Below are 72,089 nucleotides of genomic sequence, written 5' to 3'. Positions count from 1 at the left end.
TAAGGGTATTTTCACTTTTACCACCTTCAAATAACCACTTAATTGAATTTACCACCTCCAAAAAAAAAGATTTACTTTACCACCAACAAAATTTCCAAAAAATCGATTTTACCACCAACTAACGGATTCCGTCCACGAATCCGTTAGTAGGGCCCACCTTTTTGACGTTTCTTCTTCATCTTCCCCGATCTTCCGTGTAAACCAACCAGCAACGAAATCAACTACCTCGGTTGGTCGGAATTTCGTGTGTGACTAAGGAGGGGCCGGAATTTGGTGTGTGGGTTAGGGAGGTGGTCGGAATTAGGTGGTGGTTAGGGTTTTAGGAGTGCAAAATTTGGTGGTGGCTAGGGTTTTTAGAGTGGTCGGAATTAGAAGGGGATTTATGGGTGGTCGGGATTTGGTGGCTGCCAAAAACTAAGAAGCCAAATCACTAACAACAAGGATACAAATCGATTATCATCAACATTTCTACAAACCAAAGCAATTAATCCATTACAATACCCACAAATCGAAACCTCAAAACCAGAAAAAGAATTGGGTAAATCAAACCTTGTCAATCGTTTTTAGCATCAAGCTCAGAACCCCACTTCAATGGAGTCGATTCCAGGTGACTTCCATGGTTGAGGATAAGAAGACGACGGTCAGAGGAGAGAGAATGAGCGAGATGAAGTCTGATTAAATGGGTGTTGTTGATTGATTAAGGAATGCCAAGCCTTGGAAACGCATTTGAAGCGAAGTAGTGATTTAGTGGGTAATCGAAAAGAATGGAGGTGATTAACTCCATTGGAAGAGACGCCATTGTTGTGGCTTTCGAGAAAACAGAGCAAAAAAATAAATAAAAATTGGAGGAAAGGTGGTTGTGGCTGCGCGGTGCGGTGGTGGGGCTGGTCGTAGCGGTTAGGTGGTGGGGGCTGGTCGTAGCGGTTAGGTGGTGGGGGCTGGTCGTGGCTGGTCGGCGGTGGGGGTCCTGACGGTGGCAGCAACACCGGTTGATTAATGGGGATTTTTTTAATTTTTTTTTAAAACTTACCCAATAATATGGCGACACGTGTGCAAGGTAGGCCCCACTAACGGATTTATGGACGGAATCCGTTAGTTGGAGGTGATTGGTGGTAAAACTGATGTTTTATTTTTTTATGAGGTGGTAAAGTAAATCTTTTTTTTTTTTGAGGTGGTAAATTCGACAAAGTCATTATTTGAAGGTGGTAAAAATGAAAATACCCTTAAAATAATTATATTCCTGATACGCATTTCTTCTTGTTCGTGGGTGATGACTTATTCTAAGACACCTTGTAACCTACAATAACATATAATAGATGTTAGTTTATGCAACAATATTTCAACAAACATAAGTTATTCACATTTTAGGCATACAGACCTGTTCACTGTGGTGGTTGGGCACCATAATGAGGATAACCAGGGGGTGGCCAAGTCCCATTTTGCTTCATCCTGTACTCAATGATACAGTCAGCCAAAAAACCAGGGTCATCTGAAACGTAATGAGTGATTTATAAAACTCAAGAATAAGTTTTCCTTTGTTGCTTGTACAGTTACAATTTATAAAACGTAATATATAAAGAAATTGAAGTTAAGATGCAAAGTTGAATTATAAAGGAAATGATTTATAAAAGGAAAAAAGTTACTGTTTTTTAGCCGTTTATTGGGACCCAAATGGCAGAATTACAGTGGAAGATTAATTTGACTGATAATCTGAAAAATATGTTGATTTTAAAAATATTGATTCTAAGTTTAAATAAAAAGTCTAAAAATATTTAATTACTGACCTAAAGATATTTATACCTGATTTAAATTTTCTATTATCTGACTAAAATATGCTAATTTCTAACTCTAATATTGTTATGCCTGAGAAAAATATACAAATGTCTTACATAATTTATGTAATTCCTGACTAAATGTTTTTAATTTCTGATTATAATAGTCATATTGCTGACTACAGTAATTTAATTTTTGTTGCAGGTTTATCCAAACCCAAGACATAGGCTATGTCTATGGCATTTGCAAAAGAATTTTGTGTCACACTTCGGAACTCTAAAAACCAATCCTGAATTCAAAAATATGTTTCACAAATGCTTAAGTGGATGTGATTCTAAATCTGACTTTGAAGATTGTTGGCACAAGATGGTTCAAAAACATGTGCTAGAGAAAAAAGAATGGTTTGATAGGTTATACGGTCTACGAGATAAATGGTGCACATCATTGAGCAAGGATATTTTCTCAGCTGGAATTCTTTCATCATAAAGGGTAGAAGTAACAAACAGAGCAATTTCATTTAAGGCCAACAAAACCACAAAGCTTTTGGAGTTCTTTCACATTTTTGAGGCTACTATGAAAAGATGGAGAAGCACTGAAAAGAGTGACAACTTCAGATGTACTACTGAGAGACCAAGAACAACAACAAAGATATTAAAACATGCAACTGAAGTTTATACTCTAAACTTATACAAGGATTTTAGGCTGGAATTTGAAACAAGTCTCAGAGCATATGCAAGAGAAAAAGCCACTTCAATGCAATATGTCAAATTCTTTGATGTTTCTCTTGATGAAGATTATATGAACACCTATCAAGTCATATATTACACTCAAAACAATGAGTTTAAGTGTTCTTGTATGTGCTTCATAGAGACTGGATTGTTGTGCTTTCACATTATCAAGATAATGCAAATGTACAGCATACATGCTATTCCAGAGAGATACATTCTGAAACGTTGGAACAAGCTTGCTAAATCAAACATTTGGGATGGCAGTGAATCAGGTATGTACATACTTTGTTATTTTAAAATTTATTACTTGTTTATTTAGTATAAAAAAATATCTTTATTCCTGAGATAAACATTTTAATTACTGTCATAAATAATTTGCTGACATAGATGAAAACTTAATGTCTGATGTGAAAAATATAATACATGAAAAAGATAATATTATTCCTGATTGAAACAAGTTTATTCCTGAAGCATACAATTTAATTCCTGAATAAAATTTAAAATACCTGACATACATATTTTAATTCCTGAGTAAAGAAATCTTAAAGCTGACAAACTTTATCTTATTCCTGATCCTTTCTAATTTATAATAACTAATTTCTGATTGAAACATTTTTATTCCTGAAACAATCTAAATCCTATGTAATCAAAAAAATTTAATACCTGACACACATAATTTAATTCCTGACAAAACAAATCTAATAAATGAAAAAAATAATCTAATTCCTGAACATAATGAACACTGAACAACATATTATAATGTTATACCAATAATCTTATTCATGAACAAAATATTATAATATCTGATATATATTTTATTATTTCTGATATAAAATCAGATTTATTACAAACATAAAATTATATAAATATTTAAAAACTTATACATTGGTACCACTTCCTGCTTCATTAGGAAGCCTTTCAGTACCATCAGCATTAAAAATTCTAATATAAATGTTATAATGATCATGGTAAACATCAAGTCTGTCTCCAACAACTATGTTGTTCGCAGCTACAAAGTTTTCCCATTCACGATCAATCAACATACCACCACAACCTGTATTTTCTAGTATGCTTATGACTCTTACTTCCCAAAATCTATCTTCTCTGCCATTCTTCTCAGCAAAGACTCTAACAAAGTTCTTGAATTTCAGAAGAAAAAGCTTCCAATCTTCAGGAATTATAGAACACAATAGAGGTTGTTATAATATAACTCTTTTAATAGAAAAAACTTAATTTAGAACAGCCTTTAAATAGAAAAGAGTTATGTAGGAACATTAATAATTAATCTGTAAATATGATAGTTAAATACAATAACTATTTAAATAAATTATTGAGTTAAAATACAAATATTACACCTTAGATGTGCTGTCATCTTCCTTGTTTTTATCATTTTCTTTTTCAGAAGTTTCTTGAACTTCTTTTTCAGTAACTTGTGCATTTTCTTCTTGGGATACTGGTGTATCTTGAGAAGTAGGAGGAGTAGGAGTAATTAAATGAAATCTAGGCAAAGAAGTATCTCCCTTGAGGAAACTCCTCCCTTCTTGCACAAGCCTAGCCTGATTCTCATTCATAGCAGATGAATAAATTTCATTAAGTCCCTTGGGTTTCTTTGGTGTTCTTGGAGGTGATGTGGAACTAAGTAGACCTTAATTACTAACTGAATGCACCTCTTTTTCTGATGGTGTTGTGCCTTCAACTAATTTTGGTTCTGCGGTTGTGTCTTTAACATCACTTCCTTGAACATTATTCAAACCAAGATCATCTGCCTCATTCTCTGGTTCCGTGCTTCCTTGGTTTGCATCCTCTAAATTTTGCTCTGCATCTTCAATTAGATCTTTTTGCAAACCAAGATCAGAAATAACATCATTCACCTATACAAAATAAAGAATAATATCAGATATATATCTAATATGATTTTAATAAGTATAAAAAAATGATAATAAATGTAATCAAACTTACAATTGCATCAGACTTAAGTTTTGTTTTATCAAACTGATCCAAATCAATAGCTAAAGTTTTAGTCTGCATTGCAGCTTCAACTATTGCATCAATTTTTGCTAAAAATTCAGGATTAGAATAGAAATCATCCTCTCCTTGAGATTGAGATTCTTGTGAATATGATTTTTCTTGATCCTTCAAATCAATAGCAAAGTCTATTTGGTTCTCTGATACAATCTTCAAGTCTCGACCAAATTTCATCATTTTCTTCTTCACAGGCTAATCAACAAATAAAATAAAAAATGAATAAGTAAAATGTAAGAAAGCAACATAATTGTTATTCCTGACTAATAGTTTCTTATTAGTAAAATGTAAGAAAATAACATAATTCTTATTGCTGATAATAGTAATCTAATTTCTGAGAGTGTTTATCTTATTCCTGACTAATAGTTTTTTATTCCTGACAAACAACTTAATTTCTGATGAAAGGAATTTAAATCCTGACAAACAGATACTAATCAAAATAAAATAATAGATTTAAGGATAATATTAGATAATGCTAATTTCTGATAGAAAAAGTATAATTCCTGATAATATGGTAGAAAATCCTGACAATAATGATGTATTCCCAAATTACAGCAATGTAAAAAAATCAACAATAACCTTAATATATTAATTTCATTTCCTGACCAAATTTACCATATTCCTGACTAATAGTTTCATATTACTGACTAATAGTTTCTTATTGCTGACAAGTACAACTTAATTTCTAATGAAAAGAATTTAAATCCTGACAAACTTATACTATAATCCAAATAAAATATTAGAAAATGCTAATTACTGATAGAAAGTACATAATTCCTGATAATATAATGTTAAATCCTGACAATAATAATATATTATCAAATCAACAACTTTAATATATTAATTTAATTTCCTGATAAAAGTATTCTAATTTCTAATTAAAGCAAATTATACAAAATCTAAAAATATAATAAAAAGATGGCAGTTTAAACTTACATCGATATCCATATTATCAATTTCAGCATCAGTAGGAAACTCTTTAGGAATCTTGTACATTACATATCTAGCTTTGTCATCTATATCCTTCAATTCAAAGCTAGTAGATTGTACAACCTGATCTTCCTTCTTTCTTTCTTTTTTTTTATCCAAATATTCATCTTCATCACTGTCTTCAATCTTAAACTCAATATTTTCCAGCCTTAAACTTTTAAGAAGAGCTTGTTCAGTTTTTCCAGCATATTGTTTTGGTGAGGCAGCAGGGTACAGTTTCACAGTACCATAATCCATATTTTCAGCAACAGACTTAATCCTCTGGTTCAAACTCTCACAGGTCCAGTTCAAAATAAACGGCTTGCGATGTAAAGTTGTCCCAAACTCAAACTTTTGTAAAAATGCAATTACAAAAGCAACTAAACAGCCATTTACTTGTTTAGATTTTGTTTTCAACTCCTTCCCTTCCTTTTTTTTCAAAACAAAGGCTTGAAAATCTGCTATTGACGCACATAAGAAGTCCATAACATAACCAGCCCAGTTGAAAGCCTTAATGAAACGCACATCTTCTAAAGATTTGATGATATTAAAATTAGGAGACTTATCACCAATTGGAGCCAAAAATGTAGACACAGCAAACATAACAAACATCTTTTTAAAATCAGCACCACCATCTCTATATTTCTCAAACATCATCTTATAAGTAATAATATTCACATATGTCTTCTTCTTCTTCCTACCCTGAACAACTTTTTCTTCTGTTTTCCTCTTCTTTTGCTTCTGTGCTTCAGCTTCATTTCCATGTTCAGAGTCATCCTCTATATCCAAACCCAAGAACCTCCTCCACTCTATCTTCAAATATTCATCAGGATTGATTGATTTCTTTATTTTAGAAATCTCTTTCACATGTATATCAGTAAAAGGAATACCAAACACATCAGCAATATCAGAACTATCAATATGAATTGCATGTTCCTTTTTACCAACAATAAGATTTCTAGCATGAGGATTAAAATGAGTTACTATATAGTTGTAAAACTGATGACTGATATTGTCCTGCAAATTCATTTGAAGCAATCCACCAAAACCAATGTCTATAACATCCTTCTTTTGCTCATCACTAAAATCTTCCATAATTGTACAAAGATAACTAGGACCAGATTTAGTACCAATTTCAAGGTCTGAAATATCATCTTCATTAAGAGCACTGAAAAATAAAAAACATGAATAAGACACACTTATTCCTGAAAAAAATTATGTTATCCCTGATAACAGTAAACTTATTTCTTAGCATAATTATCTTTTAAAACATTTAATTCCTGACTATTATAAATTTTAAAACATATAATTACTGTATGTAATAGTGATATTACAATTCCTGAGTATAATTATCTATTTCCTGACTAATATTATCTTAAACCTGACTGAGTTATAATATATGTGAATATTAATATCCTAAAACTGACTATCCATATCTATTTTCTGACAATAACTATCTATTTCCTAACTAATATATGTTAATTCCTGAGTGTTATAAATTTTAAAACATTTAATTACTCTATCTAAATATTGATATTAAAATTCCTGAGTATAATTATCTATTTTCTGACTAATATTATCTTAAACCTGACTGAGTTATAATATATGTGAATATTATTATCCTAAAACTGACTATCCATATCTATTTTCTGACAATAACTATCTATTTCCTGACTAATATATGTTAATTCCCGAGTGTTATAAATTTTAAAACATTTAATTACTCTATCTAAATATTGATATTAAAATTCCTGAGTGTAATTATCTATTTTCTGACTAATATTATCTTAAACCTAACTGAGTTATAATATATGTGAATATTATTATCCTAAAACTGACTATCCATATCTATTTTCTGACAATAACTATCTAATTCCTGACTAATATATGCTAATTCCTGAATGTTATAAATTATAAAACATTTAATTACTGTATCCAAATATTGATATTACAATTCCTGAGTATTATTATCTATTTTCTGACTAATACTGACTGAGTTATAACGTATCTAAATATTATTATCCTTAAAATGACTATCCATATCAATTTTCTGACAAAAACTATCTAATTCCTGACTAATATAATCTAATTCATGGGTATTATAAATCTAAAACATTTAATTACTGCACATTATATTGGTATTACAATTCCTGACTATTATTATCTGTTTCCTGACTAATATAATCTTAAACCTGACTGAGTTAATTTTATTCCTGAATAATATATCATAATACCTGATAAAAAAAATCTAATTCTTGTTTAAGACATGCTAATTCCTGAGTATGATAAATTTGAATACAGACAACAACAACTTAATTTCTGATGAAAAACATCTAAATCCTGAAAAACATATACTATTATCAAAATAAAACAATACAATTAAAGATAATATAATAAAATGCTTATTTCTGATATAAATAATATAATTCCTGACTATATAATAGTCAATCCTCAAAATAATCAAAATTACAACTAATGTAATTACATAAAAAAATAACATAATCCTACACAAGAATATTCAAAGTAAAAACAACAATTTACATTTCATCGAACACCTGGCGTGCATCTGAATATACAAAACAATATTTTTCCGAATTTACAAGAATATATTTCGAATATCACACCTCATAGATCGACTTCTTTTAGAACCTTGTTTAGGACCACGCTTCTTAGCATGTTGTGAATCATCCCTACAAAACAAGAACAAGAATAAAAAAAAAATTTCTGAATTTTTTTTTTAAAAAAAAAACGAATAAGCAAAAAATAACTAAAAAATTTATTAACCTTTATGGCATTTCAACTATCTTCGGAGGCTGTTTTGATGATCGTTTCATATAAACTTTTAAAGGAGAATCATCAACAGGAGGAAGGCCAGCCATTAATGTAGGTGAGGAAGACGGAATTTAGGGTTTATGTAAAAAAAATAAAAATTAAGTACATGCAAGTAAAATATAAGCTTGAAAATGAAGGAGTGATGCGAAATTTTAGGGAAAATGTAGTTAAGTTGAGAGTAATGGAGTGTAATGGAGTGTAATGGGAAGAAGAAGGAGGAGAAAGGCGGAACGTTGGAAGACGTTTTTTTTTAAAAAAAAAATCAAAAAATGATTGATAATTAATAGTCGGGCCGCGCGCGGGCCGAACTATTAAAAAACGGGCCGCGCGCGGGCCTGTAAGTAGAACGGACTCACATGAGTCCGTTCTACACAATATTTTCCGATTATAATATTAATTCCGAGCTATAACGAAAAAGATATGAATACGATATGAAACTCTATCCAAAACTGACACCGTCCTACTATTTCGGCCATATCTTTTTAACTATATAACATTTTAATCTGATTCTACTTTGATTGGAAAGTAGACTTCAAGATATTTCCAACGACATATTATATGACTTATTTGGACATCTGGATCAAAAGATATGATAAAAACAAAATCTAGGAAAACTGCTATCCATCGAGTTCTATTTCGATTCGAATTCGGATTCTTTTCTTATTCTTCGACCCTCTTTTTTCTCTATAAATAGAGGCCATATCTCCCCTTTTTCAATCACCAACTCTCATAAAAAAGTTCTTGATTCTCTCTCCCTCTTTCTAGCCTAGCCTTTTACAAACAATATTCCTCATACATTAGCACTAGAAACACCTAGCCAAGTTCGAAGTTGCCTTCGCCCTAGACGTGAAAGGTTTTAATTTCTGAGGGTCTGGTCCCAAATATATATTTAATTTAATTGTTTATTTTATATTTTCCTTGAAGTTACTAACGCGTGTATTTTGTTATTAGAAAGAGATATAAGGCATCCAAGTAAGTGCTTTAATTGTTTTATTAATATTATGATATAGAAATCATGTTTAGGTTGTTATTATGATTCCTAGTGTCATGTTAGGGTGTTTTGATCTTCCTAGTAACATGTTTAGGGTAACAACTAAAAATTCCTAATATCAAGTATGATTAAAAGTATGCTTCCTATTTTCTTTCCTAATATTCATGTTAGGGTTAAATCTTTGATTTTTAATGTTTAGTGACATGTTAGGGTTTTCTATTAATCTTGTTTGTATCATGCCTAGGATCTTGCTATTATTATGCTTTAACATGATTATGATAAATATAATTATTTTAATTCTTATTATAATAATTATTATTATAATAATTATTATAATAATTATTATTATAATTGTTATAATTTATTATGATTATGATATTATGTTGCTTGATATTATATTTATTGTTATTGTTGATCACACCTTTTATGCATGCTTAAAGGGAATTGGTACTTGTAGTCACGCTTAATAAGATAATTAATAATCTTGTTTAGAGTAAAATTGATTATAATCCAAGTGATCGCCAATAATAGATTTATTTGTGCATTAATATTCAATCAACATAGATTAAACAGGTTTAGGGTACACCTAATGATTGCATGTTAGTCAGAAAGCGCACATGAATACGATCAGAATAAAGTAGAGGCCTATTATTAGGGCAGGTTCAATCTCTTTTAGGTTGGATTTGTACCTTCATCCTTGAACTACCATTCATGGTTCCAGACCAATTGGAGTTGACGATCTCCTGGATCATTAAGGGGTGTAACCTTCACCTCGTGAACGGTTTACAAGTTCCTAAAACTTGTTAGCGACTCTTTTGCTCTATCTTCTTTCCCTTTGGACGCCATCGTACTTTAGTATATGATCACAGTGGGGTTCAAACTAGGGGTAATGCTTAAAATATTCCCTACAATTTTTGGCGACTCCACTGGGGAGGATTTCTATTTTAATTCCTGAAATTTATTTCGGCAATGATTTAGAATGAGTGGATGAGACTCGAAAAGTTCTATGTATTTCATGTGCGTAATTTTGTTTAACATTATTGTCATTTGTATAAAAAAGATCTCATTGGAAAGACCATCTGTAATGAGTTAAACATAGGATTTTTACACGTAGGAAAGTTGAGGAATATCTTTCACAACTAGGACCGAAATAATGCTGCGCGAAACTGAAAAATTTTATCGAGCATAGAAAGCTGCTGAGGCATGTAGGAACTAGCGTCAGGAAACAAAGTCTAACGCCACTTATTTGACTTTACCGCCAGGCGACAACTTCTGTCGCAAGGCGCTAAAGCCAAATTGTGGCGCCTGCCTCTGTTTGCTGGCGCCAAGTTCTTCCAATACCGAGCCAGAAATATGCGTTCTAATTTTGACCAGTTTTTAGCATTGTATGCTCGATCCTACTTCTTGATTGAGTTTTTCTCACTTTTTTGAAACCCATATGTGTTCTACATATGGACATAACCCCCTGGGAATTCATGCTCCATCTACCTAATTGAACGCTCTGAGCAACAAAGGGTACATCCGAGAATGTTGAATTCACCCAACCATGGAAGCGAGTTTTTCTAAACTCGCAGTGTCCTATCCACTCGCGCCAACCCTTCACGGTTAGGCTTCCGCGCGGTGCATCCGGACAATTAAACATGGACCCTCTTTGACTAACCCATTTCCCAAACCTTAGAGAACTAGAGCAATGGTTAGGTTGCAAACTCATTGCATCATGTTGTGACTACTTGACTACTTGTGCATCTCTTACTTGTGCATACTTATTATGTGACTAAACTAACCGTTTGGTTTAATTTGATTTGTGCTTGTAAATAAGTCTTAATAAACTAATTAATGACTAAAGGACTTTGATTAATTAATTAATGAATTAATTAATTTGAGCTGATAAATATGTCTAAAATCGAGTCATAGTTCCTTTAAGTCAACCCGGATTTTTATTCCCGTATACTGCACAAGAGTCAACTTGTTTTGGTCATAGCCGGATTTCTAGGAAGAACTACGAGTTGTAAAACCTATGGATCTATAGCCTCGAGTGTTATCTTTAATTTGGCGTTGGTTTAATCCCAATCAAAGTCACAGATAAAAAGTTATGACTAAAATATCACAGCCTGTTCGGTTTAATGCATATACGTGAAATCTTAACTTAGTCTTTGATTTAGTCTAGCCACATGGTCATAACACGAGTCTTAACATGTCACCTACACTCACTATTCCTAGAACACACTTCTTATATGTCACCATGACCATGTCTTAGGTTCATGCATGAGTCGTTTTCCGTCATTCGAGTGTGGGGTACATTCTATTCCTAATTTTTCATATCTCTCCATCTACATCATCTTTCTCCATCTCACAACCTTCATTCTTCCTACCTTCTTCCATTCATGCACGTTGAGTCGAATTTGAGTCATGTGATTGACAAAAAAAATGAGGGTAATGATGAAACAAATGCACAAGGCAAGCTTCTCACCAAGATTTCATGCTTTCTTCTTCTGTTTTTTCAAACCCTTTCCCCAATAAGTCTAGCATAGGAACCCTTCATCCTCCTTGAATTTATTTCTTAGAGTTTGAATTTTACCCTTCACCTTTTAATAAAATGAACATTTATTTCCTTGCATATGATCATTGCATTGCATTGCATTGCAAAAAAAAAAGAAAAAAAAAACGTCAAGTTAAGTACAAGGTATACCAATGATTTGAGGCATCCCTTGTAGCCACATCATATCACCTTTCACCCTTAAAATATGTAATCCTTTCTTGATACACAACTTTGAGCCTTGTCTAACGATAGATCTTTCTTTTTTCAACCCATATCTACCTAACCTTGGGATGGGATGATGTGTAACTTATGCATTTTTTTAAAAAAAAAGCTTGAGTGACTTCAAAATATAAAATAGCAAAAAATAAGCAAAAAAATAAAATAAAATAAAAGTGTACAAAAGGGCAAGTGTTCCAATGTCTTTGATATGAACACGTCTCAGATTGCGTCTCTTATCAAGTGCTCGGTACCGTGCCTGAGAAACATGAATACCAAGTGAGTGATAGACCGCATGATCGGGATTTCCCACACTTATCAAAAAGGTTCAAAAAAAAAGTAAAAAAAAAAAAAAAAAAGCGCTGAAAAAAGAGTCAAAAGCCTCAAGCATAAAAATACAAAGATTCAAAAGCAAGGTTGCACACCTTGGGGGTTTATCTAGGGTCTTGAGCTTTTTATCCCCTTCTTCTTCAACCTTTAGACTAACCACGTTACAACCCCTTAAAAAGACCTTTTTGAGGTATACACACATACTTGTGCGAGGTTCGGCTAGAGTTATGTTCGGCTTGATTTCTAATGGATACGTAGGCAACCTCACAAAGGGGTGCGGCCGTAATAAAAATGCTTTCATATTTGCATTCACACACTCACATCATGATCATATCAAGGGATCCCCTATGCTCATTCTTATTTACTTAAAGCTAGACTTGCGGGGCTTGATCCTTATATCATTAGCTTACCCAGCCTGAGAGTCACCATTATTTGACTCTTTTCAATATATTTTCCCACACAATTAGCCCTTGCGGCCTAGCTTTAGTGTCACTATCACACACATCACAGATACATGACCAAATAGTCCTTCCCTTAGGAACCCTTTGTCATGAAATCTTAACATAACGTTGAAGTATGCCTTGTCATATCAAAATCACTCATCAATCATAATCATCATTGCATCGAAGTATGAAGTACTTAGCCTCCGTGCCTAAGTTACCTAAATACTTTCATTATCGAGTCAACTAGGATAGTCTAAGATGTTACAATCCTTGCACTATGAGAGAAAACGTTAACGGATTAAGCTCATTCAACATGCACCTTCAAAAACTACACTTTGATTCTTTTTCGCGTCTTTCTTTTTTCGGGAGAAAATCGGTACCCTCCACAAAAATGACGGAAAATTTTTGATTTCACATCTAGTCGAGTCAACCTCGAGTCAATCATAGTGAGTCAAGTTTATACCTTGATTCATGTCAAGTCAATGAGTCAAGCAACACTAAGTCTTAGGTCGACCCTAAAGAAAGATAAGCAAAGTCCTATAGTCAAAGATATAAATGCAGGTGCATCCCAGCAAGCGAGGACATTCCCGGATTTTTTTCGAAAAAACCGCGAATATGATACAGGAGATTCCTCCAAGATAAGAGGAGTTACATGGATCAGTAAATTAGATATGAAGAGCTTTAATTTACAAAGGATTTGAGCGGATTTAGTTGAAAGGAAACGACCAAGCTCAAAGTTCGGAGCAAAACCAAGCAACACCAGGCGGCAAGAGCAGAATAGGGAAGACCCGACTCCAGCGCCTTCTGTCGTCTGGCAATAGAGTGCAGCGCCTGGCGCTAGATCCCAACGTCTGGTGACAGAGTCAATTCTTGGCGCCAGCGATATTTCAGCAGCGACAGAGCTCGAAGCCTCTGAGAACGGCTATTTCGACCTCATACAGCAATTTCGAGTTCCTTGGTACGCTAGTTAGCCCCTATAAGCAAATTGACATGATTAGTAGTCGGCTCGATTACAATCGGAGTAAGTGATTGACCTGAAAAAAAATCGTCTCACTTAGCTTAAGCTCCTAAAACACTGGCTCATTACAACCACCAACTTATCGGTTTAAAAACAAGCACTTAAACGACAATATTTCCAAATACGGATTGTCACGCATTCTTATTAAACGACAATATTTCCAAATATGGATTGTCGCGCATTCTTCTTAAAGGACAATTTTTCCAAAATTGGATTGTCATCCCCATTTGACAATATTTCCAAATATGGATTGTCGTGCATCTTCTTCAACGACAATTTTTCCAAGATTGGATTGTCATCTCTGGCAAAGTTTCCAAGCGTGGATTGTCGTGCTCCTTCTCTGTTTGGCAATTTTTTCCAAGATCGGATTGTCATCGCTGGCAAGTTTTCCGAGATTGGATTGTCATACACATATATAGTTCCCTTTGGCAAAATTTCCCAAAGGATTGTCGTAGGTCTCCACTCATCATAAATTTCGGCAAAGGTTCCTCAACGTGGATTGTCATTCATTTCAGTAAGTGGAAAATTTTCCCGAAGTGGATTGTCGGTCGAATCTTTTTTACAAATGTTCCAAGACGCGGATTGTCAATTGTGGCAATATTTTCCTAAAAGGATTGTCGCATAGCGTTGGAAAATTTCCAAGGTGGATTGCTTTCAAGAGTTATATTCCAAGATGTGGATTGTCGATCGTAGCAAAGTTCTTATGACATATTGTTACGAAGCATTGGCAACTCTTCCCAAAATTAGATTTTGACAAATTTTCCGAGATACGGATTGTCGCTTCATCGTAGCAACATTTCCAACGACGGATTGTTACGTAGCTTTGACAACTTTCCCTAAATCAGATTGTTATACAACATACAAGAGTTGTGTTGGAAACTATTCCCAAAGAAAAGAGGATTGTCATCACAGCAAAAGCACCAACATACTGGTTCACAAGCAGCAAAGCGCCGACGTACTGGCATAGCAGCATTAAGGATCAACAAGCAGTGATCTTTTCGAAGACTATCACAGAGGAAATTGGAGGCAGTTACAGGCGTAGCAGTCTTCAGGCGGTATTCTCCAGCTTGCGAAAGATCGTCACAACAAATCGATTACCTCCAAAGACGTGTGTTCGACGGTGCAAGATGCGCGTTTCTAAACTCTTTTATTTGTTTAACTAACGCTAGTTTTGCAGGTATCGACGTTACAAGAATGATTTAGGATTGCAGAACGTTCTGAATCATTCTCCGTCCCTATCGATACTTTGAATTTTGTTTTCGAAACTTGCGTTTCTCCAAACTCAGTCAAACACGCGTTTTCTTATGTTGATAAAATTTAACTATACGAGAGGGTAAAATCGTATTTTCCTTAAAAACGCTTCTTTTACTCTGATTAAAACTCTTAAAAGTCAAATAAAGTCGATTTATCAGTGCTAATTAAATTAGGACTCAAAAGAACCTTCTAGAAGATTCTAGAAGACTATAATCAATCCTAATCGCATTAGGAATGATAAATCCTTATTAGGCCCTCCTCTAGATCATTGGGCCGCATATAAGGCTCAAACCAGGCCCAGTTTAGTAATTTGGCCATAACTTCCTCATTATTCATCGAAATTGGGCTTATAACATATCGTTGGAAAGCTCTTTTCAAACCCAACCCAACTACACTATTATTTTACCCTTTCCATGGACCAAACCAAACTAGATTGGCTGTTTTTCTCAAAATAGGTTTTCTAAAACAAAGAGAAAGAAAAGAATTAAAAACTAACCGCAACACTAGACTTTCCACACTTTCACTTCATTTGATTATGATTCGACGTGAAAGGTACTCATCACTAGGTCTGGTTTTGGGGAGACACAAATGGGTGTCTGCAGAAGCCCCCACTTTGACTGAGTTTGGAGAAACGCAAGTTTTGAAAACAAAAGTCAAAGTATCGATAGAGACGGAGAATGATTCAAAACGTTCTGCGATCCTAAATCATCCTTGTAAAGCCGATACCTGCAAAACTAGTGTTAGTTAAACAGATAAGAGAGTTAAGAAACGCGTATCTTGCACCGTCAAGCACACGTCTCTGAAGGTAACCGATTTGTTACTGCATTTATGTTGTTGTGACAACCTTCCACAAGCTAGGGAACGCCATCCTGCTGTTTGTTTTGACTATTCTTCCGCAATCTAGGGAACGTCGTCGATCAATTTTACTACATCTCGAGCCTTTTTCTTGAATCATAGTGACAACCTTCCCAATCATAGCAAAAGTCGTCGAAGACCGTCTCATCACGAACCGCTCTTCTCAAATCTCGGTGTCAACCTCCACAATCTTAGCGAATGCCGTTGAAGACCGCCCATCTCGTGCTATCTTCTCAAATCTTTGGTGACAACCTCCACAATCTTAGGGAATGCTGTCGAAGACCGCCCATCTCGTGCTACCTTCTCAAATCGAGTGATAACTTCCACAATCATAGCTAAAGCCATCAAAGACCGCTTCATCTTGAATCGTTCTTTTCTCAAATCAAATAATAACCTCCTCAATCATAGTGAAAGCTATCGAAGGTCGCTTCATCTCAAACCGTCCTTCTCAAATCTAAGCGAGAGACCTTTTTTTTTTAATCTTAAAGCCCCCCTGTCGAAAGCTTCGTCATCTTAAATAAACCTTTCCATCTTTGGAAAATCTTTTTCAAGAACCATATCTGCGATTCTTAAAGGCTTAAAATTGATTTGTGAAAATCTTCCATCCTAGGAATTCTTTGTGAACCATTATGTCGGTGCTTTTACTGTTTGTGAACCATTATATCTGTGCTTTTGCCATGAGCCAATGTTTAGGCAATTTAAGCTAAGTGAGACGGTCTTTTATCAGGTTGATCTTCTTATAGGGGCTAACTAGCGTACCAAGGAACCCGAAATTGTTGTATGAGGTCGAAATAACCATTCCGAGAGGCTTCGAGCTCTGTCGCCGTTGCAACACCTCTGGCGCCTTCATATTGCTCTGTTGCTAGGCGACATATGTTGTCACCAGGCGACAGCCTTGTCATCTGGCGCTGGAGTCGGGTCTTCCCTATTTTGCCCTTGCTGCTGCTGTTCGTTGCTCGGTTTCGCTTCGACTTTTGAACTTGGTCGTTTCCTTTCAACCAAATCCGCTCAAATCTTTTGTAAATCAAAGCTCTTCATCTCTAATTTCGCTTCGATTTGTGTAATTTCTCTCATCTTGGAAGAACCTCATGTGTCATATTTGCATTTTTTTCGAAAAAAATCCGGGAATGTCCTCGCTTGCTGGGATGCACCTGCATTTATATTTTTTACTATAGGACTTTGCTCATCCTTCTTTAGGATTGACCTAAGACTTAGTGTTTCTTGACTCATTAAGACTTGACATGACTCAAGGCATAAACCTGACTTAATGTTACTCACTTCGTGGGACTCGTGTGTGCATAGAGTTGACTCAATGTGTACATGAATCGTGTGTGAAATTGTAATGTGATCGTGCGACTCGAAAAATGCAAAGAAGAAAAAATTTTCCGTCATTTTTGTGGAGGGTACCGACTTTCTCCCGAAAAAGAAAGACGCAAAAAAGAATTGAAGTGTAAATTTTTGAAAGTGCGTGTTGAATGAGCTTAGTCAAAAGTTGTGCAAGGATTAATTCATCCTAGGCTATCTCACTTGTTGACTCCATGATGAAAGTATTTTGGTAACTTAGGCATAGAGGCTAAGCACTTCGTACTTTGTTATGCAATGATGATTGATGATGATATGACAAGGCATGCTTCAATTTTGTGTTAAGATTTCATAACAGATGGTTCCTCAGGGAAGGACTATTTGGTCATGTATATATACAGTGTGTGAAAGTGACACTAAAGTTAGGCCGCAAGGGCTAAGTGTGTGGAAAAAGATTTTGAGAAGAGTAAAATGGTGGTGACTCTTAGGCTGGGTAGGCTAATAATACAAGGATCAAGCCCCCAAGTCTAGCTCTAAGTGGATAGGGATGATTATAGGAGATCCCTTGATATGATCATGATGTGTGAATGTGAATGTGAATGTGAATGCATTTTTATTACGGCCGCACCTCGATGTGAGGTTGCCTACATATCCGTTAGGAATCAGGCCGAACGTAGCTCTAGCCGAACCTCGCACAAGTGTGAGTATACCTCAAAAAGGTCTTTTTAAGGGTTGTAACATGGTTAGGCTAAAGGTTTAAGAAGAAGGGGATAAAAGGCTCAAGACCCTAGATAAGCCCCCAAGGTGTGCAACTTTGCTTTTGAAAATTTGTATTTTCATGCTTGAGGTTTCTCACTCTTTTTTAGCTCTTTTTTATTTTTGCTTTATTTATTTTATTTTAATAAGTGTGAGCAATCTCGATCATGCGGTCTATCACTCACTTAGCATTCATGTTTCTCAGGCACGGTACCGAGCACTCGATAAGAAACGTAATTTGAGACGTGTTTATATCGAAGATATGTTCATGTCAAAGACATTGGAACACTTGCCCTTTTGTAAACTTTTATTTATTTTTTCTATTTTATTTATTTTGATCAATTGAAATCACTCAAGCCTTTTTTTCAAAATTGCATAAGTTGCACACTGTCCCATCCCAAGATTAGGTAGATATGGGCTGAAAAATAAAAGGTTTATCGTTAGACGAGGCTCAAAATGGCTTATCAAAAAAGGATTGCATATTTGAAGAGAAAAGGTGATATGATGTGGCTACAAGGGATGCCTCAAATTATTGGTATACCTTAAGCTTAGTTCGACAATATACATATATATATATATATATATATATATATATATATATATATATATATATATATATATATATATATATATATATATATATATATATATAATGCAATGTAATGAAATGATCATATGCAAGAAAATAAATTCTCATTTTTATTAAAGGAGAAGAAATAATGATCCTAAAAAATAAATCTAAGAATAATAAAAAAGGTGCCTATGCTAGACTTATTGGGGGAAGGGATAAATAAAAGAAAAAGAAAAAGGAGGTCACAAAATCTTGTCGTTGAAGCTTGCCTCTATCTTGTGTCGTTTGCTTTATCATCACTCGTTCTTCTTGGTAGCTGGAGGCATGGGAAGCTTGTTATTATTGTTCAAATGTTGGATATCCTCCTTTAGAGTCCAACTGCTTTCAGTAGTATGACCCCTACCTCGATGATATTTTCAATGTGCATCTGAATTCCAACTAGGCAATCTCTTTTCAGGTGCGGGATCTTGAATAGGTCCAATAGGAGTAATAAGTCCCTTGGCATGGAGTCGATCGAAGGCAGTATCGTAGCTCATCCCATGGGAGTGAATTCTTTCCTTAGTTTATTCTTAAATCCTTGATTATCCATGGCTAAAACTTCACTGAGATCAAAGGTACTAACATTGTTATTAGAGTGGACGTTTTCGAAAGAAGAAGGATTGTCGTTCTTCTTTCCTTTCCAACCACTGTGATTACTATTGTTAGTAGCTTTTTGCTTTGCGAGGTCATCTTCGATCTCGATGCCTATGTCATTGACGACTTTGAAAGTATTCAAGTTATGTTAATATTTTAAGTGCTTTGAATACTTTTCTTGTAAATTTTTGATGAACATCCTTATAGATTCCTTTTCGGAGGGCACCTCAATCATCTTAGCGGATGTTTCCCTCCACTTATTGAAGAAAGAAGTAAATCCTTCATTCTCTTTTTATCTTAGCATCTCAAGTTGTCTATAATCGATTTTAACTTGAATATTGCATTTATACCTATCAATGAAAGCGTTTACTATCGATTCCCAGGTAGAGTTTTTCTCTTTGTCAAGGGAGAAGAACCATTGTTGGCAAACGGTTTCAAGAGATAAGGAAAACAAGGAATGAAAGACTTTCCTATCAATCCCCTTAATGTTCATTATAGTTTTAAAGGCTCTCCAGTGAAGATAAGGATTATCTGTTGCCTTGAATTTAGGGATGTCAGTGGCATTGAAATTCTGCGGAAGAAGCTCCTTGTCCACCGAGACCCCTTGTGAACTAATGCCCTGAAATCTGTAGTCACTAGATAGCTTGCTCAAGCTTTCTTGCATGAGTACAATTTGTTGTTGCTTCACAGGGTCATTAATTTGAAGGGTTAAAGCCTTCAACACTTAAGTTATGTCAGTCAATTAACTCTTAAGTTCGTTGACTTCTTCCTGAGTTGCCATTATCTTCTTAGCTTTTCTTTTCCGGCTCACTGGTTTATCAAAAAGTTGAACTTGAATGAAGATGTTGTCCTTGATTGATCTCCCTTCTCTCCTTCACCAAGTACTGTGGAAAGGGAAATTAGGGATATTCTTTGTTAATTATTTAACTCAAACTCTACTCAACATGCAAGGATGGAAGAAGGTAGGAAGAATGAAGGTTGTAATATGGATGAAAGCATGTATAGAATGGAAAGATGATGTAGATGGAGAGATATTAAAAAATTAGGAATAGAATGTACTCCCAACTCAAATGACGGAAAAAAAACCGACTCATGCATGAACCTAAGACATGGTCATGGTGACATATACACAAAGTGTGTGCTAAGACTAGTGAGTGTAGGTGACATGCTTTGACTCTTGTGTATGACCATGTGGCTAGACTATGTGACTAAACTTAATTAAGGGCTAAACAAGGGTACTGTTATTAAAAAAATAACCAAATTGATTAGCAAATTGTTTAATTAGACTCATAGTGATGACTCGAGAAAAATACCGAACTATCGCCAAAGCAACAAGACTGTCGCCACACTCTGCAGTGCAGCGCCAGACGACAGAGCTGTCCCAGGCGTTGCACAAAAAAGTGCGGCGTTGCAGTCCAAATCGTGGCGCCATTGCTGGAGCGTTAATCTGGGATTGCTTTCGGTGTTATTACTCTACGGGACATGCCTAAAGTCGTACTAAGTCAATTCCAATTAAATTATTAGACTTTAATTACTTGAATTAATTAATTAATTAATTAGGAAAATTCCTTTTAGTCATTAATCAGTTTTTTTAGTCTTAAACACAAGTCAATAAACGGTTAGGAAAAACACATAGAGTATGCACAACAAATAATGCACAATCAGGCAAGTAGTCACAACATGATGCAATGAGTTTGCAACCTAACCATGGCTCTATTTCTCTAAAGTTCGGGATATAGGTTAGTCAAAGAGGTTCCATGGTTAATTGCCTGGATGCACCGCGCGGAAGCCTTACCTTTTGAAGGGTTGGCGCGAGTGGATAGGACACCGTGAGTTGAAAACTCGCTTCCATGGTTTGGTAAATTCAACATTCTCGGATGTACCCTTTGTTGCACAGAGCGTTCAATCAGGTAGATGGAGCACGAATACCCAGAGGGTTATGTCCATATGTAGAACACATATAGGTTTCAGAAAAGTAGGAAAAACTCAATCAGGATGTAGGATCGAGCAAACAGTGCTAAAAACTGGTTAAAATTAGAACGCATATTTCTGGCTCAGTATTGGAAGAACTTGGCGCCAACTAACAGAGGTCGTCGCCGTAATTTGGTTTTGCCGCTTGGCAAAAGGAGTGTCGCCTGGCAACAGAGTCAAGCATTACCTTAAACTTGAACCCCAATGTGATCATACACTAAAGTACAGTGGCGTCCAAAAGGAAGGAAGCTAGAGCAAAAGAGTCGCCAACAAGTTTTAGGAACTTGTAAACCGTTCACAGGGTGAAGGTTACACCCCTTAACGATCCAAGAGATCGTTAACTCCAATAGATCTGGAACTAAGACTAGAATTTCGGGGATGAAGGTACAAATTCAACCTAAAAGAGATTGAACATGTCCTAATAATAGGCCTCTACTTTATTCTTCTCGTATTCATGTGCGCTTTCTGACTAACATGCAATCATTAAGTTTACCCTAAACCTGTTTAATCTATGTTGGTTGAATATTAATGCACAAATAAATCTATTATTGGAGATCACTTGAATTATAATCAAATTAACCCTAAACAAGATTATTAATTATCTTATTAAGCGTGATTACAAGCACAAATTCCCTTTAAACATGCATAAAAGGTGTGATTAAGCAATAACAATAAATATCAAGCAACATAATAATAATCGTAAATTATAAATAATTATAATCATATTTATCATAATCATGTTCATGTTAAAAATAAAGCATAATAATAGCAAGATCATAGGCATGATACTAACAAGATTAATAACAAACCCTACCATGTCACTAAACATTAAAGATCAAAGCTTTAGCCCTAAAATGATACTAATATGAATATTAGGAAGAGAATAAAAGGCATAGCAGGAATCACAATTGTCATATTTGATATTAGAAATTTCAGTTGTTACCCTAAACATGATACTAGGAAGATGAAAACACGTACCCTAACATAATACTAGGAATCATAATAGCATCCTAGACATTATATCTATATCATAATATCAATGCAAACAATTAAAGCACTTACTTGGATGCCTCGTACCTCTTTCTAATAACAAAATACAAGCGTTAGTAAATTCAAGGAAAATAATAAAAACAAAACAATTAAATCAAATAATTAAATAGAGATTTGTGACCAAACTCTCAGAAATTAAAACATTTCATGTCTAGGGTGAAGGCAACTTCGAATTTGGCTAGGTGTGTCTAGATCTTGTGAATGCGGAATTTTGTGTGCAAAAGGCTAGTTTAGAAAAAAGAGAGAGAGAGTAATCAAAAGATTCTTGATGAGAGTTGATGATTGAAAACGGAGGTTTTAGGATGCTATTTATAGAGAAAATCAGCCGGATATGATAAAAAACAAATCAGAGTTTCAAAATGAATAAAACACGACCGCAGCGCCAAACACGCGCATGTCGCTAGACAACAGATCTGTCGCCAGACTCCAGGTCTGTCGCCAGGCGACAGAGCTGTCGCATGGCGCTAGAAATAATTTTTCACGCGTTTTCTTATTTTGATAAAATTATTTCGGGCAATTTTTCCTATATATATATATATATATATATATATATATATATATATATATATATATATATATATATATATATATATATATATATATATATATATATATATATATATATATACTGCAACATTATTGCTTTTTATGTTTAATAATACATAATTTCAACCGTTAATATTATTATTTAAAAATATACAAATTTTATAATGATTGAATTTTAATAAAATACACATTGAGATCTCTCTATCTCACATCATCGTAAGTTATGCATTAACATACTACCTCCATATATTTCTTTTTAGTTGCAACTAGTTAGCGCTAAAGAGCCCAAGGCAGTAGATAACGGATTCTTTTCACCTAATTTTTTCTTATATGAATTTACATGTATTTATCAAACCTTATTAAAACTTATTTTAGTTGTAATTTTAACTTGAGCAACTCTTAATTTTTCCTTATCCAAACTAAACTGAACTTATCTAAACTTATTAGACTTGAAATAAGTGAAAATAAGGTGAACAAAATGATCCCTTATTATACTCTGCATATTTTAAAGTAGCATTAACTTTGGAATACATGCCAAAATTGCAGAGCAATTAGTGTATAAAATTTTGTAAATATAATATATTCACTCTAGTCCACTCATACACCAAGGCATTTTTTAAATTTTGCCTTAATATTTTATCCCACACATTAATAACCAAATACAAAGTATAATTAATACTTCATCCATTCCCCTAATATGATACGGAATAACAAAAGAGAAAGGTACGAAATTTAAGATGAGGAGAAGATAAAGGGAAATAAAGATAAGGACTCATGTAATGAGGGGGGAGATAGAGAGAAAGCATGCATATATGAGTGCAACTGGGCGCATAGATGTTATTTTTTTGAAATGCATATAGGAGGGCTAATTGATAAATTCACTTAATTTTTGTGATTTTTTTATTGCTACAATGATATTTTTTAATGCAGCATTATACATGTATTATATATTAGTAGAGTATAAAGTGTTTTAGTAGTACTATTTATAACCATTATTGGTAACATTGGTACAATATTTGTAACATTGGAAAAATAAAATTTCACCACTATTTTGTCTTATAGCTGCTATTTACTTGTTATGTAAATAGTAGATATACGTTAATACTTAACTTGCATATATATGATAACACAAACTATTGGGTGCGAGCACCCACACCCAAGTGTTTGTGCGTCCCGTACCATTTTTCTTTCTCTTTATCTATCCTTCTTTTCTTCCCTTCTATTTCTCTATCCTATGCTCCTCCTCTTTTCTAGATCTAAATTAAAATCCGAAAGTCACATCAAATACATAAGCAATTATAATTAAACCAAAGGGGGTATTATTTTGAAATTTGTTATTGAACCAAAATTGATGACTTGCTCTGTTTGAAAGTAGATGACGGATGCGAAAGTGGAGGCGTTTGCGAAGGTGGAGCCGTTCTCTAGTGGTAATGGAGTTTTTGAAGGTGGAGTTTGTTGGTTTGCTTGGATGTGTGGCTGGGCTCTAACGTGGCTATGGTAGGAAGAAGAGAGATTGTGGTGGTCGGTAGGGGCTGTAGTAGGAAGGAGAAAGAGTGTGCTTGGTTGTGTTGGTGGTGGGTGGGGGTTGTGACAAGAAGGACGAAGGAGAGAGAGTGTGGTGGTGGTTGTGATGGTGGTGGGTTGGGCTGCGGCAGGAAAGACGAAGAGAGAGAGAAAGAGAGTTTGGTGGTGCCATGGTGTTTGTGTTGGTGGTGATAGGATTAGAAGATGGAAAGAAATCTTGGGCTCTTGGCTTATATGTTTGTGAATCTACTAACAGGAGAGAGAAAGAGTGGGAAAGAGGAGAGAGAATGAAATATTGTACTTATTGTATATATTTTATACATAAGCTAATTGATATTTCATATTAGCCAGTATTGAAGACAATAAAAATATATCAGCCGACAAAAGGAACTTATTAGCCACAAAAAATACATATAAGCCAACAAGAGGAGTAATTAGCCAACAAAATTTAATAATCAGCCAACACAAGGAACAAATTAGCCAACAAATGAAGCGTATCAGCCAACAAAAGGATAAAATCAGTAAACAAAAGCAACAGGTAAGTCAACAAAATAAACATATCAGCCAACAAAATAAAACATATAAGCCAACAATTAAAAGGAAAAATTGCCCGGAATAATTCGACCTTTTGCCCATCCGCTGAAAATAATCACACCTTTGGATTATTTTTTAATAATCCCACCATAATACCCACTCTATTTAAAATGGTCTCGGGTGACCAACAACCGGTTGAAGAGGTAATTTTTTTTAATTAAGTTTAATTTACACGTGTCACTACTTGATTTGTCCAAAATTAACAAAAATAATTTAAAAAAAAAAGTAAAATTAAATAAAAAAAAATTAAAATTTTAAAAAAAAAACATCACAAATCAGCACCACCATCCCCACCACTACCCAAAACCAAGAGCCCAGAACTACCGCCACTGATGCACCGACCCGAAACCACCGCCACTGACGCACCAACTCCAAACCACCTCCACTGATGTGCTTACCGGAATCCCATCCCACCCCAGCCAACCCACCCCAAAACTCCTTTCGAAAAATCGAAAACAGACCAAAACCCACGGCAAATCGAAAAATCTGGGATCGGGATTGGGGTTTGGTTGGGGAGGTCGGAGCGATTGGAAAAGGTACGGTGGACGGGGAGGGGGCTGGGATCGGGCCGGAAAAGGGATTTTCGAGGGTTAAGAGCTATAATACGGTCGCCGATCAGGGTTTCGCGGGGTAAGGGGTTGGGGGCTGGGCGTGGGATCTCATTGGTAGGGGTAAGGGTTCATTTGTGCGCTAGTTGGAGTTGGGATTCAGGCTTGCTGGCAAGGGTTGGTGGTTGTTGTGGCTGGTTGGGGTGGGAACTGATGGTGAATCTGGTGGTTCTAGCCTTCTAGGGGAGGAGTGTGAGGCTAGGTGGTCGGGACAGGGATTCAGGTTGCTGGTGGCGTGGCGCGGCATCGAAATCGGCGCCGGATCAGAGTCAGCATCAGCGCCGACTTAAGGTGGTCGGGGCAAGGATTCAGGTGGTGGTGTGGGGTGGCTTTAACATAATTAATTGTTTTTTTTTTTCTTTATAAAAAAATTAACTTTTGTGAAATTTTTTATTTTATATTAATTTTTTAGACCAATCACAGGCCGTCACGTGTTAGGTAACTTGTTATAACAAGTTACATGACCGGTTGGGACTATTTCGAGCGGATTGACTATAAAGGTCGGATTATTTAAAAATAATCAAAAGGTGGGATTATTTTGGGCGGATGGCTCAAATGTGGGATTATTTCGGGCAATTTTTTCAAATTAAAAATACATATCAGCTAAAAAAATACATATATCAGCTAACAAAATACATATACCAGCCAACTGATTAAAGAAACATATAGGCCAAAAAGATGTTTGATACCAACCAACAAAAGGAACATATCAGAATTATATATATATACATATATATGTATATATATACATATAAATATATGGATATGTATATATACATACATATATATATATACATATAAATATATGGATATGTATATATATATATATATATATATATATATATATATATATATATATATATATATATATATATATATATATATATATATATATATATATATATATATATATATATATATATATATATATAAACCTAAACTTTTAGCCAGATCACGAGATAGAGACACTTGGTGCTTCAACTTTTTGCCAAGTGTCGTGCCACGTAGGCAACAATTTTTATTAGTATGACATGTAGAATAAAAATGTTGGTTAAGTTTAGATGGATTTGATAAGATAAAAAAGTCAATTTAGAGTTTTATTTTCAATAAACATTTAATAAATTTTTGAGATAAAATTACTGGTTTAGAGTTTTATTTTTGATTGAATACCAATTATATATATATATATATATATATATATATATATATATATATATATATAAATTAAATTATAACCCTCTCAATCTATCAAACAATCAATTAAAACCATCTCAAGTTGAATTATAACCCTATTAAAAATAATTTAATTATAACTTTCAATTAAAAAAAAAAATCAATAGTATCCTACGTTAAAATTCCTAGCTAAATCAAAAGGGATATACACCTCTTACATAACAATGTTTGTACCAATGATAAGTTTAAAAAATTAACATACAGGAAAAAAAAATATTTTAAAACTCAATAAACAAATCGAGTATCGCCACCCGAGTTAAAGTTTTAAATAGACAGTCATCTTTCCAAAAAAAAATCCTAAAAGTCTAAGACTAACTTTCAAACCAAAATTTTTTAATAAAGTCTACGAGTAGTCAAATTGTTAAATAACATTGAAACTTAAAATTAAATTACTCATTCAATTATGAATATTAATAGCAACAAATGTTGTATACATGGATGAATTTAATTTACACAATAATGCCTTAAAATAATTAATACTTTGCAATTATTTCATAAGTAGCCGATTACTAAAAGGATTTTTAAATCATAAGTATATATATTATCGAAGGAACCCGGGGCATCGCCTGGGGTACGGACTAGTAACTAATATATAAAACTAAACTTTTAACTAGGCCACGAGGCAGCGACATTTGACATTCCAACTTTTTGCCAAGTGTTGTGCCACGCTGGATAGATTTATATATACTTCATAAGTTAAAAAAAATTAAAAAAAAAAGTTAGTTTAGAATTCTATTTGGACATAGTTTTAGGATAAAATTGTAAGTTTAGAGTTTTATTTTTGATATATTAAAAAAACCAATATTTCAGATGTACAAATTAAATTATATTTTATTCAAAAAAAAATTAAATTGGATTATAATTTTAAAAAATTATCATATAAATTTATTTTTAATATCAAAATAATTTTGGTGCGAAAGAAGTAGTTCGAAGTGTAAAATATAAATTTATAATATATATTAATCGGTTTAAATAATATACTTCACAATATAATATAATTTAATTACTACGTAAATCTGTCAATTAGGGTCGGGTCATAAGTCATCTCAGATTGGGTCACTTCAGATTACGAGTCAAGAAATGTTCAACCCTTGCCCAAAGTTTTGGGTTCGGGTCAACCCAACAGGCTTTGAACATTTATTTTATTTAATTTATATTTTTCTAGTTTTTAATTTTTTTAATGCATTAAATCGAACATTTCCACCAACATTATTATTAGTCATTACATGTCTACTAATCGTCACAAAAGCACATCAATTCCTAACTAATTTTGTATAATGATATATTTTAAAATTTGATATATAGAATAAAAATTTATTTTAAAATTCAATAAACAACCTGAGCATCGCACGAGACATAAAACTAGTAATATATATATATATATATATGGATAAATTACGCGGAATAATCTGACCTTTGGCTCATCCGCTCAAAATAATCCCACCTATTGATTATTTTTAAATAATCCGACCTTTATATCCAATCCGCTCAAATGGTACTGAGTGACCAGTAACCGGTTGAGGAGGTAACTTTTTTTTAAAAAAAGAAATTATTTTACACTTGTCACAACTTGATTTGTTCAAAATTTAAAAAAAAAATTAAAAACAAATACAAAAAAAATCCACCATGACCTAACTACCTAAGCCACACCACAGCCATCACTATTCCCCACCACCACCCAAACCCAGTCCTCAGAACCACCAACCCACCCAGAAATCGACCGATTTCCCACCGTCCACCGCACTAGAAACCGACCAGGATCCCACCCCAGCCAAACAATCCCCAGACCACCTTAAAAAACCAAACCCAAAACCACCTTTGAAAAATTGAAAACCCACCAAATCGCCCTGAATTGAGGTCGAGGAGGAAGGTGCGGTGGGAATGGGGGACAAGAAAGATCGGTGTGGCCGTAAAGACGGGGAACAGGGAAGGGGGAAAGGGCTAGGTTGCGTGACTTGAATTTAGGTCGGGGAGGGGGCTAGATTTCGTGAGGAAGGGAGGGTGTTGGTGTAACACCCCAAATCTCCCTCTACGGAAATACTAGATAATACGTATAATTATACCGTAGAGATAGACTTAGGTGTATTACCGCCGCGTGATTACGCAAGGCTACTCAAAATACTTAACTCAACAACAAAACTTGCAGCGGAAACTCAACTTTCTTTTATAAATACTTATAAAAATAGTAACATTGTTATAAGTGCTCAAAAATAAAGACAAGACATTCCTAAACTAGGTGAAGCAAATCCCGGGACTCCCATATTCTCATTCATGACTCCGCCTAAAAAAAGTCAACACTGCTTACCATTACGGTAAACAGGGCGAACCAAAACAAATAATAAATACTGATTAGCAAATTATGCTAAGTACGATAAGTGCAAGATAGTGTAAACTCAATTTATTTGCAAACATGCTTTTAAAACCAATTCTAGTAATTAATCCAATAAATTCAAAACTCATTATTCCAAAACTGATTCCAATCATTCAATATATATTATTCAAAATAATAGTTAATAAAACCAATTCCTTTTAATCCAATTCCTCACCCAAGTGTGCACACCCCCCAAGCTAGTCTCCTTATATTACAAGGCTATTCTTAAGAAAGGACCTGGTCATACAAAGTCCAAGGCCTTATCAATAAACTAAATCCGCATAGTGAGATTACTAACATGCTTATAAAGCATTTACAATAATAATAACTCAATGGTTCAATAAATCCTTTTAATATCCAATAGTTCCCGATATTATTTAAACACGATAAGTAATCCAAACCATTCGAAACATGATTTAAAAATCAATCATTCAAATACTTTTATTAAAATAAATACCTTCAAACATAATTAATTTCAAAATCAATTTAATTCAATCACCAATCAAATCATGTAAAACATGTTACTCAAACCAATTACTTTCAAAGGTATCTAGCCACCTAAACGTACCTTGATCCTTGCTAGAAAAACCACACAAAAAGAACCTCAAGAACCTTGATTGAACACACCCTACAAATAAATATAACCTTAATCAATATAACGTTCACGTACAAATAATTAAATTAAAACCTCCCAACTATATGTACATGAGCCTTTCAACATAAATATTATTAAAAATCTGATTTTATATAATTAAAACTACTCATAATAATTATTTATAAATCCCCCATAATAATAATAATAATAATAATAATAATAATAATAATAATAATAATAATAATAATAATAATAATAATAATAATAGTTGAATAAGAGAAGAGAATAAGAAAATATAAGAAACCAAGGAAAAGAGAAGAATTGGATTTGCGTTGGAAAGAATAGGCAGAACTTGCAGAGGCTATAACTCCTTCGATATAACTCTGAATTGGGTGATTCTTGAGCCTAACCTCAAGGATGTTTTGAGAGGAACAATATTCTGTGAAACGTAAATACCCCAAAACTGACTAAAAATGCCCGAAAATTGGCTTCAAAGATAAGTGGGATGATTTGTGTAAAAAGAGGAGAAGAAAAGTAGAGAATTGGTGTGAATAAGTGGGAAGAATTAAGGTTTATTTATAGTGTTGATGGTGTATAAAGGATAGAGTTTAAGGTGTGATATGATTACCAAAAAATGTGATAAGTTTTTGGGGTTGTTAAGGTACTTGAATCAAATTAAGTCTAGATTAATAGTTGGGTTAAAAGATAAGAAAATTTAAATGGATATACATATGGTTAGGAGAAGAAAGATATAAACAAAATGAGATAATGAAGAAGAAAATTAGAGTTTAATTTAAAATATAATAATTAACAAACTAAAGTGATAACAATCACTCTTCAAAACATGATCAAATCACGTTTCACAATTATTTATTTATTTTTATTTATTTATTTATTTTAATATAAAAACGAAAATAGTAATAAAATAATTGAATAAATAAATATTTTAGATAATATAAAATTAGTTAAATACATAATGTATATTAGATATTTCTCTTGAAATAGTTAGTATAATAAAATATGGACCGACCTTAAAATAATTGAACCTATATTATCAATTTAGAAATCCAAAAATAATTAATTATTCAAATGATTAAATACTTATATTTGGCGCCAAAATTCAAATATTATTTTGGCCCCAAATTATGAATTTACTAAAATAACCTTTTTATAAAATAATTCCTAATTAATTAATTATAAAATACGTATGAAAATACGGAGTATTACAATTGGTGGTTCAGGAGAGGGGCCGTTGCGACGCCGGCGCCGGAGGTTTGGGTGACCGGAGCCACTAGGCTGGGGTGTCAGGGGTGGCAAGAAGGCTTGGGCTGGTGGTGGTATTTATATAACTATTTATTTTATTTATTTATTTTTAAACAAAAACATTTAACTTTTTTTAATTTTTTTTTTTTTACAAATTACAGGGCACATGTCAAGTAACTTGTTATAACAGGTTATATGACTGGTTGAGACCATTTTTAGCGGATTAGGTATAACGGTTGGATTATTTAAAAATAATCAATAAGTGGGATTATTTTGATAAGCCAAAGGTCGGATTATTCCAGACAATTTTTCCACACACACACACACACACACACACACACACACACACACACACACACACACACACACACACACACACACACACACACACACACACACACACACACACACACACACACACACACACACACACACACACACACACACACACACACACACACACACACACACATATATATATATATATATAAGTCAACACAACAATCATATTAGCTAACATATGAAACATATAAGCCAATAAGTAAAACATATAAGCCAATAAGTAAAACATATCAGCCAAGCCATCCGCACGGAAATTTGCTTGCGGGCATCCGCATGCGATACCCTCTCATATGATAATGATGTAATATTTGTGAAAATTCATAAAATAAAAATTATATTTCCCCGTTCCATAATTTCGTGTCTGCATTCTTATTTTAGCGTCCCAAAATATTGTGCATTCTAAAAAAAGCCCATAATCATTACTTAATTTTTATCTTTCCCATACAAAATATAAATATATCCAAAAAAAATTTCACTTACTTTATCTCTTTTCAATACAATATTCTCTAGCATACAATATTCTCTGCCTTTTATATTTCCAATAAAATATTCTCCTTAATTACCGTGGTTTTAGAGAAATAGGCACAAAATAATACTCCCTCCGTTTTTAAATACTTGCTCCACTTTCCTTTTCCGGCCGTTTTCAAATACTTGCTCCATTTCCTTTTATGGAAAGCTTTTACGCTATTTAATTCATTTCTCACACTTATTGGACCCAACATAATACTCTCTCTTCTCCTATTCTTCCACTATTTTTGTTTTTTTACAATTTTTTATTTTCTCAAGTACCCCACTATCTCCATATTTTATTACTTTCTCTAAATTTTACTAAAACTCTGCGCATGAAGAAATGAAGCAAGTATTTAAAAACGGATGGAGTAGTACAAATGGAGTAATAATATTAAGACAAGGGGGAAAGTATTTCGTATAGAAAGTGTAAGTATTTCATGAAATCAATAGGAGTATGTAAAATAAAAATAAAAATAAAAATAAAAATAAAAATAAAAGATAGTTGAGAATCTTGAGATTGAATATCGTCACACATCCCTTATCATTCCTCTTTTCCCGCTTTTTTCATTGCCACGTTAGGTGAGCAACATGGGGCCTTGTTTTCCACCATATCATCTTTTCAAGAAATTTGTCTTAACTATTGCTTTTGCTTTTCTTTTTTCTCAATAAAAAAAATTAAAAAGAATAAAAAGAAAAAAAAATAAAAAAAAAATCGCTTTTTATGCAATTTTACAGAAAAAATAAAAATAAAAAAGAAAAATGTTATACATACCCCTTAGGGTTACATAAAAGCATTAAATTTATACTTAAAATCGTAGAATGTTAAGAAATAATCAAAATATAAACACTAATTACTCTGATTTACGCGTGTTTTTGTCATAAATTCCCAAACTTTATACAAATTCCAAAAGTATATTTAATGCTTATATATAACCCTTACGGGTACATATTACATTACCCAAATAAAAATAAAAAGGAAAAAATAATCTTGATCAGCTAACCCAAAGGGTTATTAACCCTTTTAAGATTGATTTTTCATGGTCAAGAATACATTGAAATATTAATATTATGCTAATTCTCATTCTAATTTATTACACATATATTATTATTTTATTCTATTGTGTCTAGGAGGGTTTACAAACCTTAGGACCACTCAAACATTTTTCGAAAAGAAGAGTATCTTTCAATCACAAAATTGAAAGTTCAATCCCTATTAATGACAATTTGGGGGGTAGGATACCTTACCCCCTCCCCCACTCTTCCCGGGCCAGGTTAACCCATGAGGGGTTCTAGCCCCCTAAAGCTCTTCAACTTACTTATATTAAAATAATAATAGTAATAAAAGGTTTATATAATCTTGCATTACAGTATCTTTGAACTGCCAACATCTTAATGAATTGTGAAAATTCTTAAAATTTGAAAACATACATTCTTATTTATTTAATAATTGTAAAAAATAACAATAACAATATAGTCAAGTGTTTGAACAATAAGAAGTATTTATTTAACATAAAATGGAGTATATAATTATATATTGTTGCTTATTTCCCCAATTAAAGTAGTTATGTTTAGCGATAGTGTTTTAGGTATTGAATAATGTTTTTTTTTTTTTTTTTTTTAAACAGAGTCAAAACACTATATATACTACTCCCTCCATTTTTAAATAATTGTTTTTACTTTATATTTTCCGCCATTTTTAAATACTTGCCCAATTTCCTTATTTGGAAAGCTTTTACAAAATTTAATTCATTTTTTACACCTAATGCATCCAATATAATAATATTATATTAATTTCATATTATCTCTTCTCTAATTCTATCAACCGTTTCTTTTTATAATTTTTTATTATTTCAACTACCTCACTTCCTTCATTTTTTTTGGTGTTTAGATAGCCACAAGGGCAAGGGTGAGAATCGATCACAGGATCTCTTGGAACCGAGAGGGAAGTTCTAACCACTTGAGCTATCCCTCACTCTCACTACCTTCACATTTTACTACTTTCTCTAATTTTTCCTAAAACTCCACGGATGGAGAAATGGAATAATTAAGTATTTAAAAATGAAGTGATTATAATGAAAAGAAAAGAAAAAGGTTTTGCAAAGCAGCAATTAATGTAATGGTAAGGCCAATATTTTTTCTATGCTAAAATTTATTTTTATTGAATTTAAATTATTTTTATTTTACTTAAATTATTTTTACTAATTTCCTATTATATTCGTTTTTTAAAATTATCGACTTTTTACTGATTTAAAATTAGCTTTTTTTAAACTTAACGGTTTTTGTTTTTATTTATTTTTTTTTTTTTTTTTTTGGTGTTGAACTAAGGGCTTGTTCTCTTTAGCTTTTTTTTAATTTATTTCAGTTCCTAATTTCCTTCTCTCATAAAATATTCAGTTCAATTTAGTTTAGTTCAATTTAGCTTAGTTCATTAAATAAAAACATGCACTAATATAATTTATTTTTGTACAAAGTTGAAATATTTTAAATCAATTTATTGATTATTACTTTGTATTTTAAGTTTAAATTAAGAATTCATGACAAAAACACACGTAAATCAATATAATTAGTGTTTATATTTTCATGATTTTTAAACTTTATACAATTTTTAAGTGCATATTTAATGCTTATATGTAGCCCTGGAAGGCTATGTATAACATTTTCCTTCAATTATTCATCAAATTTAATTTAATTAAAAAAACCATAAACTGTGAGAACAAAAAAAAAAAAAAAAAAAAAAAAAAATTATGAATGAAACTTGATTAATGCTGGAAAAAAACCAAAATAGACATGTTAATTTTGTACAGCATCACATCTAATTGGTTGACCATGTAAAACAAATTCTAACTCTGTACTAATTTGTACCTATTTGCTACTAGTAGGAGAACAACCCAATATTAAGGGTGAAGAAGGTGTCACTGATTTTGTTTTGCAATTCTTATTATTAACATTAACAGATTCCGAAGGCGGCGAAGATGATAAAGAAGATGATGAATTAGATGATGTATTATTGAACCTCTTTGATGAGCTGCTCTCTGTGTTCTTGTTCACTTGTTCATTCCCGTTTTTTTCTTGTCTACGATGCTTCTGTTGCTGGATTCTCGTCGTTGTTATACTCACCGGAATCACACAATTGCATACAATTCCTGTGCATTCAGGAATCAATTAAGATTGATTATATAAATTAATCCTGAACGTCAACCATCAGTTTAAAATTTTGATTGAATTGGTCCTCTTTCAAATTATACTGAAAATATGATAAACTTAGATTTCAAATTTACCTATTCGAGCGAGGCGATTAACCCAAGTTGGGATATGATTTCCTGTAAGCTTAATGCAAGCATCATTGCAAAAATGGTTACAATTCTTGGTAATAAGATTATAAGCATTCCCTTTATACTCCTTTGAGAATTCCTCCATCACTTTCCTTACTTCCTCTGCTCCTAACTCTGTCCATCCTATTAGTATCGACTTTCTAAATATAAATCCTTCGCATTTCTTCGGCTCCCCCTCGAAAATCCCCGTAGAGGGGTACTCGTGCGCTCCAAATGCGTACTCGACTCCGTGCACTGCAACAATAACAATTAGGCACGTCTTGCAGGTGTCTGCATCATATTTACGAGTCATAAAACCAAATGATTAAATAAAAACAAGGTCGATAAAGGACTACCTTGTACACCCGAGTGGTACACCCCTAGGCCGAACCAATAAGCATATCCATTAATCGGAGTAATGTCGTAGACATTGAGGTAGACTGGAATCGAACCACCAACATCAACACAAGTTTTTTTCCTACACAACAACATTTTTAATTTGATGAATCTCAATACTAGCATTACTAGTCGCACACTACAACTTCTAGTATTAGTAATAGAGTATATTAAGAATGAAGAGAATATTGGATTAATTGAAATTCTTTTGGGGATCCCACCGGCGGCATGTAGTAGCCGCGCACAGGCATTGATTCAAGTGCTTTTTTTTTTTTTTTTTTCTTCTTACTTTTGGGTGATTAGAATAAAATATTTGGGGTTTAGTACTAGTTTTTTGGGTGGATTATTGGATCTATGAATATATATATTTTTAATTAAACTATGGTGGGGATTAAAATAGAAAATTAAAATTATGTGTAGGGTTGGTAACAGCTTTTTTAGCTGTCTTGATCTTGAATTTTGTTTTAAAATTTAAAAATTTGAGTTGCTATTTTCCACTTTTTTATGAGACAAAAGTAACGTACACTCATAATGATGGTCCAGTGGGGATACTAATATTAAAGATTAATTTTACACAACTATTGATACATTCTTTCTAACTTTCTATATTAATGCGTTAATGTTAAGATAATATTAGGAAATATTGTATAATATCTTTAGATTTTCTAGTTATGTTAATATTTTTTCTTATTCCTAATTATGTTAGGGTTAGGAATATCTTATGTAACTATATATATTCTTAAGTGGTGAATGAGAAAGTTAAGCGTTTCTATTCAATTTGTCATGGTATCAAGAGTTTAGGTTAAGAAATTTTTTTTGAGGAAAACACAGAGGGTTGTGAGTGATGGCCAAGGATGATGATGTTCCGCCACCACCACCACCGGTGGACCTAGAATATTCTCTAGGGTCAAGCGATCATCCGGGTGTGGTTATTACTCCGGTGAAATTGAAAGGGTTATGATGAGTGGGCTAAAGCAATACGTCGTTCAATGATTGCAAAATTCAAGTTTGGTTTTGTTGATGGTTATATATTAGAGCCGACAGATGATTTAAAGAAGAAGCATTGGGTGGCTGTGAATTCTATGCTTGTGTCGTGGATTACTAATACCCTTGATGATGGCTTGCGTTCTCAAATTGAGGATTTTGATATTGCAAGTGCCTTGTGGATTCACCTTAAACAAAGGTAATGTGTAGTAAGCGGTACTCGAATTTGTCAACTTAAACAATCTTTAGGGGAGTGTAAGCAAACCCCTTCCGAGTTAGTGACGGACTATTTTGGTAGATTATCCAAAATTTGGAAGGAATTGGTGTAATACTGTCGTGTCCCGAAGTGTTCTTGTGGTGGTTGCAAGTGTAACATTGCTCGGCAAGTTACAAAAATTTGAGAGGAGGATTATCTCCATTATTTTTTGATGGGTCTTGATGATCCGTATGAAGCAATTTGGGCACAATTACTAGCACAATCGCCTTTGCCTTTAGTTGATAGTGCTTACCAAACGGTGATCAATACGGAGAGATTACGTGTTCGAGATAGCAAACTGAAGGAGAACGTTATGGCGTTCAAGGTGGATTCCCGTACAAGGAGTGATACGAATGATGGAGATCGACCGTTTTGTACTCATTGTAATCGTATGGGACATGAGAAGAAAGGTTGCTATCAAATTATTGGCTTTCCGCCCGGTTGGGATGAGAATCGGAAAGGCGGTAGAGGCCGTGGAAGAGGAGGCTCCAACAATCAAGGAGGTAATGGTGGTCGTGGCAGTGGGGGGAGCGTGGTTCATCAAACGCCCCTGCTGCAGCTTGTGCTAATGTTGTGCAAGGTGGATCGTCTCAGAATGCAGGCAATTCATCTTCTTTGGCAAGTTCTATACAAGGACTTACGGTTGTGTCGTCGGAGCAAGCACAACAAATAATAGATATTCTATCGAAACCCAAGGCACGTTTGGAAGGTAATACAAGCGGCTTATGGATTGTGGATACAGGAGCCTCTAACCATGTTACTAATGACATATCAATCATGAAAAATATTAAAACGATACAAAATTGTCCGGTTGGTTTACCGGATGGTCAAACGGTGAATGCGAATCAATTGGGTTCGGTCACTTTAGATGGTGGTTTGGTGATTGATAATGTTTTATTTGTACCTTACTTGAATTGTAACTTGATTTCCGTTAATCAACTGAGTGATGAGTTGCATTGTAATGTACAATTTACTAACAAAATTTGTGTTATTCAGGACCAGTCGACGAGGACGGTGATTGGTGTGGGTGAACGACGAGATGGACTTTATTTTTTCCATGGTGTGCCGCAAGTGAAGGTGCTAGCAGTGGATTGTGTGGTGGATCTTTGGCATCAACGAGTGGGACATCCGTCGGAGAAGATTTTAAAGTTATTTCCCACTGTGAGTAACTCACTAGGAAGAATAATACTGTGTGTGATGTATGCCCTCGGGCAAAACAATCTAGAGATAGTTTTCCTATTAGTGAGAATAATGCTAGTGGTTTGTTTGATTTAGTTCATATTGATTTGTGGGGTCCTTACAAGATAGCATCGTCTTGTGGTTCGAAATTATTTTTGACAATAGTGGATGATTTTTCTAGAGGTGTTTGGATTTATTTAATTCGCAATAAAATTGATGTTGAGTTTACTTTTCTCAATTTTATTGCTTTGATAAAACGCCAATTTGGTAGAGATATTAAGGTGGTTAGGAGTGACAATGGTACAGAGTTTAATCACCTTAAAGAGTATTTTACTAGCAATGGTATTGTCTTTGAGTCCTCTTGTGTTGGTACACCTCAACAAAACGGGAGAGTGGAAAGAAAACATCAACATATTTTAAATGTGGCTAGAGCATTCAGATTTCAAGGTAGATTACCTATTAAATTTTGGGGGGAGTGTGTATTAACGGCTTGTTATTATTTGATTAATCGTACTCCGAGTCCTCTGCTTAAAAATAAAACTCCATATGAGATGTTGTTTGGTAAAATCCCGTCTTATGAGTCTATTCGGGTTTTTGGGTGTTTGTGTTATGCATATAATCAACGGAGTAAAGGTGACAAATTTGATTCTCGAAGTCGAAAATGTGTGTTTCTTGGTTATCCATTTGGAAAAAAAGGGTGACAATTGTTTGACTTAGAGACTCGAGAATTTCTTGTGTCTAGAGATGTTAAATTTCATGAACGGGTTTTTCCGTTTGGGGAGGAAAAGAGTACGAATTCGACAGCGTGTGAGGTAAATGGTGAGCTCGATTTTTTTGCAAGTGATGATGGGATTGAAGAGTGGCAAATGGGTACATATTTTGGGGTGCATAAGGAGAGTGAGCAGGCTGTTGTAACACCAGAGCAAGTTGCTGGGCAGCAGCAACTACGTGGCCAAGCCACTGCCCAGCCAGTTGCAGAGGGCGTTGCTCAGCAGCTCGAGGCAGACCACTCCACGGGCAGGCCGCAGGGGATGGCAGCAGGCCGCAGGGTGGCTACGGAGGCGCCTGTACAGCAGCTCGAGGCAGACCACTCCGCGGGCAGGCCGCGGGGTGGCTGCGGAGGCTCCTGTACAGCAACCCGTGGCTGGGAATGAAGAGAATAGGAGAGTAGAGATCTAGATCGGGGCAAACGTGTAAAATTTCCTTCGACAAAGCTTCGAGATTGTGTCACACATACCATTCGGTAAAATAAAGTCTCGTCCGGGTCATCCGCAGAATCATCTTCCTCAGGTACTCTCTATCCTATAACATATTTTGTTAATTATGATCGGTTTTCCAAAAAACATAGAAAATTATATTGCTGCAGTAACAGAGGCACACATATCGAGGTCTTTCAAGGAAGCAATGCAACATGAAGGTTGGAGAGAAGCTATGGCCTTAGAAATAAAGGCTCTCGAAGATCAAGGCACTTGGACCTTGGAGAATCTTCCAGTGGGAAAGAAAGCACTTGGAAGCAAGTGGGTTTACACTGAGAAGAGAGATGAAGCTGGTAACTTGTTACGATTAAAAGCAAGACTTGTGGTGTTTGGTAATCATCAGGAAGAAAGGATTGATTACAATGAATTATTTGCGCCAGTGGCAAAAATGTCTACGGTACGTACTTTCTTAGTAGTGGCAGCGATTAAAAATTGGGATGTACATCAAATGGATGTACATAATGCTTTCTTGCACGATGATTTGGAGGAGGAGATTTATATGAAAGTACCACCGGGATTTCAAAAAGGCAATTCAGATAAGGTCTGTAAGATGAATAAGTCCTTATATGGATTGAAGCAAGCTCCTAGATGTTGGTTTGAAAAATTGTCTACAGCCTTGAAGAAATATGGATTTAAATAGTCGTATTCCGACTATTCTTTATTCACTCTTTCGAAAGGTGGAATGCAGTTTAGTGTCTTGGTTTATGTAGATGATATGATAATAGCAGGAAATAATACAATTGCATTGGAGAGTTTTAAAGCATACTTGTGTAAATGTTTTTAAATGAAAGATCTGGGCGCCGTGAAATATTTTTTGGGGCTTGAAGTGGCACGTAGTAAACATGGTTTCTATGTGTGCCAACGTAAGTATGCTTTAGATATTATTTCTGAGACAGGGTTACTAGGAGCAAAGCCGACAGACTTTCCGATGGTGCGAAATCACAAACTTGCTTTAGCAGAGGGGAAAGAGTTCGCAGATGGTGAACGATATAGGCGATTGATTGGTCGCCTTATATATTTGGTAGTCACAAGGCCGGATTTGGCTTATTCGGTGCATATTTTGTCACAATTTATGCAATGTCCGAAAGAGGAATATTGGGAGGCGGCATTGAGAGTAGTTAGATACTTGAAGAAATGTCTGGGTCAAGGCATTCTTTTGAGATCAGATAGTGCAATACAATTGGAAGGATGGTGTGATTCAGGTTGGGCGAGTTGTCCTTTGACTCGTAGGTCGTTGACCGGTTGGTTTGTATTGCTTGGGTTGTCACCTGTCCTGGAAGACTAAAAAGCAACCAACAGTTTCTACAAGTTCCACAGAGGCCGAGTATCGGGCAATGACAGGGTTGCAATGTGAGTTCAAGCACTTGAAACAAATACTCCGGTCTTTGGGTGTAGAACGTAAACAAGGTATGAACATGTATTGTGATAGTCAATCGGCTCTCCACATTGCTAATAATCCGGTGTTCCATGAGAGGACAAAACACATTGAGGTAGATTGTCATTTTATTAGGGATGCCATTAAAGAAGGTGAGATTAAGCCATCGTATGTTTCCACGAAGATTCAGTTGGCGGATATTTTTACAAAAGCGTTAGGAAAGGCGCAATTTGAATTCTTACTTGGTAAGATGGGCATTCGAGATCTGCATGCTCCATCTTGAGGGGGGATGTTAAGATAATATTAGGAAATATTGTATAATATCTTTAGATTTCCTAGTTATGTTGATATTTTATCTTATTCCTAATTATGTTAGGGTTAGGAATATCTTATGTAACTATATATATTCTTAAGTGGTGAATGAGAAAGTCAAGCGTTTCTATTCAATTTGTCACTTACAATTATATTGATATGCTATATGTAATGGCTTTTTTTAAATTATTACTAGCATATACAATTATACACCATTGCAATTTATAGTCATAGAATATTGGATGATTCACAAATTAAGTGCACTATTAGTCTATTAATATTTTTTGGTTTTTGACGAGCAATATAATTTTAATAAAATATTCTAACATAATAGAAATAGATACTTGGCGAAAATATGAATTGGCCACCAGTTCAAAACCCCCCAATGCCACCGGTTTTGAACCGGTGGTCATTTGGGGGTGGCAATACTCCGAAGCAAGGCCACCGGTTCAAAACCGGTGGCAAAAAGAGGTATTGCCACCGGTTAACCGGTGGCAATTATCGTTTCGCGCTTTTATTTTGGGTATTAATTATTTTTGCCACCGGTTTATACATTTTTTTTTTGTCTTTTTCAAAAAGAAATATAACAGAACAATTCAGTAAAAAAAATTACAAACATCAAAATATAAATGAAACAATATCAATCTATATAATCGAAATTTTATTTACAATATAAATCAATAAAATTGATCAATTACAACATATAAATAAAAAAAAAATTACAGTATAAATAAAAAAAAAGTTACAGCATCAAAATAAATCACAAAAAACCCCATACAACATCAAAAACAATATTCCTGCATCATGATTCTTATTTAAGATCTAAATCAATATACCCGCATCAATCAAAACAAAAAAATAAATCGACTAATATACATAAGCTGCGAAAAAAAAAACTCAGAACACTATGCATGTATCTATAAATCGAGCATGTACCCATAAATTAATTAAAATCATTAAAAAAACCCAGAAAAAGCATGTAGCCATAATTAAAATCGAATTAAACCCATAAGAAGATCGAATAGAAATCGAATTAAAATCGATTTTAAAACTCGGAAAATTCGATTTAAAAAACCCAGAAAAATTCGATTTAAAAACCAGAAAAACCTAGAAGAAATCGGATAAAATTGATTAAAATCACATAAAAATCGAATTAAAATCGATTTTAAAACTCAAAACTTCGATTTAAAAACCCAGAAAAGTTCTAATAAAAAAACCCAGAAATAATCTAATAAAAGACCCAGAAAAATTCTAATAAAAAACCAAGAAGAAATCGAAGAAAATCGATTAAAATCACATAAAAACCGAAAAAAAATCGAATTTAAAACCCAAAACTTCGATTCAAAAACCCAGAAAAATTCTAATAAAAAATCCCGAAAAAATAGATTTAAAAACCTAGAAGAAATCGATTAAAATCGTTTAAAATCGAATTAAAGTCAAATAAAAATCGATTAAAATCAAACCCTAACCTCGATTAAAGTCGTTGTTGCTCATGCATGTGTTCGTGGTGTTATTGTTGCGGTGGTGGTCTTCAAGGTGGTGGAAAAATTGGTGGTGGTGTAGATCAAAGAAGATGAGAAAGAGAAGGAAGAGAGGGGAGAGAGGAGAGAGAAAGATAAGGAGGAGAGGATGAAGGAGAAGAGGGGAGAGGAAATCCGAGCTGAACGAGGAGAAAGAAAGAGAATGAGGGGAGGTGGGTGTGAAAACTGATCGAGGAGAGAGAAAGAGAATGAGGGGAGGTGGGTGTGAAACGGCTGATGGTGGGTGAAATTGTAGGGTTTGGGGTATTTAAAGGGCCGGTTTTTTTTTATATTAGTAAGCCACCGGTTTTGAACTGGTGGCAATAATATCCCCGCCCATTTTTCCCCTGTTTTTTGCCACCGGTTCTTAAAAACCGGTGGCAATTGAGCGGTGCCTTTTTACTTTTTTCTACTAGTGAGATATGAAAAAAAACTGTTTATTGGATATTATATGTAATTGCACAATTTAGATCATTGATATATTTATTCATCCAAGTGATTGATATATTGAAAATATGTAGCAAGACGTATCACTTTTTCTATTTATAAATAAGAACTTTCTCACCTTAAGATTTTAAATTATGGGCGTGTTCTACGTTTTATTTTTTATACAATAGAGTGGTTTAACTGTTTAACTTTAACATAATAAAATTCTCTACTAAGGTAAATAATAGTTTTACACTCTTTGACAGTGTAGTCATAGAGACATCTTTAATCAAACATTGTTATTAGTAGCTTTTAAGATAATATCACATGATTACATCCATTTTAAGTTCTAGTTAATCACACTTTTTGTTGCCCGCACATGTTACATGGACAAATAAGAGAGAGAAGCAGGTCTTTTTCCAGGGGCGGAACCAGGATTTAAACAAGGCGGGGACCAAAGAAGAACAAATACTAATAATACCGAAATCATATTATAATTACAACCAATATTCTCAAAAAGTTTCCACACTTAAACTTCTAAGAAATTATAGCAAAATTAAAGGAATATACTTAACAATAAACTTTTGAAAAATTCCGCATATAAACATACCTTTATAAACTTCATTTGAGCTGTGCTCGCCTCTCTTTCATCATGTAAAAGGTATCAATGATGGAATCTTCACTAAGTGTCTCTGCGATCTCCTTTTCAATATACACCACCAAGTAGTCTCTCAAAAAATTGTCTTCCATTTTACTTCGAAGGTTTGTTTTCACAATCTTCATTGCTGAAAAAGCTCTCTCACTTGTTGCGGTGGATGCAGGGAGAGTTAATACAAGGAGAATTAACCTATCAACAAGAGGATACAATTTATATTTCTCAGTAGTCACCAATCCTCTACACAAATCACCAAGAGTGGACAAGTTCTTCAACTCAAGATGAATAGGAATGTCACGCTTGTAGTGCTGCAATTCATAACTTAAATGTTCTTTCTCTTGATCTGAGAAGTCTTTAGGATAGAAGTCTCTAGCTAGCTTGCAAAGTAAATGGATAGAAGGAAAAAGTAAATAAACAGTAAATAAAAGTAAATAATATTTTTAAAAAATATGCTCTACGCTTTCTGACATGTTCCTGAAAAGTAAATGAATAGAAGGAAAAAGTAAATAAACAGTAAACTATAACTAAATAAACTATAACTAAAAGTAAACAATATTTTTAAAAAATATACTAATAAAAACTATTAGAGATATACTAAAAAGTAGATGACTCAAAGCATAAAGTAAATAAAAAAAATAAAAAAAAACTTGAAGAAACTAAAAAACATGAAGTTATGAGAATTAAGTAAAACTAATAATGAAAAGTTAATGACTGAATGCAAAAAGTAAATTTAAAACAACAATAAATTATACTACTAGATTAATAACAACAAGCAATATAACAACTATATGCAGAAAACAACTACATTGAATCCGTAAGTGTAAAACCATAAAATAGGAATTAAAAAACCAATATCGTAAAAATAAAACCCAAAATCAAACATTAAATTGTATAGAATAATTCAAAGAACAATTAATAAGAAAAAATTAAAAAAATTTACAATAAAACCCTAAATCGAAAAACTCAGCTCAAAATAAACAATGAAATCAAAATAAACAAATAAAATACAAATATAATTAGAAAATTACCTCAATGAATGAAAAAAACTGAAGAATACAATGTAATAGAGTATCAAAATCGAAAAATCTGGGCAAAAAAATTCGCAAAGTCGAAGAACTCAGATCCACGGCGGAGAAATCGATGTTAGAGAGAGAAAATGAGGACGCGTAGAGAGAGAAAATGAATGGAAGAGAGAGAGAGAAAGAAAGGAGGTCATTCTTTTTGGCAAAATTATCAAAATGCCATTAATAAAATGAAAAACGCGGGTAGGATGTCAGCCATTGGATCAAGCGCGATCAACGGTCCAGATGAATTCCTAGTTCCTATTCTATGCTTAGGTTCTCACATGATCCCATTATATATATATATATATATATATATATATATATATATATATATTACTTTGCAACATATTGCTTTTTACGTTTAATAATACATAACTTCAACCGTTAAAATTAATATTTAAAAATATACAAATTTTATAATGATTAAATTTAAAAAAATACACATTGAGATCTCTCTATCTCTCACGTCATCGTAAGTTATGCATTAACATATTACCTCCATTTCTTTACCTTTTATTTTGGGTTCTTCTACTAGTAACAATTTGAAACAAACTATATGGATGTTGTATTAAATTAATTTGTCTTTGGCAAATTTCATCATTAATCAAGTTTCATTCATTTACTGTGTGGATCATATTATTATCTCATGGTTAATGTTCTCTATATTGAAGTTTGATTTCATCACTAAAAGGCTTTCGAACCTCGAAATAAGCTCTTCAATTTGTTTTTATTTTTTTTCCATACCAATAACTAGTCGCTGCAATTAGGCAGATCAAATCGATTTAGGTCCAATTCTGAAAACTTTGCGGCAATTGGTAGTTTTTAGCTGTGAAATAATGGGTTGAAGTCCATTAGTAATGGATATTAGCTATTTAAGTAGTTGATGATTAGTACCAAAATCTGACCAATACCGAAAAATTTAAAAGAAAATGATCGTGCATGACTCAACTTGTTTGAACCTGATAATATAGTAACATTTGAAATTTACCTGAGACTCAATTAAACTAGAGAATTCAATCTCAAAACCAAACATGTCACAATTTGAACATGTCACAATTTGAAGATGACTTGACCAGAATATAACTTATAAATTATTGACTTGGGCCAAAACTTGGTTGGAATCCAAGAATGATCCAAATTCAATTTAACTCATTGAGATCTGAATTCAATCCAACCTATTACTATCTCACTTAAGTTCAACTCGATTAGATACTTGCTCGAGTCGAACCATAAAATGATACTCCAAGTAATAACCTAACTAGAACTTCACCTTATCCAAATATTACCCAACCTACAAAGTGACAATCACCAGACCCAAATTGATATGTACCTACCAACAATGACCCAACCTAAAGTTGATCCAACTCAAAACTAACTCACCCAAACAAGTATAAACATGAGCAAAGTAAGCTTGATTTGGATTGAGCCGACCTGAATTCGACTAAACCTAAACGTGAACCAAATCCAATAGGTTGCATGACCATACATGACTTAACCTAATCATGATTCAACCTGACCCAAACACTACAATAGAATCCATTAATTCAACATGACTAGACCGACCCAGATTGACCCGATCCAAACACTCGAATTAATAGCTCTAATTCTCAGTATTTTGCAGCAATTAAAAAAGGCTAAGTATATAGGAAGGGAGTGACATCATCACTAACTAGATTATTAAATAGTCATTGGTCAAGCAAATTTAGTACAAACCCAAATTAGTAATCTTGTTAATTAAGGCCCACTTATATTGTAATAGGTTTCTTACATATATATTATTGTGTCGTTAATTAATGACTTTAATGTCTAAGTAGCCATGTGATCAATGACTTCAACACTCTCCCTCCCAACTCTGATATACCATGTTATGTGAGGGGGAATGTTGAAGTATATCATATCAAAATAACACATGTAGTAAGTGTCCTATATTGAGAAAAGAAGTGAAGCATCTGATTTTGAGAAAAGAAGAGAAAGTTAAACACTTTATAAAGCTAATAGACTATTTCTCCTATTGCCATATGATTTTGAGAAGGAGCGACCCCCTTTGATCTTGTGATGTTGACTCTTTCTCTTAATTTAGGGGTGCAACCCAAACCCGTATTTAACACAATGGAATATTCGAATATGGTTTAATGTCTATTTTATAAACAGTTCACAAATAATTTCTCCATATCTATTATATCAAGTTAAATGTATTTATAACTTTTAATAATAGTGGGGGTATAAATAATTATTATAGTGGACTTAATGGGTGAATCATCTTATTTTTTAAGACGACTATACATGTAATGCTGGAGTTAGTAAACAAAAGTCATTTTATATATAAAATAATCTTGAATATTAGTATCCCCACTAGGTAATAGGGACCATTATGAGTGTATTAGAAGTTGGAGTTCAGTAAGCAACCTTTTTTTTTTTTTTTTTTTTTTTTTTTTTTTTTTTTTTTTTTTTGAAAGCAGGCAGCAAATTTCATTAAAATAGATCGTGAAGTTTTAGTAAGCAACTAATAATACTAGTATCGAGATTAATTTAGAAAAAATGAACTTGTGTAGGAAGAAAACTTGTGTTGATGTTGTTGGTTCGATTCCGGTTTACCTCAATGTTTACGATATTACTCCTATTATTAATAGTTATACGTATTGGCTCGGCCTTGGTGTCTACCACTCGGATGTACAAGGTAGTCCCTTATCGACCTTGTTTTTATTTAATTGTTTGATTTTGTACTTCGTAAATGTGATACACATACTCGTAAGAAGTATGTAATTGTTGTTGCAGTTCATGGATTCGAGTACTTATTTGGAGCACACATTTACCCGTCAACAGGGATATTCGAGGAGGATCCAAAGAGATGCAAAAGATTCAAATTAAGAAAGACAATATTGATAGGATGGACAGAGTTAGAGGCAGAGGAAGTGAAGAAAGTGATGAAGGAATTCTCAAAGGAGTATAAAGGGAATGCTTATAATCTTATTACAAAGAATTGTAACCATTTTAGCAATGATGTTTGCAAGAAGCTCACTGGGAATCATATTCCAACTTGGGTTAATCGCCTCGCTCGAATAGGTAAATTTTGAATAATCCAAGCAATTAAAGTTGACAAGATTGTGTTTAGGATATATACTAGTAGTATGAATGGTTTCTAAATACACAGGAATGGTATTTAACTGTGTGATTCCGGCGAGTATAACGACAACGAGGATCCAGCAACAGCAGACTCGTAGAAAAGAGAAAAGAGCCAAGGGAAGGATCAAGCAAACAAGAAAATAGAGAATTGCAAAACAAAATCAGTGACAACTTCTTCACCTTTGATATAGCAACAAACTAGTACATAGTTAGAGCTTGTTTTACAAGGTCAAGTAACTAGATGCGATGTTGTATAAGTTTAACTTGTTTATCTTGGCTACTTTCACAATTAATCAAGTTTTATTCATATACTGTTTTTACATCTGTGGATCATGTTATTATCTCATGGTTCATGCACTTTTTAATTTAAATTTGACTGAATCATAGAAAACCATTCAAACCTGTTAACAAGGACAGCTTGTTATATACATTCGGGTACACAGTGCACCCAAGAGTCTTTGTTTGCTCTTTGATGATAAAATGAACAATAATCATCGAAATGAGCAAACAATACCTTTGTGTGCACCACGTACCCAGGTGTATATAACAACTTCTTGTAAACTGGATCATCTTTCAATTTGACGTTTTAACTATACTCAAGTTCAATTTAATCAATATCAATATGTCCTTAGTTCCTTACGTACTCATCTTCTCAACAATGTAGTTCTGATAAGTCATCTATGATTTGATTTTAATTTATCTGTCTTAAAAATAAAAGTGACACAAGAACTGATCCAATGAGAAAACTAATACTCTGTAGTGACACAATATGAAAAATAGTGATGAGTTAGTGACCCAATAAGAAGGTAATAACTCGATAATAACTCTAATTTAAAATTGACCTTATTTGAAATTTTGAATATTGAATTTGATCAACCCAACCCAAATTTATCAACCCTGAAAAGGATCTAATTTGATCAACCCAACCCAAATTTTACCAAACCTGAAAAGGATCTAATTTGGATTTAACCCAATACTAAATCAACCTTATCATAATCAAACTAAAGCTCTGTTTTGATTGACTGAATTGAGCTGAATTGAATGAACTGAGTTGAAGTGAACTGAATTGAACTTATTAGAGCTGAACTGAACTGAACTAAATATTTTATAAGAGAAGAAAATTAAGAGCTAAACTGAACTGAACTGAATTTATTAAAGCTGAGCTGAACTTATTATAACTGAACTGAGCTGAACTGAAAATAATCGTATGTGAACAGGCCCTGAACTTAACCGAAGTGGAATCAACTCAGCCCAAAATCATGTGACCTGAAATTACCATGGTCAAACCCGATTGAACGTAATAAAATCAGTTTGAAGTTGATATGACTCGACAAACTTTGACCCAAAATTGATCCAATCCAAAAGAGTAACGTTGACCGAATAGACTCAACCCATTGTGGGTCAACTAAAGCTACACCTGGTTACCAAAATTAACACCCCTAAATAAAAATATACAATAGCTTATTGCACCTTTTTTTTTTGGAGGAAAATAGTTCATTGCACTTTGAGCTCCGTGGTTTAAAGCTTGTTACAAAATAGCCAAACCACCCGTCACAAAAAAAAATCAAAAAATAAAATAATAATAATGAAATAAAGAAATAGCCAAGCTTGTTCAATTATTACAATGTACTTAATTGATCATGGCGATGATTTGGGCTTTGAATTAAAGCCTGATGATACAAATTCTTGGCTGCTTTCTAGTGCAGCCAAGCTAGCTGCAACAGGAACTAGAGTAATGGGATCATGTGAGAACCTAAGCATAGAATAGGAACTAGGAACTCATCTGGACCGTTGATCGCGCTTGATCCAATGGCTGACATCCTACCCGCGTTTTTCATTTTAGTAATGGCATTTTGGAAATTTTGCCAAAAAGAATGACCTCCTTTCTTTCTCTCTCTCTTCCATTCATTTTCTCTCTCTACACGTCCTCATTTTCTCTCTCTAACATCGATTTCTCCGCCGTGGATTTGAGTTCTTCGACTTTGCGAATTTTTTTGCCTGGATTTTTCGATTTTGATACTCTATTACATTGTATTCTTCAGTTTTTTTCATTCATTCAGGTAATTTTCTAATTATATTTGTATTTTGTTTGTTTATTTTGATTTCATTGTTTATTTTGAGCTGAGTTTTTCGATTTAGGGTTTTATTGTAATTTTTTTTTAATTTTTTCTTATTAATTGTTCTTTGAATTATTCTATACAATTTACTGTTTGATTTTGGGTTTTATTTTTACGATATTGGTTTTTTTAATTTTTTTTTATGGTTTTACACTTACGGATTCAATGTAGTTGTTTTCTGCATATAGTTGTTATATTGCTTGTTGTTATTAATCTAGTAGCATAATTTATTGTTGTTTTAAATTTACTTTTTGCATTCAGTCATTAACTTTTCATTATTAGTTTTACTTAATTCTTATAACTTCATGTTTTTTAGTTTCTTCAAGTTTTTTTATTTTTTTTATTTACTTTATGCTTTGAGTCATCTACTTTTTAGTATATCTCTAATAGTTTTTATTAGTATATTTTTTAAAAATATTGTTTACTTTTAGTTATAGTTTACTGTTTATTTACTTTTTCCTTTTATTCATTTACTTTTCAGGAACATGTCAGAAAGCGTAGAGCATATTTTTAAAAAATATTGTTTACTTATAGTTATAGTTTATTTACTTTTATGTGTTGTTTATTTACTTTTTCCTTCTATCCATTTACTTTTCAGGAACATATCTGAAAGCATAGAACATTGTTCTTCTTCCGTCACGACTGAAGATAACAATGTAAGAACTTTTAAAATACCCACTCATCCTTTGCTTCCTAAAATATATTATAATTTTGGAGGTGATAAAGAGTATATGCCATTTCTGAAAACAAACCTTTTGTTGGAATGATATTTGTTACCCTTCAAGATGGTATTGCCTTTTATTACAAATATGCTAATGAGTGTGGATTTAAAGTCCGTTCTAGTACTATTAAATCACAAAAGAATAAGAATGATCCTACTGGTAAAGGAGTTACTATAATTAAATATTTATTATGTAGCAAAGAAGGGTATGTGACAAATAACAAGAAACCTGGTAAACAAGTTGAAGGTGCTTGTTTAAAGAGAAAGACTGTGAAGAGAGTTGGTTGTCTTGTTAAGATAAAATTTAGGTCTTGTACTGGTGGGAAGTATATGGTGTATTATTTTTATGAATATCATTCTCACCCTTTTTCTACACCTATTACTAGGCAGGATACTAAACATGAAGTTGGTTTAAATTTTCCTCATAAGAAGTTTATTTTTGACAACTCAAAGTTAAATATAGGGGCTGTTATGTCTTATAGGATCATGAAAGAACTTTGTTGTAACACCCCAATAATTCTCTCTTTAAAACCTGTGAATATCGTGAACAAAATCCAAGAGAATTACTAGCGTGCTACCGCCACGTGTTCAAACGTTAAGGCTTTATCAGAAATTAGCAGCGGAAAAACTAAATCAGTTATAAATAAATTTTAGAACCAATAACCAAAACCAAGTTAAATCTTACAACTTGGAACCATTAAGGCCCTTATTCAAAACCCCAGAAAAGTAGTAAATAAATAAAACCAGAGTTTAAATAAATTCAAAAGTAAGAAATAAAGTACACTGTGAATAGTAGTCAACACTCCACTCAAAATCCCACCACCTTGATGCAAGTCCAAACTATGTAAACACCTGTGATGAGTCTGCTCCCCAATTTACAAGTGTAAAGATTGGATCGTCACAGGGTCATTGAAAGGCAAAGGCCATGACCAAAGAAAGACATATAAAGCACGCAATCAGCAAAGCTGAGTACATACAAGCTGCGAAATAAATTAAGAAAATACCTAACATGCTACTAATAGTCAAGCATAAGCATCATTAAATACAGACTCAACTCATGACTCAATTATCAAATTTATTAAGACCTCACTAGTTGATATTAACTAATTCATTTATTATTTCATTGGATTTAGCAATAGACAAGGTTGTCCAACCCATGTCCCATTTGGAACATCAATAAAAGAAAAACCCCATGCCTCCTTTCGGAAACATCAATAAACATCCAACGACCACGGGCGCGACTCCGTGACCGTAGTTAGTATGAGATTTCACCTAACTCCTAGTTTTGAAAAATATTTGAAATAGGAGACTTGTAGATCAGACGACCTCGATAAAAGTACACGGCTAATACCCTATGTACCCCAACCCCTGATTGTCATTACTCCAGATGTGCACCATTCCAGAGTTTTATTGCTCATCCATCTTGCACTTTACGTGATTTACAGGTTTAGACTTAGTGATGCCTCATATGCATAACAATACAAACATTCTAAACACAATTCAATCAAACAAGGCAAGTTTCCAATTTCAATTCTTGATTTATTAGTGACAAACAACACTTATTATTTATTCCTTTACTACCTCGGTGTATAAACACCTTGAGTGCATAAGGCACCCCAAAACCTTAACTTCGTCTTATAAGACTTGAATTCTTCCTTTACTCATCCTGTTTGCATAACCATGAATGAATAATAAATTAATCTTTACACCAATCACATACCTTAGCCTTTAAGCACACCTTGCATAGTTAGAGCACAAATAATACTTGCAATATAAAATAGTGCACGTCATACGAAATTCACAATGTATAACCAAACAATTTAACCCTGTCAACCCTATACATGATACTAAGTTCTCGATCCGTCCTTAAACATGCACCTACAAGTAAGGTTTCGTAACTTGTACGTACCTTGAGCAAATGAATTGGTATGCCACTTTACTAACTAGAAATCACCTTCAATAAACTCCTCTCCTAAACCAAATAATAATATCTCAATCAATACCCAATCAATCAAATTTATAGCAATACTAACTTGCTTTTAAAACCTTCAAAATCCAAATAAAACAACACTTTAAAACCTCCCCTTTAGTTAAAATTAAAGGCTTATATATAGTTCTTTAAATTTTCTTCATGAAAACCTTAAAATATACTCTTATACATGAAATTACATCAAGTTAAAAGTCTAATAAAAATCTGAAAATTATTTTAAAACCCCTAATAATCTCCCTTTTTAATGGGTGATTAAACCCTCTTTATAAAACATCAAAAGTAGTACTTAGAAACTATTTCCAACACTTAAAAATTCAATATAAACATATATTTATGCTTAATTAACTTTAAACATAATTAATTTTATTAATCAAACTCAAGGATAATATTTTAAGTATAAAAAAAACTTCGTTAAAATCAAAAACTGCTCGAAAATCATATTTAGAGGCTGAATTTGGCCACGAGAGGGTGGTGCTCTCTTAAAATGTTGTTTCCACATGAAAAACACTACTTTTTCATCAAAATCGGATGAGTTCAGAACCTGATCGGGATTCAAATGGGATTAATATTAATGAACGGAAATCTTAAAATTAAAACACGAACTTAAGTGTTTAAAATAATCTGGAATTATGTTAAACTAATTAGTAGTTATAATCACCAAAATTTCAAAACATCATTACTATAAAAGCCCTAAATCAATTGTTCATAAAAACCCTAAAATCATGATTTTCAATAATTAAAAACCCTAGGTTATAAAATTCACAAAATCTGAAAATTATGACATTATAAAATCTGAAATTATAAAGTTTAATCATCAAAATAAAACTTGATACTAATTAAATTACTTTCAAACAATAAAATCATAATCCATAAATCAATAATTATAATTATACAAATTAATAAAACAAAGGAGAGAGAAAATAAGACTAACCTTTTTGTGTGGGAAATTTTTGGGGATTAATGGGATATTTATAAGAGAGAATGTTGTAGGGTAAGTAAGAAGATTGAGCCTCATAAAATTAATGGGCCAATTAGGTAAATGAAATGGACTAGGCTTTGTTTGTATTGAAATAAATTATAAAATGAAGGTTCATAAAATAATTTGTACCAAAATAATTTTTGACCCAAATTAATAATTTGAATACTTTGAAATTAAATTACGGAAAAATACAAATAAATATTATAAATAAAATTAAATTTCATTTATAACATATTTAAAAATACGGGGGATTACATTTGTGGTGGGTTTCAAAATGTCAGGGGCAGTAAAAATGATTTCAAAAATTTTTCTAGGGACTTGAAAGTTTATATCTCTAATGCTAATGGTGCAATGTTTGTTCAGAACCTTGAACAAAAAGTGAAAACCAGTAAAGGGGGTTATTATTTTGATTACTGTGTTGATGAAAGTAGGCATTTGACCCGTGTCTTTTGGGCTGATGCTATTGGTAGAAGAGATTATCAATTATTTGGGGACTCTTTATCTTTTGATTCTACCTATGATACAAATAAATATTCATTGGTTTTCTGTCCTTTTACTGGTGTTCGTTGATAATCACAAGAGATGCGTTACATTTTGTGCTGCTCTATTATCTAAACAAGACATAGATTCTTTTGTGTGGCTATTTCAAACTTTTTTGAAGTTTATGGGAAGAGAACCCTGTTGTATTATCACTGATCAAGATCCTGCAATGGGTATTGCCATAGAAAAGGTTTTTACCAAGACTAAACATAGGCTATGTATGTGGCACATAATGAGGAAGGTACCTGAAAAGGTTGGAATTTCTCTTTGTAATGAAACTGATTTCCTGAAAAAGCTAAGTGCAGTAGTTTGGGATAGAGAGATTGATCTTCATGTATTTGTTGATGGCTGGAATAGTGTTATGGAAGAGTTTAACCTTGTTGATCATGAGTGGTTTGCATACATGTTCAAGATTAAACATCTTTAGATTCCTGCATATTTTTGGGACCTATTTATGGGTGGGTTACTGCGTTCTACATCTAGGTCTGAAGGTGAAAAAAGTTTCTTTTGTAATTTTACAAACCCTCATGTGACCTGTGTTGAATTCTTTGTCCGTTACGAAACTGTTCTTGATGCTCAAAGGCATAAACATGATGAGTTGTATAGGCTTAATAAACTTGAGCCTCAATTGGTTACTAATTTACACTTGGAAAAGCATGCTGTTGTTGTTTATACTCGTTCCATATTTTATGATTTTCAAGAAGAATGCCAGGGAGCTTGTTTTTCAGGTGGTGTTGAAAGTTGTAGTTCTCTGTATGGAGATGGTGTGGAGTTTTCTGTTATTGTTGATCATAAGAAAAGGAAAAAATTTCATGTAAATTTTGACTTGGCAACATATGAGTCAAGTTGTACTTGTAGAATGTTTGAGAGTCAAGGTGTTTTATGTAGACACATTTTGTTTGTTATGAAAGGCAAGTGTATACGAGAAATTCCTGATGCTTATATCTTGAATCGTTGGAGAAAAGATGTTCTGAAGAAAGCTTCTGTCATAGATGTTGCTCTGGATGATGCTTCTAAGTATGATAAGAAGAAGCAATTGGTCAGTGATGTATGGTCCAAGATTTTCAGTTGTGTGAGTTTAACTGACCAATCTGAGGATGATTTATCTGAGCTTATTATGACATTATCTTCATTTGAGGAGCAGATGATATCAAAGAATAATCCTGAAAATGCACCTAGTTCAAAAGAGGTGAAAGATGCTGATATTCAGGTTTTGGTTGGGTTAAATGAAGTTGATGTAAATGTCTTGCCTCCAAATCAGTGTCTTAATAAGGGTTATGCCAGATTTTCAAAGAGGTTGAAGAGTGCAAAAGAAATAGCTACTGAAGAAAAATCTAAAAAAGGCAGAACTTGTAGAGCTTGTGGGTAATCTGGTGTTTCCCATGACAGTAGAAACTGTCCAAACAAGTAGTCTTTCAGGTATTTAACTCTAAAGTGTGTTCTATATACTTTAAACTTCTATTTATTTACTTTAACGGTAACTTCATTTACTTTTTATTTTGTGCAGGTGTTATTATACTTGGTATTTTTTTATTTGGTATTTTACCTCTTTACCTTTTTTTATTTACTTTAAGTTGTAATTTATTTACTCTACATTCCAATTTTATTTACTTTAATTTGTGACAAATAACTGATGTTTATTTTGTGCAGTTATTTTATTACTTGGAAATTAGAAGATGTTTTGGAAGATCAAGATCAAGATTTAATGAACAAATATTTTTTATTATTTTTATTATTGTAATATTTTTACATTTACTATAAGTAATTGTACTACAGAACTTAAGTTTAGTTTGTTTACCTTTAGCTATTATACTTTAACTTTATGAAATATTTCATTTACTTTTATCATATTTTATATCATATGAATTATTTGATTTATATAATGTTCTTACAAAATTAAAGATAATTTCTTGTATTATTCCCTTTGTCCTAGAATACTTGTTACCATATCCATTTTTTATTCTAAAATACTTGTCACATTTTTCATGGAACCCGAGTTGACAAGAGTATTTGATACCGATTTTGAACAGGAATTGACGTGTAAATGACCCGACCCAAATGTAACCCATATATTATTGACTTGGTGATTTCAACTTGATTATAACCCGTAAAATTATTGACTTGAACCAATTTGACTAAAATTCTTGAATGAGTTAATTTTCCAACCATTAATTATTGACTTTACTTGAATGTAATTTGAACGGTTATCAAACTCACCTAAACTTGTACCAAATCAGATATCGATTTTGAACATGAATTGACGTGTAAATGACCCAACCCAAATTTAACCCATATATTATTGACTTGGTGATTTCAACTTGATTATAACCCGTAAAATTATTGACTTTAACCAAATTTGACTAAAATTCTAGAATGAGTATATTTTCTAACCATTAATTATTGACTTTACTTGAATGTAATTTGACCGGTTGTTAAACTCACCTAAACTTGTAACAAATCTAATAAGATGTAAGGTCGGTTGTAATTCGATCAATATAGGCGGAATGTTAGCGAGGCAAATGAAGTAGGAGACTTGACCCATCCCCAGTTTGTTGTATGATCACATTCGAGTTGGTTAAACACTTTAGGTCAAACACTTCGGATCATGTTCGGGTTGGTTAAACACTTCGGGTCAAACTCTTCGGGTCAAATTTGAGTTGGTCAACTTCGGGTCAGGTGAGTTCGGGTGTTTGGTCAACATAAGGTCAACTCCATTTTCGAGTCGGGTATGGGTTGGGTTGGGTTAATTTTGGGTTTTGTGTATTTTTTGGGTTAATGATTTTGGGTCATGCGTCGAGTCATTCGAGTTGGGTCAATTATTTTTACTTGAATACTTTTATATCCATTTCTCCCTTTACTTTATATCCATTTTCTATTAATTTAACAGTATTTTTTTGTACTTATAACTGAACACCTTATTTCATAAAGTTTTTTTTATAACTTTTTTCCTTTTACTTTTAAACATAGTATTATTTATTTTAACATTTTTTTTTCATTTACTTATAATCGAATAACATTTTTTTGACTTTAATACTTTTTCGCATCTCCACCTCTACTTTTGTTTCATTTTTATTACTTTAAAAGTATTTTTCTCTACTTTAAAATCGAACACCACATTTCAGAAAGATTTTTTTTAAAAACTTTTTTCATTTACTTTAAACACATTGTTATTTACTTTAACACTATTTACATTTACTTTTATATCTTCCATCATTTTTTAGAAAGAACAATCCTAGTAATTTAACTTAGATATATAATATGTATTCTTTTTTTAACACAAACTGGAAATATTATATTAAGTGGATAAAGCCATAGTTTTAATTACATATAGCATCACATAATTTTCACATTTATAATTGATGCTAACCAAAATAAGGCCTAATATCATTTACATCTGTTCTGATTCTTTCTTTTCTTCCCAATCCTCAACATTTGTTAGCAGCTTCTGTTTCATTTGATTTCTTTCATTGAGAAGTAGGTCAAGCACTAATATTATATGATGGTGATTCAGTCTTGCAAATTCCTGTAAAAAAAAATTATAAATAAATTATACTCTAAGTATAGATTAGTTCTAGAGTGTAATGACTTCAAAAATAAGTATGGTAACTTACCTCTGTTATTGTTCCTAATCCTGTGCCATTTGCACCATCATAAACCTTCATATGCAACAGTAGATAGCTTGCTGAGAAATTATCTTCTCTTTCTTTTTGGAATGGAAGTTCAATTATTCTCAGCTTGTAGGTCAGCATATCATTTGCCTGTGGATGCTTCCTTTTTTTAAACAACTTCTGTACTTGTATCGCCTAAATGCAATGAATATTAGTATAATAAAAGATATAGAAAAATGAATTTAAAGATAATTTTAAAATCCATTGATTCTTTATCATTTCTAAGATAAAACTCTGTACATGCTCATATTCTTCATTTGTCTCGTACAAAGTGTTGTCTAGATGATCAATTGTTTCATTTTTGAAGTTTATCACAGCAAGAAAATAATGATCTTCTAACATCAGAGTTATATATACATGCATATAGATATGTTTTAAACACATTTACTTTAAACCTATTTTTAATTACTGTAAACATATATTGTTCTACTTTAATATTAATTTTGTCTTACACATTGAGCTGCATCCAAGTCTAATGATTGTGAAGTGTTCCAATCAATCCATAGTTTTTGCAGACTTGTTACTCCCTTTTTTCCATGAGCTTTCAAACACATTGTTAAAGCATCCTTCCAAAGAAAAAAATCCAATTATTATTTCTAATATTTATTTGATGCAGAATTCTAAACTATAAAAGCTAATTTGAAAAACTTACCATGAAGTCTGTTGGGGTTTGGTGAGTCCGACTCACCGCGAAAACAACCTCGACCCAAGGAACCACTCGTAATTAATAAAACCATAAAGCATAAATAAATAAACACAAGAAAAGGAAGAATGAATCATATCCTTGAAGCGAGATTCACCCTCTCAAAACAAACTCTTACTTGAAAGCCTTGAGCACCGCAAATGCCGTGCCTCCAACGGTATCCACCCACAAAAGGACAAACACGACTTTTTAGGTCCGCTACCTTGGAGTTAGCAAGGTCCGACCAAAACCCAAGTGTTAATGGAGTTTAAGAGTTTTTTCCAAAATATGGAATGCTCTTTCTAACTTCCACTCAAACACTTTACTCCAAATCCCAAGGTTGGTATTTATAGAGGAAAGTATGAGTGGGAATTTCTATCCCATCAATGTGGGATCATGAAATTCCACAAATTAATTTAAATCTAAATTAAATTAAAATTGCAAACTAATAATAAATCTACAAGTGGCATTGCCATGTGAAATGGGTTGGTGAGGACCACATGGAGAGTAGGGGACCATACTTGCTCCCCACTCAATACTCTCCTTGTGCCACATGTCCTTACGCACTTGCTCCCATATTCCTCAAGCTTCCCCATAGTGACCGGCCCTATGGCCTAGCCACGAGCCCAGCCCGATCCCAGCCCCGCACCAAGATGCGGGCTGCTGCTGTGCACGCAAGCCACGCACTTGGTGCGGGCTTGCTGCTGAGCGTGGCTGCTAGAACGCCTAGCTTGCGGCAGCTAGCTGCTGCACGCACCACGTGCACGCGGCTGCTAGCTGCTGCTGTGCGTGGCTGCTAGCACGGTGCGCTAGCACGCACCTAGCCAGCCATGCTAGGCTCGGCTTGGTGCGCTTGCTAGCCACCTATGCTTGGACATTTTTTCCCCTAGCATTCGGATGCTCGGAGCACTCCGATGCTAGGGGTATTTTGGGAATATGGTCGATTTATTATTATTTTGCGCGTCTCGTCTTTTTATTATTTTTGACTCGACTTCCGATGATCGGTTTCGACGCTCCAAGCTCGAATTACCGGCGTCTAAATTTTTAACACTCGGACGACGAATTAATTTCTTCCGAATTAATTCGTCGAGTCGGTTCGTATATTTTGCTTGGGTGTGACCCGAAGGGTTCAGTCAAGATTAAGCTGTAATATTAATTATATTAATATTACTGATCGGAAGCGGCCTCCACCCAGGCATTTCGATCACTTGACCTTACTGAATATATTAGCTTTCTAATAATTATGAGCCCGCTATCAGAATAATACACTTGTTTGAAAGACACCATTCCTTTCAAATTCAAATCCAAAAAAGTATCTGATCAAGTCATTTTCATACCTATCTTTTTCCATTTCAATGTTATTCAGGTGGTTTGACCAAGCAGTGATCACATTACTTGAAACTTTCCATTTAGTGAGCAAAGCGTTACAATCTTGCCTTACTATTTCAATTGAATCTATAAACCAGCCAACTACTCTGCTATATTGTAGAGTTAAAGTTAAAGTTAAACTTATGTCAAACAATATTATATATAATGCAATATGATTATTTGTTTTTTAGGAAGTCTAAAACATACCTCTTGTTTGGAAAGTTTTCACCATCATTGATTGCTAAGTAGTCAATCACTTGGTAACATTGCAAACTCATGTTATCCATTACTTCCTTGTGTTTCTTCAAGAAATCAGAAACACAAATCATATCTTCTACCCCTTTCTCCTTCTCTAGTTTTCCAACTACCCTGAACCTTTAAATTTTTCTCTGAAGTTGTTTTCTTTTGGTGTTTATGTCTGCCAAAGCAAGAGTAGCACATATTTTTGCACGATACACCTTTCTCCTATTTGCTAAATCAAGGTCAGAATTAAAAGTCTCTCTAGAAAAACACTGCACACATGGATCATTGCAAAAACACCACAATCAAGAGTATATCTTGGTGTCTTCCACTTGAAGTTAAATTCATCAAACTCATATTCAAGAATTTCATCAGCTTTTTCATGATTAATTCTCTACAGAAAGTTTGACATTTCCTCCACCTTTAACATTTGTAAAGCAATATATAAGTAAAACAAATTTATAGTATAAATTAGAAAATTTTTAATTTATATGATTTACTTTAATAAACATATGATTTACTTTAATTAGAACATCTTTTACTTTATATTTTATATTATATGTTTTTTAGATAACAAAATGTGTACCTTTAATAGATATTCTTTTACTTTAATAAAAATATTATTTACTTTAATCAGATCATCTTTTACTTTATATTTTATCTTATTTTTTAAGTGTCATTATAATCTATACTTTTAATACATTTTCATTTACTTTAATAGTACTTTTATTTACTTTAACAATTTACTTTTTATAAACCAAAAAAAAATCTTACCACAATAGATCCAAGAATTCCGTAGAAAGGCTTGTGCCTGTCATCATACTCCCTATTATCCAAGTACTGAATGGTCTGATTCGTAAAGTTAACCACTATTAAACTATAGTGGTTACTCATACAAATTGGAGCAAAAATCTGTCATTAAAATTACAGTTATTAGTTTACAAATTCAAAAACATAATTTCATACAATGTAGTTTAATAAACATGAATAATAAGACATACCAAGTGAGCTGTCTTAATTTTCTCCTTTGCATCACATAGGCACATCCAATCGTACCATGCCTGATTCAATTCTTGTGAGTGTACTGAAGGAGACTTCACCTCTGTTTTTTTATCTTTTGGCTAGGAAGCATCTTGTGACCTGAGATACAGCTCTAAAGGTCTTTGTGTATTAATGAGAACATACAAAATATTACTTTATGAGATCATACATATTTAATTATGATTGAGCTTAACAGTTTTTTTTAATTCTTACACCGTGATCAATGCCAAATAAAAAGCATGAAGGATCTTCATTCAATCGAGAATCATTCATTAGAAATGACCAACATTGAACTATATTAGATTTTATCATTTGAGTAGGGGCTATTGGAGCTAGGGATGTTGTGTCATCTTTTGTTATCATGAGAAGACTTTCAAATTTCCCAATCTCTTCACTGTGCAAAATTAAATATTTATAGTAAATGAAATATTATTTAAAGTAAACTAAATATAACTTAAAGTAGATATAATATGTATGAAATTAAATAATATATTACTTTCTATTTGAATGGGTCGTACTTTACAAAGCAGTAATCGTCCACTACTTGAAAAACCTCTGGCATTTTATTCATTCTTGATTTGTTTCCTTTCATTTTCTTAGAAACAAAATCAATGTCAACATCTTTCTCTCCACAATCTAAATTGATTTTAACTTTTGAAACTATCTCATTGTGAATGTCCTTAAACTCAATTGTGGATGTTTCTGCCTGAAGTTGTTTTTCAGCAACAATTGTAATAAAATAGCAGATATAATTTTAATATAATTATATACTATCGACTATGGATTGATTAATATTTACTAAAGTTAACAAATTACCTTCAATTGTTTTTTTTGTTGCTTCCTTTGTAAGTGTTGGCTGATTTAGGATACTCTCAGTAACTGAGTGTACTACCTTACTAATATCACCATCAACACCCTTGTTTTCAACATCTTTCTCTCCCTGATTATCAGCATTAACATCTTGATTATCAACACCCTTGTTTTTAGCATCTTTCTCTCCTTTCTCTCCTTGGTTTCTTCCTCCTCTTTTTCATTTTTATCATCATCTTCTTTTTGTTCCTCCTCCTCCTTTTCTTCTTCCTCCTGCTCCTTCTTTTTATCCTTTTCTTCCTTCTCCTCCTCGTCTTCTTCCTCCTCCTCCTTTTTATCCTTTTCTTCCTCCTCCTCCTTCTTTTTCTCCTTTTCTTCCCCCTCCTCCTCGTCTTCTTCCTCCTCATCCTGTTCTTCATCCTCCTGCCTATTGTTTTTATTCTCTTCTTTTTTGTCATCGTTCTTTTTTTTTCCATCATCCAGATCCTCTATTTCAAAATCTTCATCATCAACATCCAAATGGACAGTTTTAGGATCAACTGCATCTTCTTCAAAAGTTTTAGGATCTGTGTCAGTTTTATGTTGCTCCTCCCATGTTGACAGAATCACACTAGATACATTTCTTAGATCATCATAAAGCCTGACTATTTCATCCATAGCCCTTTGTACTCTAGGATCTTCCATCAGCCTTTGTGTTTCAGAAACCTGTTGAGAATTAGATGTAGACACATTCATTTGTTGCCTTTTCATCTTTTCTCCTAAGGTAGCTATATGCTCAGCATGTATCATTGCAAAGAGTTGTGAATCTCTAGTCAACAAATGCAGTTCTTCTTCAGTTTCCTTCAAAATAAATAACAATTTATTAATACATTATTATAACACAAATAATATTAACTTTTAAAGTTAATTTGTTTACTTTTAAGTCAAAATTATTTACTTTATGTTTATCATTTACTATATATTATTACCACTAGGAGCAGAGCAATTCAATATAATAAAAGTAAACAAATATGAGATAAAAGTAACTACATTTCATTTTAAAGTAAATAAAAGAAATCATTGTAACTAAAAAAAATTACTCACATCTTTTGCAACTTCATGTATTTCACTATCTGTCATCACACCTTCTGGTAGGTTGAATGACACTAATCTTCTCTCTCTATCATCAAAATTTCTATTAGCATTCTCAATTACATCTCCCAAGAATGCTTGCTTTCCTTTTTTTCTACAAACTGGATAGTCATCTTTTTGAAGTTCTCCTTGACCAAAATATGCCTTTGCCTCTTTTGCAATTCTTTCTTTGACTTTCTCATCTGACCAATGTTGGATCGATGGCAGTGTTGTAGGTTTAGGCTGCCCTCTAAATGCTAGATGATGAAAGTATACAAGTTGAAGAATAAGGATACATCCACTTATTCCCGATCTCGATTCCTTTTTTTGTTGTTCTTGAAGCTCCCCACTGATTTGCAAAGGTTATTCATCACATAACCACACCAATCTAGGTTATGTATTTCTTTTGCATTGTCTGCGTAATTGATTATCTTGTAATCAATCACTCTGTTTGCAATATGGGCCAAGAATGTGCTGCAAATATACATCACAAAGAATCTTTTAAAATCCTTCCCTCCTTCCTTTAGACTCTTTAATTTGTTCTCCAAATTATTCACAATTATCTCATCAACTTGTGGAATTCCTAGCTTTTTCTTCAACTCTTTTTGAATCAGCAAGTTTATTAGAGGTTGCTTCCTTAACTGAAAACTCACCTTGTTCTCAGTTACATGTGGAAGCAAGAATATATCTTCAACATCGTAGGAACTCATTGAAAATTCTTTCAACATGTCAATCTTGAACATGCAGCTGCTTTCATTGAAATGGTGACAAAGCCATGAAATCATCTTTGTTGAAATTCTTCTTAACTTTAGTTCAAGAAGTCCTCCAAAATCAATACTTATGACATCTTTTTTTTGCTTCTCACTAAAATTGTTTATTAAATCAACAACTGCATTAGGTCTGCAGTGTGTTTTCTTGATTTCCAGATTACCATCATCATCATCATTAACATCAATAACTTCATGTACATCAAGCTCAGAATTGTCAAGCTTCATTTTTTTCTTTAAATGAGCTTCTCCCTTTTTTCTGTCTTTCTTCTGATGAACCATCAGAATCCTCATTCTGATCTTCTTCTGGTTCATAATTGCTATCTTTCACTTCAGATTTTACCCTTTTCTTTGTTCCTATAATTTGTTTAAACATGTTAACCAACTTTGAAAACATTTATATTTACTTTTTAAACATTTTTATTAACTTTATTAAAGCTATCAATAAACATCATTGTAGGGAATATTTCAAGCATTAAACCCCTGGCTTGAACCCCAATGTGATCATACACTAAAGTACGGTGGCGTCCAAAAGGGAAGAAGATAGAGCAAAAGAGTCACAAACAAGTTTTAGGAACTTGTAAACCATTCATAGGATGAAGGTTACACCCCTTAACGATCCAAGAGATCGTCAACTCCATAAGCTCTAGAACCAAATAAGGGTTCGGGGATGAAGGTACAAATCCAACCTAAAAGAGATTGAACCTGCCCTAATCATAAGCCTCTACTTTATTCTGATCGTATTCATGTGCGCTTTTTAATTAACATGCAATCATTAGAATTAACCCTAAACCTGTTTATCTATGTTGGTTGAATTTAATGCACACATAAAATATTATTGGCGATCACTTGAATTATAATCATATTAACCCTAACAAGATTATCAATTATCTTATTAAGCATGATTAAAAGTACCAAAATACCCTTTAAACATACATAAAAGGTGTGATCACGCAATAACAAATAAAAAAATGTATCAAGCAACATAATAAATATAATCATAATAATAATATCATCATAAATTATAACAATTATAATCATAATCATGTTCATGTTAATATTAAAGCATAATAATAGCAAGATCCTAGGCAGGATACTAGCAAGATTAATAACAAACCCTAGAATGTCACTAAACAATAAAAATCAAAACTTTAACCCTAACATGATACTAACAATCATAAATATTAGGAAGAACATAGGAAGCATCGCAGGATTCATAGTAAGCACATTTGATATTATAACCTTTTCCCTAAACATGATATTAGGAATCAAATTAAAATAACAACCTAAACATGATTTCTACATCATAACATCAATAAAAACCATTAAAGTACTTACTTTGATGCCTCGTACCTCTTTCTAATAACAAAATATACACGTTAGTAACATCAAGAAAAATAATAATCAACAATTAAATTAAATAATTGAAATAGAGATTTGGGACCAAACCCTCAGAAATTAAACCTTTCACGTCTAGGGCGAAGGCAACTTCAAATATGGCTAGTGTAGGGAATAATTTCAAGCCTTTAAAATCCCACTAGCTTGAACCCCAATGTGATCATACACAAAAGTACGGTGGCGTCCAAAAGGGAAGAAGATAGAGCAAAAGAGTCGCCAACAAGTTTTAGGAACTTGTAAACCGTTCACGAGGTGAAGGTTACACCCCTTAACGATCCAAGAGATCGTCAACTCCATACGGTCTTGAACCAAATAAGGGTTCGGGGATGAAGGTACAAATCCAACCTAAAAGAGATTGAACCTGCCCTAATAATTGGCCTCTACTTTATTCTGATCGTATTCATGTGCGCTTTCTAATTAACATGCAATCAATAGGATTAACCTTAAACCTGTTTAATCTATGTTGGTTGAATTTAATGCGCAAATAAATCTGTTATTGGCGATCACTTGAATTATAATCACATTAACCCTAGACAAGATTATCAATTATCTTATTAAGCGTGATTACAAGTACAAATTCCCTTTAAACATGCATAAAAGGCGTGATCAAGCAATAAAAATAAAAATTTATCAAGCAACATAATGATAATAAATATCATCATATTAATAATAATCATAATAAATAATCATCATCAAAATAATAATAATAATAATCATCATAAATTATAACAATTATAATCGTAATCATGTTCATGCTAATATTAAAGCATAATAATAATAGCAAGATACTAGGCATGATACTAACAAGATTAATAACAAACCCTAGCATGTCACTAAGCAATAAAAATAAAATCTTTAACCCTAACATGATACTAACAATCATAAATATTTGGAAGAACATAGGAAGCATCGCAACAATCATATTAAGCATATTTGATATTAAAGTTACCCTAGACATGATACAAAGATTATCATAATAACAAAATAAACATGATTTCTACATCATAATATCAATTAAAACAATAAAGTACTTACTTTGATGCTTCATACCTCTTTCTAATAACAAAATACACACGTTGGTAACTTCCAGGAAAATAATAATCAAACAATTAAATTAAATAATTGAAAGAGAGATTTGGGACCAAACCCTCAGAAATTAAATCTTTCACGTCTAGGGCGAAGGCAACTTCGAATATGGCTAGGTGTTTCTAGATCTTGTGAATGCGGAATTTTATATGAAAAGCTAAGTTAGAATTAAGAAAAGGGAATTGAAAGAGAATTAGAGAGAATTGATGATGAATGAAAACTGATTGTAGGTGAATGATCGTGAGAGTTGGTTAATGATTAGTGAGAATAGGTGAATGAAAACGGATTTTTTAATACGATATTTATAGAGAAAATCAGCCAAAAAGATAAAAAAAACAAAACAGAGTCTGACGCATAAAAAATAGAGCTGGCGCAAACCCTGGCTAGCTAGCGCCAGACACCAACACTAGCGCCAAGCGCCAATGGCTAGCGCCAGGCGACAGGCCTGGTTCCAGGCGCCAAGGCCTGGGGTTAGGCGCCAAGCCTGATTTTAACGCGTTTTCGAAAATCAGATAAATTTGCCGTATTGGAGGATAAAATCATATAATTTCCTCGAAAATGCTATTTGATTTTGATTAAAAATCTGAAAAGTTAACAAAAGTCAATTTATCAATGCTAATTAAATTAAGAATGAAAAGAACCTTCTAGAAGAATCTAGAAGACTAAAACCATTCCTAATTGCATTAGGAATGATAAATCATATTAGGCCCTTCCCTAGATCATTGGGCCGTATATAAAGCTCAAACCGGGCCCAGTTTAGTAAATTGGCCATAACTTCCTCAATATTCATCGGAATTGGGCTTATAATATTTCGTTGGAAAGCTCTTGTCAAGCCCCATCCAGCTACACTACTATTGGACCCATATCATGGACCAACCAAACTGAATTTTCTGTTTTCTTAAAAAAGTTTTTTAAAATAGAGAGAAGAGAAAAGAATTAAAACTTTCCGCAACACTAGACTTTCCACACTTTCGCTTCATTCGATTATGATTCGATGTGAAAGGTACTCATTAATGGGTTTGGTTTTGGGGAGACACATTTGGGTGTCTACAGCTAGGTGTTTCTAGATCTTGCGAATGCGGAATTTTGTATGTGAAAACAAAGTTTAGAGAACGAAAGAAAAAAAAAGATGGATGATTAAGAGAATGAGAGGATTAATTGAATGAAAACTGATTGTAGGTGAATGCTAATTAAAACTGATTGTTGATGATATCTGGTGTATGAAAACGAAGTTTTTAATACGTTATTTATAGAGAAAATCAGCCTAAAAGATAAAATTAACAAAACAGAGTCTGACGCACAAAAAACAGAGCCGGCGCAAACCCTGGTTAACTATCGCCAGGCACCAACACTAGCGCCAGGCGCCAGGTCTGGTTCCAGGCGCCAATGCCTGTTTTTTAACGCGTTTTTGAAAATCAGATAAGTTTGCCGTACTGGAGGATAAAATCATATAATTTCCTCGAAAATGCTAATTGATTTTAATTAAAGCTCTGAAAAGTCAACAAAAGTCAATTTATCAATGCTAATTGAATTAGGAATGAAAAGAACCTTCTAGAAGAATCTAGAAAACTAGAACCATTCCTAATTGCATTAGGAATGATAAATCATATTAGGCCCTCCTCTAGATCATTGGGCCTCATATAAGGCTCAAACCGGGCCCAGTTCAGTAAATTGGCCATAACTTCCTCAATATTCATCGGAATTGGGCTTATAATATATTGTTTGAAAGGTCTTGTCAAGCCCCATCCAAATACACTACCATTGGACCCATATCATCGACCAACCAAACTGGATTGGCTGTTTTCTTAAAATAAGTTTTCAAAAACAGAGAGAAAAGAAAAGAAATTAAAACTATCCGCAACACTAGACTTTCCACACTTTCACTTCATTCGATTATGATTCGTCGTGAAAGGTACTCATCACCGGGTTTGGTTTTGGGGAGACACAAATGGGTGTCTACAGAAGCCCCCACTTTGATTGAGTTTGGAGAAACGCGAGTTTCGAAAACAAAAGTCAAAGTATCGATAGGGACGGAGAATGATTTAGAACGTTCTGCGATCCTAAACCACTCTTGTAATGCCGATACCTGCAAAACTAGCGTTAGTTAAACAGATAAAAGAGTGAAGAAACGCGTATCTTGCACCGTCGAGCACACGTCTCTGAAAGTAACCGATTTGCTGCCGCATTGCTGTTTTGATGACCTCTTGCCAAGAGAATGCCATCCCGCTTGAAAACTGCTACGCTTGTAACTGCTTCCAATATAGAAGACTACTTCGCTTGAAACGATCCTCATCCGCTTTGATAATATTCCACGTCCAAGGGAATAATATCGAAGATTATTTCTCTTGAAATCACCTTCAGTTGTTTGTGACAACACTCCACAAGCGGAATGCCGCCGAAGATATCCTCGCTTGAAGTCATCCTCATTTGATGCGATAATTTTCCAAAGGAAATTACCAAAGACCCACGCTTGTTGATCTTTAAAAGTTCGCCTGAACTTTTCTTCCGCTATGCCTGTACATCGGTGCTTTTATTGCATTGAACCTGTACGTCGGTGCTTTTTTTTTTGAACCTATATGTCGGTGCTTTTTTGTTAATGATCCAATGCTTAGGCGCTTTAAGCTAAGTGAGACGATTTTTCATCAGGTCGATCACTTTACGTAATCAAGACGATTACGAAAAAATCATGTCAAATTGCTTAAAGGGGATAACTGGCGTACCAAGGAACCAAAAATATGTTGCAGAAAGGTAGAACAACCTCACCAAGTGGCTGGGTGTTCTAGTGCCGCTGAAAAGCCATCAGCGCCACACAATTAGCCTTAGCGCCAGGCGCCAAGCCTAATTTTTGACGCCAATGCCTAGGGCTTGGCGCCAGCACGGAGATTTCCTTAAATACCCCTTTCTTCTTCATTTTGCTGCTTGCTCGCCGCGAAACTGCTCGAAAAATCGCAGAACTTCAATTGCTCTATTCTTGCTCGTTTCTCAACCGAATTCACTCAAACTTGTTGCAAATCAAAGCTATTTTCATCTACTTTCCCGATCTATGTAAGTTTTCTTCAAACTCACATCAGTTTTTATGAATTTTTGGCATGTTTATTCACGAATATCATGTAATTGTGAAATTAAAAATGCTCAATTCGCTTTGTTTATCAAGTTTTATGTCATGAAATTGCTTGATTATGTTTATATATTGCCTTGGGAGTAATTTGAGACTTGTTTGACTCAATTTGGTGAAGAAATGAGCAATTTGCCATTGTTGGACCTCCTAAGGTCGTGAAGAACAATGAGACTTGTTCTTGATGTTTTTGCTAGAACTTCTTGTCCAATTTGTCACAATAATTACTATAGTGTTGCAAGAAATTGTGTGATTGCTTGAAAAATGCCGTTATGCTCAATTTGAATTTGTGCTCTATTTTAGTACTATGTACTCTGTTTTTTTTTTTTTGCGAACATAGTATCATGCGGCTAGGCGAACTTTAGATACTATAGAACCTTAATTTATGATGATTTTGCACAATGTAGTATGGCTAGACAGCGAGGTTTGGGTTCACGGTCCTGAAACACCCGACGGGAGCATGAGCCCGTAGAGGACGACGTCACACCTTCCACTTCGCTTGGTCGGCTCCCCAAGCGGGATGAGCGGACCCTGTTCTTCGCCCCCATCCACCACATTTCTGAGAGGGTGAGACGGGGCATCACGGTCGGGAGGACGCGTTATCACGGTTCCGGCTGTGATGGTTTGGGCGATTTGTACAAGATGTACATCGCCAGGGATCTTGAGACGAGACTCCTATGGGAATCTTATGGACTGGCTACCCTATTCGAGACCTCCGAGGCTATGGTTGCCTCCAGTGGGGGTCACCATATAGTGCGCGCTTTGGTGGAGTTCTTCTGGGACACCACCAACACTTTCCACTTCCCCTAGGGCGAGATGATGGTCACCCCTACGGACTTCGGTCTCATTACAGGACTAAAGTTCAACTCGGTGCCACTGCCGTTCAACAGTGGGATCGACGTCTTTTCTGCGGAGGTCGAGGAGCTGTTGGGGCCGATCGCTATTCGGGCCCGAGCTGAGGTCGAGACGACTCAGTTTAGTGCTAGGGGAATTCGCCGCTCGACGCTGGCAGCGGCTTTTGATGTTGTTGTCAGGGACGTTCTCTCCTTATAAGGGTAGTAGGACGTTGCTTTACTACCTTCTTGCTGTCCGCGATCTTCACCGGATCGGGACTTATGACTGGGCCAGCTTGGCCTATGCTGACTTCGTTCGTGCACTGAGGGACTCGTGTCGACACGGTCCTTTGGGACGAATGTTACTTTGTCTGCCTTTTGGAAGGTCGTAGAGGTAAACATTATTCCCTATAAAATTTAGCTCTACATATTAGCTAGCATTTACTTACAATTTTTACTGCTTGTAGATCTAATTCTACGAGCACTTCCCCTCTACTGCGCCGGCGAGACCATCGCCGCGCGGATTTCCAGTGAGCACTTCTTGGGGCGGCCTCCATGTGGATATGTCTACTACACATGTCCGGAGCTGGATCATCGCGGTACGGCTTCTTTTTTATTTGTTTGCTTTTTCACGACGCTTTAGGTATACTCTCGCCTGATTGATGTTCTTTGTAGGGGCCTGAGGTGGTGTACCGGCCGTGGGGCGGCCGGACAGTCCCTGGGTTAGCCGCACAGTATTCTACTGAGCGTCGCTATTTCCTGGGGAATTATGGGGTGATCGCGTACTTAGGAGAGAGGGTTGCTAGACAACATTCCTCTGATGTCTTCGTCGTTCCTGCTCCTCCACCACGTCATATGTTCGACGACGCGCGGTTGTTGAGCATGTCCGAGGGAGCTGGTACCCCTTGGCGGTCTTACGTGATCCCCGGGCGGTGCTATGCTGAGGAGCTACTGCCGTTGTTAGCTCCAGCCCCCGTACCGGCTGAGGATGTGAGGGTAAGATTTTTCAGCTTTTACTTTCCATCAAGTAGCCCCCAAGTAATGCTTTATCAGGATGGTGCTACTGAGTTCATGCCACCCCGTATGTCCATCCATTACCAGGGGACATATGGGCCGATTGAGGAGATGATTCCTCCGGCTCCCGAGGGCGAGCGCTTCGTAGAGCGGTCTATTCCTCGCCACCAGACTCGAGTAAGCCTAGTTATTCACAATTTTTTTTGCATAATTACTGACTTATTTCTCTGACAATTTTCGCGCGAGGTGGTTACGGCGATGGCACGATGTATAGATGCCTTCCGGAGCCAGCTCGTCCGGATGAGGAATGCGGCCACCTGCCGTCGGGACGACGTCATTCGAGAGGTAGTCTTTCTTTATAGATTTTTACATTACCGCTTTGATTTTGCCTTGTTTCTGATTTCATTCTTTTTACAGGGCCAACCTATTGCTTCTCACACCCGCACGAGACCTGAGGTGCGGAGGGATCCGGCACGGTCTAGCTCGAGACGTCGTCGTACTACGTCAGGGGGTAGAGGCGGTCGCTCAGAGGCTGCTCGTGCTGACGTTGCAGAGGGATCGGGATCTTCTTCTGAGGGTGCTCATGCTGCACCGGTAGGCGAGGGAGAGGCTACCTCGGCTTTCAGAGATGGTGGGATGTACGAGGTAGGCTCGTCATCGCAGAAGCCTCCGCAGCCTCAGCCTCAGGTTGATCCTGGGTGGAGTGGACCTACATTGAGTTTTCCTCCTCCTGCGGAGACTGGAGCTGGAGCTGGTGGAGAGGTGACTCCTCGTACGGCGCAATTTTACGATATGATGGGTATACGTCCTCAGGCGCCAAAGTTTGTTCCTGTGATTTTTATTTTGACTTTTTATAGAACTTTTCCTTAGACTCACTATTTTTAGACACATTTTGTATATTTATGCTATTATGA

General features: G+C 34.0%; 4 protein-coding genes across 6 annotated transcripts; 3 read left to right on the top strand and 1 right to left on the bottom strand.

The window, feature by feature from the left end:
* Window positions 1-34,587: 34,587 nt before the first annotated feature.
* On the bottom strand, window positions 34,588-35,852 carry LOC110725923 (deSI-like protein At4g17486). The gene is made up of 3 exons (XM_021905392.1): window positions 35,507-35,852; window positions 35,118-35,405; window positions 34,588-34,982 (listed from the first exon to the last, which is right to left on the bottom strand). Exons 1-3 carry the CDS (start codon window positions 35,670-35,672, stop codon window positions 34,702-34,704), a joined length of 735 nt encoding a protein of 244 aa, XP_021761084.1. The 5' UTR covers window positions 35,673-35,852; the 3' UTR covers window positions 34,588-34,701.
* A 4,153-nt stretch (window positions 35,853-40,005) lies between these two features.
* Window positions 40,006-40,506, top strand: LOC110725982 (uncharacterized mitochondrial protein AtMg00810-like). The gene has a single exon (XM_021905458.1). It carries the CDS (start codon window positions 40,006-40,008, stop codon window positions 40,504-40,506), a length of 501 nt encoding a protein of 166 aa, XP_021761150.1.
* A 6,284-nt stretch (window positions 40,507-46,790) lies between these two features.
* On the top strand, window positions 46,791-48,020 carry LOC110725922 (deSI-like protein At4g17486). Of its 3 annotated transcripts, none has more exons than XM_021905388.1 (3): window positions 46,791-47,250; window positions 47,349-47,636; window positions 47,725-48,020. In XM_021905388.1, exons 1-3 carry the CDS (start codon window positions 47,112-47,114, stop codon window positions 47,838-47,840), a joined length of 543 nt encoding a protein of 180 aa, XP_021761080.1. In that variant the 5' UTR covers window positions 46,791-47,111; the 3' UTR covers window positions 47,841-48,020. The 3 variants fall into 3 exon arrangements, with proteins under 3 accessions (XP_021761080.1, XP_021761083.1, XP_021761081.1); XM_021905391.1 differs by having other exon boundaries at window positions 46,793-47,250; window positions 47,397-47,636; XM_021905389.1 differs by having other exon boundaries at window positions 47,131-47,250; window positions 47,330-47,636.
* A 1,300-nt stretch (window positions 48,021-49,320) lies between these two features.
* On the top strand, window positions 49,321-55,412 carry LOC110725981 (protein FAR1-RELATED SEQUENCE 5-like). The gene is made up of 4 exons (XM_021905457.1): window positions 49,321-49,428; window positions 53,867-54,064; window positions 54,165-54,436; window positions 54,527-55,412. Exons 1-4 carry the CDS (start codon window positions 49,321-49,323, stop codon window positions 55,410-55,412), a joined length of 1,464 nt encoding a protein of 487 aa, XP_021761149.1.
* Window positions 55,413-72,089: the final 16,677 nt, after the last annotated feature.

This window comes from Chenopodium quinoa, unplaced genomic scaffold (assembly GCF_001683475.1).
Source record: "Chenopodium quinoa cultivar QQ74 unplaced genomic scaffold, ASM168347v1, whole genome shotgun sequence".
Classification (NCBI taxonomy): Eukaryota; Viridiplantae; Streptophyta; class Magnoliopsida; order Caryophyllales; family Amaranthaceae; genus Chenopodium; species Chenopodium quinoa.
The sequence above is the reverse complement of the archived record's forward strand: the minus strand, read 5'-3'. Positions and strand labels throughout refer to the sequence as shown.

Excerpts from the sequence above, each read along its gene's own strand:
- LOC110725982 (XM_021905458.1), top strand. The coding sequence starts at position 40,006 with ATGAAAGATCTGGGCGCCGTGAAATATTTTTTGGGGCTTGAAGTGGCA.
- LOC110725922 (XM_021905388.1), top strand. The coding sequence starts at position 47,112 with ATGAACTTGTGTAGGAAGAAAACTTGTGTTGATGTTGTTGGTTCGATT. Across the intron at positions 47,251-47,348 it reads CTACCACTCGGATGTACAAG|TTCATGGATTCGAGTACTTA; the intron begins GTAGTCCCTTAT and ends TTGTTGTTGCAG. Across the intron at positions 47,637-47,724 it reads TAATCGCCTCGCTCGAATAG|GAATGGTATTTAACTGTGTG; the intron begins GTAAATTTTGAA and ends CTAAATACACAG.
- LOC110725981 (XM_021905457.1), top strand. The coding sequence starts at position 49,321 with ATGTACTTAATTGATCATGGCGATGATTTGGGCTTTGAATTAAAGCCT. Across the intron at positions 49,429-53,866 it reads TAGCTGCAACAGGAACTAGA|AACCTTGAACAAAAAGTGAA; the intron begins GTAATGGGATCA and ends ATGTTTGTTCAG. Across the intron at positions 54,065-54,164 it reads TTTTCTGTCCTTTTACTGGT|TTTATGGGAAGAGAACCCTG; the intron begins GTTCGTTGATAA and ends ACTTTTTTGAAG.
- LOC110725923 (XM_021905392.1), bottom strand. The coding sequence starts at position 35,672 with ATGCTAGTATTGAGATTCATCAAATTAAAAATGTTGTTGTGTAGGAAA. Across the intron at positions 35,406-35,506 it reads GTACCACTCGGGTGTACAAG|TGCACGGAGTCGAGTACGCA; the intron begins GTAGTCCTTTAT and ends TTATTGTTGCAG. Across the intron at positions 34,983-35,117 it reads TAATCGCCTCGCTCGAATAG|GAATTGTATGCAATTGTGTG; the intron begins GTAAATTTGAAA and ends CTGAATGCACAG.